Source organism: Alosa pseudoharengus, unplaced genomic scaffold (genome assembly GCF_046254945.1).
Source record: "Alosa pseudoharengus isolate Yale_2024_CS ecotype anadromous, Long Island Sound unplaced genomic scaffold, YU_APseudo_1.1 YU_APseudo_1.1_scf_2, whole genome shotgun sequence".
In the NCBI taxonomy this organism is placed as follows: domain Eukaryota; kingdom Metazoa; phylum Chordata; class Actinopteri; order Clupeiformes; family Clupeidae; genus Alosa; species Alosa pseudoharengus.
In genome coordinates this window covers 23460174-23532262 of record NW_027468663.1, presented here as the reverse complement: position 1 = coordinate 23532262, position 72089 = coordinate 23460174, and positions in this window count along the sequence as shown.

The window sequence follows — 72089 nt, the reverse complement described above, 5'->3', positions numbered from 1 at the left end:
TGTAGCAGCTGCTTGGCAGGAAGAATGAGAGGGGCAAGAAAGCCAAGAGGGTCAAAAACAGAGCTGACAACAGACAGTATGCCTCTGCGTGTATGTGGCTTTTGGCTTAGGTTGATGTTGAACTTGAAGCTATCTGAGTCTACACACCATTGCAGTCCCAATGCTCTTTCAACTGGCAGGCTGTCTTTGTCAAGATCAAGTGACTTAAGGTCTTTGGCTCTGTGCTCTTTGGGAATGGATGATAGCACTGCACGACTATTGCTCACCCACTGTGTTAGCTGGAATCCACCTTTGCTGCACAATGTAGTGAGATCTTTTACCAACTGGATGGCATCAGACTCTCTGGACACTGACCTGGCACAGTCGTCGACGTAAAAGTCGTGCCTGATGGTCTTTGCTACCTGAGGGGGAAAACAGCTTTCATTGTCAGTTTTTTGGAGAGCATAGGTTGCAATACTTGGGGAAGACACAGCGCCAAAGATGTGCACAAGCATACGGTGTTCTTTTGGGGTCTGACTGGTGTCACCTTGTGGCCACAAAAGGAATCGCAGGTAGTCAACATCAGACTTTGCCACTCTGACCTGGTGGAACATTGATTTGACGTCAGCCATGATTCCAATGGGCTCTTTGCGAAACCTCATGATGACTCCAAGGAGAGAGTTGGTGAGGTCTGGACCCTGCAGCAGTTCAGTGTTGAGTGACACACCTTGGAATGACGCAGCACAGTCGAACACTACTCTGAGTTTTTTCTTCTTAGGGTGGTAAACCCCGTGGTGTGGCAAGAACCAGGTTGTTCCTGGTGGCTGCACAAGTTCCTCCTGTGGAATTTCCTCAGCGTAGTTGTTCTCAAAGATGTCAGCGAGAAATGCTGTGTATTCCTGTTTGAACTGCTCATTCTTTGACATTTTCCTTTTTAGGCTGTACAGACGTTGTTCTGCCATTTGCCTATTGCTTGGCATGTGCACATTTGCTTTCCTGAAAGGCAGTCTCAGACTGTAGTGACCATTCTCCAGTACTGCCTCCTTCGCCATGTGTAGGAATGCCTTGTCCTCAACAGACATTTCAGCCTTTGCCTCCGCTGCATTTTCCTGGAAGTCCTGGTTGTACTGCGAGATTAGCAGCTTTTCCAGACTCGCAACGGAGATCCTATTGACGGTCACACTTCCTCCAGCACCAGCAGCACTTCTCAATGGCCCATTTACCATCCACCCTAAAACTGATCTAACTGCGTAAGGACCCCCATTTTGGCTATTTATTACCTCCCACGGTTCAAGTAGGTGTGGAGCATTCGTGCCGATCAACAGTTCCACCTTTGAACTAATGGAGGGAATTGTGACCTTACCTAAGTACGCCCAATGCGCCAGGTCACTTTGCTTGGGGATGCTGCTACTGGTTACTGGCATGCTCTTTTGGGTCAAGGTGTCAGGAAGTTGGAAGAATGTGTCGCTGTCCAATGCTGAAATCTCCAATCCTGATATGACATGCGCTGAGACTGAGGTTTCCTGATTCATGGTGCGCAGAAGTATGTGTGTTCTCTTTCCTCTCAGATTGAGACACGTCATGAGCTCCTCTGAGCAGAAGGTGGCAGAAGACCCAGGATCCAGCAGAGCGTACGTTTGTATGACATGGCTGCCCTTTGCTGCCTTGACATTCACTGGTACAATGGAGAGAACGCTCTCATGGTCTCCGGCCCCTATATGAGCACAAGACTTTGCTACACTAACAACAGATAGACTGTCTGTTTCCTTGGTTGCGATGTGGAGGATGCTGGGATGATTTCGTTTGCACATGTTGCAGGTAAGACGCCTACTGCAGTCTTTGCTAATGTGCCCTGGGCAGAGACATCCATAGCAGATCCCCTTAGTTTTCAAAAAGCTTAGCTTGTCTCTATGGGCCTTCTTCATGAACTTTTGGCACAAGTCTAGTGCATGTTTGGAGCTGCAAAAGAGACACGATGGGTCGGCATTTGCTCCTGTGGCAGGGGCTACACTAGTCACATAGCTACTGCCAGAGCACTTGGAGGGCCGTATTTTAACAGGAGCTTTCGCCTTTCCTTTAACAGCTGACTGATCTTGGAGATCTCCAAACATGGGGTCACCTACTATGAGAGCTTGCTTTTCCATAAAAGAGACAAAGTCGACAATTCTTACCCTGCTTTGGCGTTGTTGCTGTAGCTCAAATGCTTTGTTGCGCCATTTTTCCCTGAGTTTGTAGGGCAACTTCACAGCAATGCTTTTCATGGTGGATATCGTGTCTAGCTCCTCCATATACGACATCTCCTCCATTGCATTGCAGCAGCTCCTCAGGAACATGGAGTACTTCTGCGGGGACTTGGCATCCTGTGGTTTAATCTGAGGCCATGAGAGGGCCTTTTCCAAGTAGGCGCAAGAGATCTTATACTCGTTGCCAAAGTTTTCCTTCAATAGTTTTAGTGCCTTTTGATATCCTCTATCTGGTTCCATATATTCACAACTTTTAACTAGCCGCTGGGCTTGTCCCTTTGTGTACTGTATGAGAAATTGTAAACGGTCTCTTTGGTTGTCAGTTTTGCTTTCAATCATGTTTTCAAAGCTATGAATAAATTACTTATATTCAAGGACCTCACCATCAAAGACCAGAATGCTGCCCTGTGGTAAGGTGGATGACAACTGTTGTTTCATGAGCAGTCTGGTCAGTTCATTTTGATTTTCCAACACTTTGATCATATGACTGTCATGCAGCGAGCTGGGCGTACCTGTAGAGGGCGTTTGAGCCTGAGGCTGAAGCTGAGACTGTGGCTGTTGCCGAGGTGGCAATTGAGACTGCAGTTGAAGCTGAGGCCATGTTGGGGGCTGAGGCTGCGGCTGCAGTTGAAACTGAGGCTGTGACTGAGGCCACAGTGGGGGCTGAAGCTGAACCTGTGGTGGTTGAGGCTATAGCTGAGGCCATGTTGGGAGCTGGGGCTGAGCCTGCGGTGGCTGGGGCAGTTGCTGTAGTTGGAGTTGAGGCTGCAGTGGCTGTGGCTGCAGATGAGCTTGGGGCTGAGGCTGCAGCAGCTGAGACTGCAGACAAACTGGTAGCTGGGGCCTAGCCTGCGGTGGCTGTGGAGGCGGCGATTGAGGCTGAAGGGCCTGCTGTGGTCGAAGCTGAGGCTGCAGAGGCTGTGGCTGCAGATGAGCTTGAGGCAGTTGATGAGGCTGAAGCTGCAGTGGCGCTTGTAGCTGAGGCTGAGATTCAGTTGTGGATGGCTGAGTGGGGAACTGGGTAGGCAGAGCATCTTGAGCTAAACTAACAGCTGGCTGAATTTGAACTGAGGATATGTTTGAATCACCTCCATAGGGGAGACTAGGCAGTGTGGTGTACTGCAGCAGTGTGGTGTACAGCCAGTCACTGCTGGTGGGCCTATTGGGTGATGTAGTCATGCTGTGATCTGGGTTAAGCAGAGGGACATTAACATGAACAGTGTTTGCTTTGGGTTTCACTGAAGGGGTTTCAAGAAAAGAAATTGTACCTTCTAGCTCTTCCATGTGTGCAGTTTGTGATGCTCCTCTATCCACTGATGTATGAGCTGTGTCTAAATCAAAAGGAATGGGACCATGTGTGTTCCTTTCAGCAGCCTTTAAATAGTTAATTTTTGCGTTTGATGCGTCCAATTTTACGCTAAGCTCAAGTGCTTCCCTTTGCTTGCGCAGCAATAATTCCTGCTCCTCAAGTGCATGCTTTTGCTGCAGTTTGGACGCTTCGGCCAGTAAAGCTTCTCGATCTGCCTCTGCATTGATGCGCAATGATCGAGTGGATGTGCGAGACCTGCCAGATGAAGCGCTGGACCTATGCGACTGTGCATCTACAAAATCCGACTCTGCCTGGGCTTTGTCGGGAACTAATGGGGCAGGTGCATGTGCTTCATTGGCAGACGAAGTCACTTCAGTTGCGCCAGGGGAGCTAGAGTTTTCGACAGACTTAATCCATTCAAACACTTTATCAATGAAAGCAACAATATCTGCGAGCTTCGGTTTATACCAATTTTCCTCGTCTTCTATGCGTGTGGTTTCATCAAGCATATCCGCATATGATGCATGCAAGGCTTTGAATTCTTCAAAAAACTCATTAAACTTTGTCATATTTAGTTTAACTTCATCAATACATTCACTGTCTGTCATTAAGTCAATCACGAAGTTAATTCTCCTGGTAACGTGAGACAATTTTCCTTGCCTTGCTTTCCGCATACGAGTCACGGCTTCGTCCTCCATAGGCCTATTTGCAACAAGTGTCTCTGATTCATGTAATTGTTCGTTCATTGTTCAAAAAATAAAGTTCCAAAAAGTCTCAAAAATAAGGATTTCTTTCTTTCAGGTAATTCAATGTCCAATACACGTATTTTCCTTTCAAACTTAAACAATAAACTGATTTGCCGCTTCAATTGTTTGGCCTTCAATCAATTACAAAATTCGATAATTACAAAAAATCTTCTTCAAAAACACAAACAAAACTTCCTTTAGAACAATCCAGTGATTTTTGTCCAACGAAAAAGTTCTTACTTGTCTGGTATTTCGCCGTACATACCCTCAAAGAAGTGATTCCAATTCCTTTGTCTCACTTTCGCGTGCACGCCGAGGTCCTATATCCTTCTAACGCGCAGTGCCACGCTTTCTTCCTTGTCCAAGTTCCAAAGTTGTCAAAAGTAATCCCATGTCGCAGGCGTTCTTGACTAATTGTACTGGCGAAAAAATGGATTCTGGCTTTTCCTGTAGCTTTATCCGTTTTCCCCCAGAGTTGAGAAGGCAGGTAATTCGCAGTGTTTTGACTCGCTCCCAAAAATCCAACGAGATGGTTTTGTCCGAGAATATGCCGGTTTTATTACAAATAAAAATAAAATACAAACAAAAGATGCAATGAGATGCAGAAATGATAAGAGTCTAACTGCAAGACAATGTCAGCACAAGAGCAGCGTGTCCGGCAGGTGTTTGAGCGGGCGAGGTCAAGAACGGTCTCTCTGCGGCCTGCTCTTCTCCTGTCATGCGCGGGTGGCATCTCTTTTATCCAGGTTGGGTGGCACCAGTTACCACCTAAAGGGGGTGCACCCTCACAAAATGCACAAAAACAAAACATGAGTCCAAGAAAAAAGAAACTTAAATGTGGCTCCTACAGCATATACTGTAATCACACTTCATCACTAAATCCCAGGTGTATGTCTGCAGAGTGTTTTAGCTTTGTTTCCCCAATGTAAATCAGATGAGGAATATGACCAATAAAACAACATGGAATTCAAGTAGAAATACATTATTATTTTCAAGGATTTCAAGGTGTAACTTGATATAAACGCTGTAAATTGATATAAACACTATCAACACCATTTTGTTGTTGAGAGAAAGAGAGAGAGAGAGTATATATATTCCCATGTGATAATTGAGCACACATTTACTTACTGATAAAGTGTGAGGAAGCAGGTGTTCATCTCAGAAAGCAAAAACATTAAATCACTGGAATATCTCATTGGATTCCGCCTAGAAACAGAGTCCAAGCTGGTGAGATGCTGTCACTGTGGACACTGATCTGTGTGAGGAAGGTAGCAGGGCTTTACATCACCACCAGCCCAATCAGATGTGTGCCGCCAGCGACAGTCCTGGACAAACTTGATGCTGAACCCGCCTTGAGACGCTCACTGCTGCTTGTTAGCACTGTAGGCTGACATCTTTTTTTATTTTAGCTGATGTCAGACTGCTCTTCTACAATTACACCATTTCATACACAGACACACACACACACACACACACACACAAATATGCACCTATTCACAGAGTAAAACACCTGTTAAAGGACTGATGTAGGGATACATTCTCAGATTCAGCAGCTGGGAAGATTTGAGTCGTGCATCGGTGAACATGGAGAACCATGGCAGAGGCACTAGGTGAGACTGAGTCTGCATCTCAACCCTCTGGTACAGAGAAGAGAGGAGAGAGAGAGAGAGAACAGAGTGAAGAGGGTGATGGAAGGAGGGAAGGGAGAGGGGAACAAAGAATCAGGTAGATCAGGGCAGAAACAGGCACACAGTCAGGCTTCTGCCTTCATGTATTACTGCTCACTGTTACAACTCCCAGTCTCTCTCTCTCTCTCTCTAGCGTCTCACACACACACACACACACACACACATACACACACGCGCACACACACACACACACACACACACAGATATCCCATTCGCATCGCCTCAGAGGTTATTCAGGAGGGAGTGTTGATGTGGCAGGTCGGCGGGACATCAAAGAGGGCCAGTGAGAGCACCTGTGCCACTCTCCTGGATCCTGCCTCAGAGCTGCCAGCGCTGCCAGCACACACAGACAAGCAGGCAGGCAGGCCAGCAGACACATCCACACCTGCATCACCACCAGCCATATACACACGACACAACACAACACATCGCAATACATACAACTTCTCTCTCTCTTTCTCTCTCCCTCTCTCTCACACACACATACACTAAACTATCTCTCTCACATACACACAAACTAACAAACACAAGCTCTCTCTTTCTCATACTCACACACAATACACGCACGTAAAATATCTCTCTCGCTCTCACACTCACACACATGTGGAGAGGCTTTCCCCCTTATCTAGAAAAGACGTTTGCTTTGTATCAAAACAGGTCATTGGCAGTTGGTCCATACTGGGTGATTGGGTTTGGCGTAGCTCCTGTTGTTGGCGAGCTTCTCTCTCTATGTTGGACAGCAGCTGTGGGCTCTAAACAGACAGCAGGCCAATCCCCAGGTGATGGAGCCCCCTCGTCTGTTGGAGTGGAATGTTGTGTATTCAGGCCTGTTGTGTTGCCTGTGCTCTTTTGCCTCCACTTGTGGCCACAGCCAGATGCTGTGTATCTGCTGAAGTTTTATAAATGAATGATTCCCATCGAGGGAGGAAGTTGTGACGATTATAGATTTAAGTATCAATGTCATTGGATAATGCTAGCGATGCAACTTCTTTGTTTTATAGCCCACAGCAACTTGTTCTAACTTAGGGCAGCGTTTTGTAACTTTTGTGAGTGTACCAGTAGAGTTAATGCTAGCTGTAAATAGCGCTCATTAGCGTGCGTCTCAGTTAGGGTTAGCAGTTAACCTCATTATTATAGATGTAATGGGGCTTTAGCTTGCCTGAGTGTTTTCTGTGGCTGTATTAATGCTGGATTAATGCAGCTTTAATGTTCCACATTGAGTGCCACATTGGAGATCTGATTTAGATGTGTGAATGAATGAGGAGCTTAATTATGTTTTCTAATGGGCTTCTTTTTTTGTTTTAATGGCGTTTCAATTGCAGCATGGTACATAGGCTACAGCTACAGTGAGAGACTGATGTAATTTATCAAGTAGATCACTTTATGCTCTATAAGTCCTTAGGTCTTTCACTGGATGAATGTGTGCAATAGCACAATAGCAATAACACTTAGTCAGGTTAGTTAGTTAGTGCATGTTGTGTGTGATGTCTGTATGCTACTGAGACCTTGAATTTTCCCTTGGGGATCAATAAAGTATCTATCTATCTATCTATCTAACTAATATGAGGAATAGACAGCTGGCCATAGTGACAAGACATACTTGGTTCTCAAAAAAACACCTGCTCCTAATTACCATTGTTTGTTTCCTCTATAGATGTAACGTGCAGGATTCAAAGCTGACAAAATCTACAGTCACAATCATATTCATTGCATCTTTGTCTGGTTAATAAAATGCCTTTAGTGGCAACTGTGATGGCAGATGTAGTATCAGGTCCCATGGCTTTCCAAGCTGTATCTCTGCATGGTCTAATCAGCCTCAACACTCTTTGTTGGATCTCTCCATAGAAACACTGAATTTATTTTCCCATCTTGTTTCTTAAAATGTTAAAATGACACATTCCTCTAACTACACACATCACTCAATATGATGATTAGTATGGATAGGTAGGCCAAAGGATGGGTGGCTCATTTTTATTTTTTATTCATGTGGAACCATCTGCTAAATGAAGAAATGTGTGAGATATTATCTGTCTATTAGTGTGTGCTCAAAGCTCACAAATGTCGAGGACACCAGTAATGTTATGACAAAAGATAGGCTATAAGTGCTATCATAAAAAAGTAAAGATGGCAGTCACAACCTGTGAAATAGGCCTACTGACTTTTGTAGTTTAGGCTATCAAGCTGGAAGAGGCAGAGAGACTTCACTTGTGTTAATTTTCACCTTAACCTGTTTTAGCTTTAAGTCTAAAGTTTCAGGGAATAATAGGCTATAGCTATGGTTTAAAAATATATATTTAAAGGTCCCATGGGTAAGAACTTCTCTCATCTAGTGTTTAGGGATTATATTGAAACCTAATAGAACTACGGTAGCCGTCACACATCAAAAACACCCAATTCACACCAAAGATCTGCGTCGATACAAAAATGTTGCAGAAGGAGTTGCAGCGGTGTGAATTAAATGGTGCACGTCGTTGCCAGCTGTTGCAAGCCGCCGCAAAGCGCAAATCGATACCATATCTAGTTGCAGCTCATCTCGTTGCAAATCTACCTAGATGATGGCCCTAGTTCCGGACTCCTAAATACTGTAGGTGTGTCAAAACATAAACTTTTCTCTTTTGTCATTGCTTGTGTGTGATGCCAATGAAACATGGAATAAATCATTTAATTTTGCCTGTTAACCGAGCTAGTAAGCTAACGTTAGTAGGGCTGCACAATTAATCGAATTTTAATCACAATCACAATTTTGGCTTCCCACGATCAAATTTGCGTGATCGAGCGATATTAAAAATGCGTGCTCTACCCATAGAACCAACCTGGCAACCCATAGAGCGCTCCGCTACAAAACAAATCAAGCGCTCCTTAAACCTGTCTGACCATGTGCCTGCATGCAGCCTACCAATCTGCTAAGCCTGATGCACTGCTCAGTTTGGATGCACTGTGGACTAGTAGCATTATGTTAACTATTAGTAGGCCAGTTAGACTATATAAAAAACGACGATCAAAAATCAAATGTGTGGCACAGCAGAAGGCCAGAGCTTGTCCCTCAAAACGGATCATCCGTTCGAAAATATTTCGGATTTTAGGCAAGTGAAGTTAACCAAAAACATAAGCCAAGCAGGGCTCTCATATCATACCTACGTGAAACACATCACATGACGTAAACCACACATGCCTTTTTTAATCCCGTTAACTTTTAGTCCTTGTTTGCTTTCTCATGGCTTCCTCCGATATAGCCAATTAATAAGAGTTGAGCTAACAACGGGATCCGTGAATTTTATTCATGTATTTTATAAGCTACATGTGCAACCTACAATGCATAAGCGTTTCAAGACACAGCCTACTTAAATCAAGTGAACAATAATGAAAATGTAGCCTACACGTCAGTGTTTTACATATCAACGAATGACTAAACTATGTCCAAACTGCGGCCCGCCACGCACTTTAATCCGGTCCAGTTTATCATATGCCGCTCGCTATTTTTTTCCAGCGATAGACGACGTTGTGGTTAAAGGAGAATTCCGGTGTGATATTGACCTAAAGTGTCAGATTCAGATTCCAAAAATAATTCAGTGGAAATGCATGGATTCCAGTGGAATCCATGCATTTCCACGGAATTACTGTAATCCATGCATTTCCACTGAATTATTTTTGGAATCTGATCCCTTATCATACCTGTTCATTCTTACTCGTCGCTCGACTTATCGTGACTAAATTCAAGATGGCTGCAAACGCTAAACTTCGTGAAGATACTGTCTGTATAAATCGTCTTGTAAGTAAACTACCAGTGCTTTTTCAAAGTTCTCAATGTCTCGTTTTAAATGTCAGGGCCTTCGGTAGTCTACCAATGAAGTGTGGAGATACATTGAGCCTCGTAAACGGTGTAAAACAGTGATTTATTTGCATGGCTAGCCCGATGCCGAAGCACCACCATTGAAAAAGCTGTTGGTAGCATCGGCTAACTAGCGCCAGATTTTGGAGTGCAGGGGACAAGCCGAGATGGGCTATGAGACATACGTTCACACTCGGTATCATGTTTCAACACACTTTAGGTCAATATCACACCGGAATTCTCCTTTAACTTTAGGCTACCCTTCTGCAAACTGCTTTACACTCTTCTTAGAGAACGTTTACAATGTCAATGTCAAAACAGCTTGTTACATCGAGATACATATCTCCATTGCAGCCGATCTAACTAGGCTACGTTATGTTACTCCATTTAATTGGGAACGCATTTGAGTGTGCACAAGAGGGAGAGAGCACGATGGCAACAGTAGTTTCCACTACTGACCATTTATAAACTGTGAGAGGGCACAGCCATTATAGCACAGCACTAGCCATAGGCTATATTTGAGTGGAGCTGGCAAAGAATCTTTAAGTGACAGTGCACCATTTATAAATGAATTAAACAGCATCAAATTAACAGTATTTGTTAAGAAATACATTTTCTACAACAAAATTACTTTCATTTAAATAATACAAAACATTATTATTAGTAGTAGTAGTATTATTATTATTTGTGTTTATTACACGGCTCTTCACAAGGCAAGTAGAACGCTCCATTGACTTGAATGGGATTTTCCAAAGTTCTAGCGGTCATTATTTCTTGGGAAAGGACCTCTGAAAAAATAATGACCTCTGCCGCGCGTAGGGGTCCGGTTTGCCCTGTCGGGACTTATTTTCCCAATAATGACCGGCATTCTATACATTATCCCTTAGGTATTATTATGACCGCCGCGCAGCGAGGTTTAGTCATTTTTTTATTTTTTATATTTTATGTCCAAATTTCCGTCAATGATTCCCGGGACACTGAAAGACCGGGGTAGACGAAACTTGGTGGGCATGTAACCCCATATGGATTGCATGGAACCATCGTTTTTCGTTTTGATCTGTAGCCCTCTCGCTGGACTGCACCCCCCGAAAGGAGGGTAGGGCAGACACAGTTTTCTGTGAATATCTCGAGAACCGTAAGGTTTAGGAGGACCATTTTTTTGTATGTTGATCTCAAGGGGCCATGTCAACCCATTCCATAACCACTCATTTCATGTATAGCGCCACCTAGTTAAACACAAAAAAGTAAAAATTAGGTGTTGTAATCGCAGGTATCTGTGACCTAACATAGTCAAAACTGCACGAAATTAGAAGTGTAGGATCATTATGACACCCTCTGAATGCACGCCAAGTTTCGTGGAATTCCGTTCATGGGGGGCCACACGATAAATTAATTTATGTTACTATACACCAACTGGCCTGTAGGTGGCCGGAGACAGTTTTCTGTGAATATCTCGAGAACCGTAGGGCCTAGGAGGTCCACCTTTTTTTTGTATGTTGGTCTTAAGGGGGCATGTCAACCCACCCCATTACCACTTATTTCATGTATAGCGCCACCTAGTTAAAAAATAAAAAGCAAAAAATTAGGTGTTTTCATCACAATATCTCTGGCTGACATGGTCAAAACTGCACAAAATTGAAAGTGTAGGATCATTATGACACCCTCCAAATGCATGCCAAGTTTTGTGAACTTTCGTTCATGGGGGGCCTTACAATAAAATAATTTATGTGTACATTTAGTGACGTACACCCACAAGGATTCCCGGGACACTGAAAGACCGGGGTACACGAAACTTGGTGGGCATGTAATCCCACATGGATAGCATGGAACCGTCGTTTTTCGTTTTGATCTGTAGCCCCCCCGCTGTACTGGACCCCCCGAAAGGAGGGTAGGGCAGACACAGTTTTCTGTGAATATCTTGAGAACCGTAGGGCCTAGGATGACCAATTTTTTCTGTATGTTTTCCTCCAGGGGTCATGTTAACCCATTCCATGTGCACACGTGTGCATAAACAGATATACACACACACACATACATTCACAGTAATCATACGTATGACACATACTCACACAGTAGACATATGTACGCATGCATGCACATGCACAAACACACATACGCAGGCAAACACACAAGCACGCACACACACACACACACACACACATAAACATAAATGTGTACACGCACACATGCACACAATTCAAGAATTTCTCAGAATTATGAACAGGCAAGCTGCACATGCACAAACACACATACGCAGGCAAACACACAAGCACGCACACACACACACACATAAACATAAACGTGTACACGCACACATGCACACAATTCAAGAATTTCTCAGAATTATGAACAGGCAAGATGGGGGTGGGCTTGTATAAAATGAATTTTACATGTGAAATCTATGAACTAATCATGTTTTGGTACTTGTTGTCTAGCAGATACCAGTGATAATTGAGTGTGGCTAATGCAATTTAGTGAGACAGTTAGAATCATATAGGCCTTTCAGCGTGGTTTATTTTTGTGGAAAAAATGTGCTGGACTGGGCGGCGGTCATATTTTGTACCGCTCTGCGGTACATCTAGTTCTTACTACTATTAGGCTACATTGTTACTGCTACTGCGTTGCAAGTAACTGCTAATACACTGCACATATTTATATCTAATTTATATTACTCTAGTCTAAACCACCTTCTGTTAACAAACTGCATACTACTGTATGTAATGCAGTAATTTAGGGGAGTATGTGAGGGGAAGAATTTCGGTGAGCCAGATAGCAAGTCCAATATGTTTAGGGAAAAAATATTTTTGTCACTAAAATGAATTAATAATCGTGATAAATAATCGTGATCTCAATATTAATCAAAATAATCGTGATTATCATTTTGGCCATAATCGTGCACCCCTAATGGTGGCCTGTATAGATCTATGTGAGTTTAAGAAACACAACTACTTAGTAGTATCTGATTATTACTCCAGGTATCTGGACATTTTGAATGCCTACAACTACTACTCACCAGGTTGTAGCTAAGCTGAAAGCCACTTTTGCACGTTTCAGTATCCCCGAAGTGATAGTGAGTGATAATGGGCCCTAGCTAGCTTCAGCAGAGATGAGGGAGTTCAGGTAGCGAAATCCATACTGAGACAAGAGGACCCCCTCCTGGCCCTGATGACATACAGAGCCACACAAACCTCTTCGACAGGAGTCAGTCCAGCAAAACTCCTGATGGGTAGGAAAATTAGGACCACCTTGCCTATCCTGCAGGACAATCTGAGACCTGACTGGCCCGACGAGGAGGTGATCAGACAGGCTGATGCTGCAGCCAAGCAGTGGCAAGCCTATTTCTACAACCGCAGGAATGGAGTAAAGATTCTACCCTCACTCAGCCCGGGGGGGAGCCCAAAGATGGCTGGACAGAAACAGTGGACAATGCCTGCTGTTGTCCACAGCTCCAGTTCCACGGTCCTACATCGTGGAGACAGCCCAGGGTGAGCGCTATAGGAGGAACAGGCGCCACCTGCAATCCACACCTGTCGGTGGAAGTCCTGACCAGTTGACTCCCGAGGTCACTAACGTTGAAGACACAGAGGGTGCCGAGACAAAAAACACTCCCACACCCACAAAAGGGACTGTGACTGCCACTCGCTCTGGCAGAGTGAGCAAGCCCCCAGTCAAACTGAACTGGTGATAATGGACTGTGTGGGGGTTTTAAAAAAGGGGGGGAGAAATGTTTGATTTACTGTAGTTCAGAGTTGTATTTGAGGTAAATGCACTTTGTTCTGAAAAGACATAAAGAATGTTATGTTTTGTAAAAGTACAAACAGTAAGAATGGTTATTTTCATTAGAGACCATTAGACATTTGCATACAGTTGCGTTTCAACAAGGAACATCGTTAACATACAGAAGTGTGGGGGAGATGTAATGACAGGTAGTGACCTGAAGGTGTCATTGTCATAGCCTAGGGCATTGTTCTGCCTGTAGTAGAAGAAGCGATATATATACAGAGAAAGTGTGTGGTAAAGTTAAGTTGAATAAACCGAACACTGAGGAACTCACGTGTGTAAGCTGAGTCTATTTATGACTGTTAGAGATAGCTACAGACATTACACTCCAAATGTCCCCTTGGCCCACAAGTTACAGATGGCAGCTCGCTGGGCACTGTGTGTGCTGTGTATCAGCTGTGTGAACATTGTCACAGGTGGTTTTGTATTTTCAGTTTGTGCATTGTTGTCTATGGGTTGTTGTTTTTTTCAGTTGTGGTATGCGTCTTGATCACGGTTTTTGGTCATATTTTCAGATTATAAACTGTATATATTCATGGATTCACATCTGTTCTTGTGTTAAATGATACAAAGCAATTTGCTGGTGATGTTCCCTACATCCTTAATACCTTGCTTGCCTGTGTTTCAGATTTATCAAAGTGGCCTGTGTTAAACCTTCCTTTGAAACATGGCAAAAAAAGCCACAAATCTCAGTCTGTGCACAGTAAAATCTTCTTTAAAATTCAACAAAAGCTCACAGTTTCCTCGCACATAATTTGGGGGCCTTTTTTTTTATCTCGCCAGCACATTGTGTCGATACAAGGCTTTGAGCTCCAACTTGCCGTTCCAGGTCTCCTGGGATTGAGGAGGGTATTGTGAAACTTTGATAAGATTATCTGCCTCCATCTACAGCCGCCATGCCGAGTGAATGGAGATTTCAGAAAGCACCAGGCCAACAATTAGCCGCTACTCCCCACAGAGATGACGCCCGCACAGGGAGATGAAGGCTTTGCGGCTCACTGGACAACACCACAGGCTTCGTTGGCTTTATGAGGAATAATTGTACGTTCTTTTTTTTAACTCAAGCTGATGAACAACAATGAACACAATGAGCAGATTACAGGCATGGGGTTTATTGCTGTCACACACACAGACACACACATACACACTTGGATGCTTTTACAGTAATATCAGGCTGTTTAGTTCTCGTGAACACACTTGGGGCTGCTCTTGTCTTGCTATGTATTTATTAAGCAGTTGTAGTGTGAGCCATTGCACCCATGTGGCAGCGGCATTTGACTTGGCTCGCCTCGCCAGCAAAAGGCTCTGACAGTGTTTTTTTTCTTCTTCTTAACAGCCCCTGCACAGCATCTGCATTGATCAAGCTCAAACCTCCCACCCACTCCCTAGGTGCACGCGCACACACACACACACACACACACACTCTTTCCAGAAGAGTCAGATAAGTCAGACTAGCGATGATGTGTCTGATGACTAGACGAGCCACCAAAACAAATGACCTCCATATGTGCTTTAGCGTTTTAGTGTTTGTTTTGCTGCCTGAAAATCATATTGTGCCTGTGTCTTTATGGCAGCCCCCCGCAGGGGGAACTGGGGAATGAACATGGCAAATTGTAGCAAGAGAATGATTTGATTTCTCTTGGTGCTTGCAGCAAGAGAAGCTCTCATTCCCAATAGCCCTCCTCCCTTTTCTCCTCCCTCCTCTGCCCTCACTCCCTCTACCACTTTATTCATTCCTATCTATAAAGAGAAAAAGAGAGAGAGGAGGAAAAAGGAGGTTATTCTTTGTGATATTGAACAAATGTATAATGAACTGGCCAATTCTATGACTTAAATGAAAATGAGAGCATGGTTTGTTTTATCAAGCAGTCTCTAGGTAGAGAGGGTGCTGGTATGAAATGTGAATGGTGAAGGTTGAGCCGGTCTCTTCTGAGGAGAAATGAACGACTATGTCCTTACCAGCACATGGTTTGCAGTACAGCTGAATGCTTGTCTGGAAAGCCTGGGCTCAGCTGAATGCATGTCTCTGAAGCCTCGGCATTGTGATCAGAATGTCCCCATCGAGGCAATTTTAACACTTTTCACTTTACTTCCCCCTCAAGGCTGGTCCTCTCTCTCTTTCTCTCTCTCTCTCTCTCTGTCTGTTTGTCTGTTTCATTTCTCTCTCTCTCTCTCTTTCTGTCAATCCTTCCAATTAATCCCACCACAAGAGGGAAGGCAGTGACAATGAGACAGAACAACAGACATGGTGGTCAATGGTGGAAAGCATGGAAAGAACAACAATGAATGCACCAGAGGAACAAAAAAAATGAAAAGCATTTTCCCCACTCCTCAACACCCCCCCCCCCCCCCCCATCACCCCACCTTGTTACCACTCAAGTAGCCATTAGGGGAGAACGCTTCATCTCTTTAATGAAGTGATCATGTTAAATGAGTTAGAAACTCTCTGGCTTTTTAAAAGTAGCAGGAGAAATATGGCCATGTTTGCACAGAGCATGGCGATGTTCTCCACACAGACGAGGAGAATGAGCCTGTTTGCCTTGACGGATGCTCTGCCATATCTGGCTCTATGGAGGAGGTGAGGTGGGGTCTCTTTTATATTCAGTGTTCACTCAAAACTTTGCCCTCCCCTTAATGGCTTTTAGATTTCCCCCCCCTGCCACATCATTTTAGCAACGATCAATTCCTCACTAACTACCGCTGAATCATCGCTAAATTGGAAAATTATTAAGCTTTGAGCGAACAGTGCAATTAAGGAACGGATGAGTCAATACATTTGTGAATACCATGACGTCATTCTATTAATGACTATCATGGTGGTCGGCATTCAATATTCCATTCCAGATAAATGCCATCCAGTAAGAAACCTTAATTGACAACACAATGCACCAATGGGCACAATTGCATTATGAAAGATGGCTGAAGAGTGCCGGAGTGGCGTTTAAAATTGTTGTCTCTGAGCTGCTTCTTAGGGAGACATTGATGCTAGGCCAGTCTACCACCTAGGAACAGGGAAAAACAACACTGAAATTCTGGTCATTTTTAATGCATTTTGATGTTGTTGGGGATTTTTTACATGTATTTTTGAATGTGTGTGTCCATCTTTCAGCACACAGTGATGTCAGCTTCTTGTGGCCAGTGATATTTTCCCCCTTTCTTTCTAGAATGTATAGGAAGGTGGGTGGGGGGTGGTTGTGGGGGGGGGGGGGGATGGGGGAGCAGACAATGAGCAGATTTCAGCACAACACTTATAACTCACGGCCATAGATTATGACAGCCCAATCTCCGGTGCTGGGGTATGAAAAATAACAACAGCACATTCAAGAGTCGCATAGCGACAGAGGGAAATGAAGAGGGAGGAGAGGGAGAACTGGGGAGGAAGAGGATGCCGGGGGGGCGTTGGACGGAAATGAGCAGAAACACAAAAGCAAGGGTACAGGAGGAGGAGGAAGGAAGGAAGTGTCGTGATTAAGAAATGACGACAAATCTCCCAGGATAAGACCAAGGCAACTGGAAAACAGCAGTGATGGATCAAGTAACGGGGTAAATGGATGGAGGGAGAGAGGGCAAGTGTAAGTGTGAGAGAGAGTTTGCATCGTCACCACCATTAATCCTGTTTCAATCTAGTTCAGAGGTTCTCAATCGTTTTAGGGACTAAGTCACACCAAAAGTCAAACCAAAACACAAAGACCAACATACACTATAGACTATAATAGGGGTGTTCATTCTTATATGCCCATATTTTTTCTAAACATGCAGGGAATTCATCAGCTGAGCCTTAGCACACAGGTTGAGAACCACTGATCTAGTTTACATGTACCTTACTGTATTCCACCCTGCTTGTCACTTTCACAATACTGACAAATGCAAATAAAGTGAACTCAATTCAAATGCAAATAAAGTGAACTCAATTCAGTGCGATTCAATTGAGAGGGAGTGAGAGGAAACAGTGAGAGAAAGAGAGCAAGGGAGAGAGAGAGAGCGAGGGAGAGAGAGAGAGTAAGGGAGAGGGAAAGGAGGGAGGAAAAGAGAGCAGAAGAGAGAGCAGGTATCTGGAGTTAAGGATTGCTGAATGGACCTCATTACTCCTTATCTTGCTGGGCGAGCAGGATAGGCAGAAAGGTTAGCAGAAGCAATATTTGGGTGGGATTAGGTTCAGACCCGACAGTGCAGTAAAGTAAAAAATACTTCTATGATTAATACCACGCTATGCAGAACAGACACACATGCAGGATGCAGGAAACCCTCCTACACACACACACACACACACACACACACACACAGAGTCAGACACACCGCGCACCACTGCGGACTCTATACCAAGGGCATACAACTCATTCACACCCATGAGCCAAATCCTATATATATATCCTGACGTTATACACACACACATGCTGTACACACACACAGTAGACCCCTCCACTGACCACATTAGACTACACACAAACACACACACACACACACACATATTCATAAAACCGAATATTTACCATACAGACTGGCTATAACTTATCCCTAACAGGAATTCTGCAAAAAATATATAGACCTACTTTGCACATACATACACATGCACACACACACACACACACACACACTGCCTGTCCCTTTCTTGAGCATATGTCTATTTTATTATGTGCATAGACCCAGGTCTGCAGTGCAGGTAGATTGCCTGGTCGCATGTCGAGTGTGCTTCTCATCAGAGCACAGGGTGTGCTATATATGGGAGGCATCACTCATAAGGCACAATCCATCCCCTTTGACAGGGAGAAATGATTTAGAAAAGGAAGAAATAGGAACTCGTGGGAATTGTATTTCATTTACATGGCATCTGAGCCGGGGAGCAAGAAAGGAGGGCCATCTTGGAGGGAATTAGTTGAAGAATGGAGCGGCGGAAATAAAAAAAAGGTCAAAGCACTTCTCACATGCGCTGATGTCAAAACAAACACGCTGCCTCAGAGCTCACCATGTAGAAGCATACTCTCATTGTATATCACACACACACACATACAGTACACATACCAGCAAGCACGTCTGTGTGATGTGTGTGTGTGTGTGTGTGATGTGTGTGTGTGTGTGTGTGTGTGTGTGATGTGTGTGTGTGTGATGTGTGTGTGTGTGTGTGTGTGTGTGTGTGATGTGTGTGTGTGATGTGTGTGTGTGTGTGTGTGTGTGTGTGATGTGTGTGTGTGTGATGTGTGTGTGTGTGTGTGTGTGTATCCTGGATTAAGATTGAGGAGCGTGCAGCCCGAGTGTGACAGGGCCATTCAGAAGGCTCCAATGCGCCTTGAACAAACCAAATCACATCTTCATCAGTCCTCATCATCATCACCATCTGTCTGTCCGACAGTGCTGACCAATGGCGTGCCAAAATAAAGATATCACAACAAACAAGAGAGGCCGCCACTGACCGCAGCTGTTCCGAGAGCCCATCCGTCATCACCCTCTCTCTCCCCTCACGCCCACTTCCCACGTCTCCCCCTCTCCTCCACGACGCTCTTCTCTCCTACCCTCATCTCACTCCCCCCCCCCCCCCGCTTCCCCTTGACTTGTCTTCAACTTAGTTCTTGAAACTCTCTCATGCCTCTCCCCATTGTTTTTTGTCTTATTTTCTCTTTACTGTATTTTTATTTATCTGCTTACCTTCATCATCGTCTGTCTTCACCTCCACCTCTGCTCACCTGCTCTGGTGCCCTTACCTCCCTTCTCTCTCTCTCTCCCCTCTCTCTCTATTTCTCTCTCTCCCCCTCAGTCTCTCTCTCTCTCTCTCTCTCTTGTGGGTTCTACCCACATGTTGTGCCAGAGCTGTCCCATCTATTCTTCTCACCAGCCGCCTCCCACATCACCTCTGATTGTTCCCTTCTTTCTCTTGTGCTCTCTCCTCACTCTTCTGCACTCTCTCTCTACCTCCTCTTTCTCTTTCTCTCTCTCTCTATCTCACCCTCACTTACTCTGTATTATTCCCTCCCTCTCTCTCTTTGTCTCTCTCCAGTTTTATATCTTCCATTTCCAACAAGTAACCCCTCATTTTCCCATTGTCAATCTCCACAACAAAGTTAATTTCTTCCATTTTCCTTCTTTCTTTCTTTCATTCATTCTTCTTTTACAGTTATTTGTTTCTCTCTTGCTTTTCCATCTTTCTGTTTTTGGGCCCTATTTTGGCGATCAGAAACGGACAGTCAGAGGTGCAAAGCTTAAAAACATTTGGAGCGTATCCAGTCCACATTCGCCATGATTTTGTGATCAGACGTTGGGCGCATTGTTCAAAAGAGTTGTTCTTCTGTTTCTTAATCAGTTATGGGTGTGTTTTGGGCGTAACATCGTATAAAACAATAAGAGTGTCACCTCTCATTCCCTTTTAACAGCAAGCAGCGCAACTACAACGCATTAGTATTTTGACAGTCAGCGACCATTTGAAGGAATTTGAAGGAATCTCTTGCACGCCCATGTATGGAACACAGGGATTCCACTTAATCTGGCTTAAAGGCTCCAGCAGTGGCGCGACTGGCTGGGGCACCGTACGCCGGCGACCCTGGTTCGATTCCCGCCCCGTGGTCCTTTCCAGATCCCACCCCGACTCTCTCTCCCACTCACTTCCTGTCAATCTCCACTATCCTATCTGATTAAAGGCATAAAAAAAGCCCAGAAAAAAATACTAAAAAAAAAAAAGGTACACTATGCAGGTTTAGGTATTTTTGGCGACTGTACAGCTCCCTCTAGAGTCGCAATATATTTATATTTTACTCTGCTGTTGTAAATAGCAAACTTCTTGTGACTTATCCCCCGTGTACACAATGAAAATGTTTTTGTTGTGGAGGTGAAAGATTAACAACAGGCAAAAACATTCTCCAAAGAGCTATATCTACTGACAAGGTAATATTTCACAATTCTTGCAAGATTTGTCGAGCCGCCGTTATTGAAATTGCATGGCTGGTTTTCTTGTTAGCGACTCACTAAGTCTATGCTGTATTCGCCTTATTCACCCAGCGGACAGAACGAGGCTAGAGGGTACACTTGCCATTAGACCTCAGTCCAGCAGATGGTGGTAATGCACTCCGTTTGCAAACTGCCAAAAAAAAACTACATCAACCTAGCCCATAATCACTCATCACTCATTTACTGCAGGTACGTTACTCTTATACAAGTTATATCAATAGCCTAGGACCTACAGTAGGTAAAATAATGTTACCATTAGCATTGGTTGAGTGATGGAGGCCAATTTGATTATTGGGGTATTTGTAAAAAAACATAAATGCGGTTATGCCAAGCAAATTGATAACAGCACTGTAATTGTATCTTTTTCGACTGTCATCTCATTCTTTTTTTTTTTTTTTTTTTTTTTATTGGTGTTTACAACATAGAGGACAGACAAGTAAACAACGGTAATGAAAACAAACAAACAAACAAACAACATTAACCAAAATCATACACAAACAAACAAATAAGCATACATATTTTAACTATATAACCCAGTCATGTTCATATTTAAGCTGTAAATTAACTCCATGACATGAACAGAAAAATAGCATAGAGTATGACACATTGTGGCAACAGATAGATTCTTATCGATAACTATCAGAATAAAAATAAATAATAAAAACAAAATTATTGATCTTTATCCCATTTTTTCGTGATAGCTAATTTTCTCCAATCATCTAATTGTGGTTTTCTTTTATTTTTTATCATGTTCTTAGTCATTAAATAATGGTGTTTTAGAAACATGATGAATGGTTCCAATGTAATACATTTTTCTTTTTTTAAAATAAATTTTTTCCAAGGAGCACAATAATGTTTAACAGCATATTTTGTTCTTCCTGCAAACCCCAAATTATATTGATTGTTGTTATTGGTAAGTCAAGTCCTTGCTCAGACAGCCAAGCAGCCACCTTGTGCCAGAAAAGCATGACATCTGGACAATACCAAAACAAATGCATGGTGTCTTCCTCTTCTTCACCACAGTATCTACACATATTGTCTTCATTTATTCTCCAAATCTTTAACATTTTCTTTGTTGGTAGAATCTTGTAGAAAATTTTAACTTGAAAGGCCCATACATATGTTGAACAGGATGATTTGTACAGATTCTTAAAGACATCTAACCAAGGAAGTGGAGTATCAAAAATACTTTCCCAGTAGTCTTGAAAATAATATGGAGAAATTGCAGTATTTTTAAAAAATAAAAAGAAGCTGTACATGTCAAAATTTACTTTTTTATGCCCCAACCATTTATAATTGTTAATAGCCGGACGGCAGACACCTAGGTTTGCATTTGAATCAAGTAGTGCTATTTTCCAAGATGAAGGGATTGCTGATAACAACTGGAAATACTGTAGTTTTGGACAAAAGTCTCCATATATTGACACAAAGGATTCATAACTAAGAAATTGTCCTTTACTATTCAATATGTCATTTACAAAAAGTACATTATTATCTAAAAATGACTGCCAATATACAGGTTTTTTGTCTATGCAGATATTAGAATTAAGCCACAATATCTGTTGTTTAATCTCTAATGTATTATTTGGCATAGAGAACTGAAAGCAAAACCACATAGACAAAGAGTTTCTGAAAAAAGGGGAAAGATTAGGAAAAATTTGGTTCAGGGTTACTTTTGATTCCTGGCCTAGCTGAAAAAATGGATATAACTTACCTACTGATGTGCCACATTGAGCTATGAATAATTTAGATGAAAACCAGTGTTGATTATTATATAATCGTTGAATCCAAGCACCTTTTAAGGCCATATCCAGTGTCGCAAGGTTCTTTAGTCCTAAACCTCCATTGTCACGTGTATTGTACACATATTTGCGTTTTATTTTATCAGTTTTACCATTCCAGATGAAATTAAAAATTACTTTTTCGTATGTTTTTATGAACATTGTATCAGGTGAAGGTAAGGCTTGCAATAAGTATGTAAATTGTGACAGTATTAATGAATTAATTACTGTTACCTTTCCAAATATTGAGAGATATTTACCTCTCCAGGCCTGAAGTATCTTATTCATTTTCTGAAATTTTAACTCAAAATTTATCTTTACAAGGAGCTTTTTATCTTCTGGTATATATATCCCTAAAAGATTAACAGGGCCTTCTGAACATTTTATAGGCACCTTACAGGAAATATAATTTGAATTTTTCAGCGATCCAATTCTAAGAATAGAGCATTTGTCGTAATTTGGTTTTAATCCCGAAAGTAAAGCAAAGGAATCCAGTTCTGCGATAAGAGAGTTTAATGACAGAACATCGGGTTTAATAAAAAATGAAGCATCATCGGCATAAAAGGAAGACTTTGATTCTAACCCATTTATTTCTAATCCTTTAATAGTTGTATTATTTCTTATTCTAATGGCCAGCATTTCAATTGAAAGAATAAATAGATATGCTGAAAGGGGGCAGCCTTGCCTCACTCCTTTGGATAGGGTAATTGTATCAGAAATGTGCCCATTGTTAATTATTTTACTACAAGGATTTTGATACAACACATGAATCCATTTAATAAAGCTCTCACCAAAGTTATACACATTTAGACATTGATATATAAAATTCCAATTTATTGTATCAAATGCCTTCTCAAAGTCAGCTATGAAAATCAGGCCGGGCAAATTTTCTTTATCATAATAATCCATTATTTCAAGCAGGCGTCTGATGTTATCGCCTATAAAGCGTCCTTTTAAAAAACCAGTTTGATCAGGATGTATTAAGTCCTGAATGACTTTTTTTAGTCTAAGTGCTAAACATTTGGCCAAAATACGTGCATCACAACATAAGAGTGTAAGAGGTCTCCAGTTTTTTAATTTCACAGGGTCTTTTTCCTGGCCCTCTGCATCATGTTTCAAAAGTAATGAAATTAAACCTTCTTTCTGAGTATATGATTGACAACCAATCTCAAAAGAATAGTTATAGCATGCCAGCAAAGGAACTTTAATTTCAGTAAAGAATATTTTGTATACCTCCACTGGTATTCCATCTAGACCTGGTGCTTTTCCATTTTGAAAGGAACAAATGGCATCATATAACTCTCCCTCAGTAATAAGACCTTCACATAATTTTTGTTGAGCATTAGTAAGTTCTGGGTGGGGATACATTTCCATATGCTCAGCCAGTGAAAGATGAGATAAATGATGTGCCTCTTCGTTAAAAATCCCATTATAATACTCCATCAATGTTTTCAGAATGCCATTAGTTGAAATAACATTTGTTCCATCATCTTTCAAAATTTTTGATATATTCTTTCTGGGATAATTTCTATTTTTAAGTTGCAGAAAATACTTATTACATTTTTCACCCTGTTCCATCCATTTAGCTTTACTTCTATATATAATTCCTTTGATTTTATTCTGATAGAATCTCTCTAATTCTTTTTCTTTATCGTCTAATATTTGGAGATCTTGTTCAATGCAATCAGATCTATTTGCATCCAAGCGATTTTTAATGTTTTGCACCTCATTTAATAAAATTCTTTCTCTATTACAGGTTTGTTTGTACTTCCATGAGGAGAACTTTATAGCATGGCCTCGGAAAGCACATTTGAATGTATCCCATACAATATGTGGATTTGCTGAGTCAGTGTTAAAAAGAAAAAAATCTGAGATAAATTGCTTTGTTTTAACAATGAAATTTACATCTTCTAACAATGATTGATTAAATTTCCAATAGCCTTTACCCCTGTCAGTGTCAGCAAACTTAAATTTTAATATAATAAGATGATGATCAGATCTAAATCTTTCCGCAATTATTACTTGAATAGCTTTTGCTATAAGAGAGAAAGAAATCAAGAAAAGGTCTATTCTACTTGCAGAAGCATTCCGCCGCCAAGTATATCTAATTAAATCTGGATTTTTTAATCTCCAAACATCAAAAAGATCCATTGCAGACATCATAGATGTAAGAGCATGTCTTTTCTGTCCATAACAGTCCCTGCCCTCTCCAGCCCTGTCTTTAGAAGGTTGGAGGGCAATATTATAGTCCCCAGCTTGAATGACAGGAATATCATAATTTCTAATCATATTATAAACAGTATCAAAAAAAGTTGGATCATTATCATTTGGAGCATAAATATTGACCAAACAGAAACGTTTACTTTCAATTTCAACATCTAAAATAATTATACGACCATCCATATCACGTTCTATTTTATGCACACAAGTTTCAAGATGCTCTCTAAACAATATCAATACTCCTTTTTGGTTTCTTGCTCCATGATTAAAGTAAATAGACCCCTTCCATTCTCGTCTCCATTTTTCTTCCACATCCTGAGTAGAATGACATTCTTGTAAACAAATTATATCCAAATCCTTTTTTTCAGCTAACCAAGTAAATATTTCACTTCTTTTCGTGTCATTAGCCAGTCCATTACAATTATAGCTGGCAATACACAGGGATTCAAGGCTCATAATGCTTTAAATCATTAATTAGCTTTCCTGCCAATAGAGTTTTATTATTCTTAGTGACCTTATTCTGAAAACGAAATGTTATGTATGCACAAACAAACAGAAAACAAAACAGAAAAAAAATAAAAAAAAAATAATTAAAAGGAACATACCGTAAGATTGACATATTAAAAGACCACAGAGTAGGCCATGTCAGTCAGTGGCAACAATAACAAAACTTATCCCAGGGAGATCAATTCAAATTCATTTCGATTCACCTTAATTTAGGCTAAGTTATCATCATCATCATTCGGTTCCAATAAAAAGAGCCATGGTGTGATTGTTATGTCTTTGTATAATTCGCCGTCGATATAGAGTTTATCAGCAACAAGTCTTACCCTGCCCTTTTCTTTTTTGTCCTTTTTCTCTTCTTTAAATATGGGAAGTAGTGCTTTGCGTCTGTCCACAATCTCCACAGGGTACTGCTGGTTAATGCCAAAGTGTTTCCCCTTAAGCTTTGGCCCCAGCCCGAAGACCATCTCTCTGTACGTGTACTGCTCGAAGCAGGCGATGATGGCTCTTGGTTTGGCCTGCTCCTCCGCCTTCGCAGCATTCGAATAGGAACTTTTCTTGGGTCTTGCTGGTCCGAGTCTGTGCACTCTGGGGAAAGCAATCCGTTGAACAATCTCTTCCTTGATACCCAGCTCGTTGGTAAAAAAGGCTTTGAGCACATCTCTCACATTCTCATCCTTCTTCTCGGGGATACCGCTGAATATCAAGTTGTCTCGCATTGACCGCGCGGTCATCTCCAGCATTTTCTCCTTCAGCTTGAGGTTTTCCCTGGTAACATCTCTGACAGACCTCTGCACCTTCTTAACCTTTTCTTTCACAGACTGTAGATCATTGCGTGTCTGCTCCAGTGATATCCCATTTGCAATCACAGTCTCTTTTAATTCTTTGATATCGTCCGACATTGAGTCCAACTTGTCAAGTTTCTTTAATTTCTCATTTATATCGCTCAAGATTCCCTCCATATCAGGCGTAAGTGAAAAAGAATTATCCGGACTACTGTCTAATTCCGAGTTAAGTCGTTTGTTTGGGGGCTCAAATCTTATTTTGTTTGAAACTCCGGGCGTCTTTGTTGCGTCAGACGCCATCAATCAAACAATCGGATCAAACAATCGGATCCAAAGTGTGCCACTGGAGCGTGACGCCAACTTAAATTTGGCCCATTCAAAATCAAAAAAGTTTCTTAATTGAATTCTACCTTCAATCCGCGAAAAAAAATACTTATAACTCTCCCATATTTAATAAAGTTTGCCACCCGACATCACCTGCTGCTCACTCACTCGCGCATGCTCACATTACGTCTTCTCATCTCATTCTTTTCTGACCATAGCCTAACAGGAGCTGAGTGAGTTAGCCACAACGCGTTCCCTAACGCGATGGTTTTTTAATGGAAAATATACCTGAAAGATAACCTGTCTATGATGCATCCTAAACACCGGGCTGGGACATTTCTGCTTGCTAAATAGGTTTTTCTGCTGTTGATTAGCTCACAGTCCTTGGTGGCCCTGTCAGTGCTTTGTAAATTGTTGCATTAAGACCACAAAACGTCTCAAAAAGCAACTGAGCTAACATTCATTCCCAAACAACACTAGGCTACTTCTATCCTCTATTTTCAAAGGTGTTTCAAGTAAGGAAGAACATTGCTCAAAGTAAAGTAACTAGGGCTGAGATGATGCAATTGACTACATAAATTTGTTTGTGTCAACTTGTCACAGTGTAGATTTATTACCGCACCCTTGATGATCGATCTACATTTAAACCAAATGTTTTAGAGTGCACTTTGAGAGATGTATCCAGGGCAGGGCTGTACCTGTTGCACGTGCTACAAAAATCATTCTGTGCGATGGATGATTTACCAACGTTACGTCTGATACCGTTTTGCCTATGGCTATACATGTGTGAGACTGAGACGCTTGTTTGTTTGTTTGAAGTACCGTGTTTAGGTTGTGAGAGGGGAATCAATGTGCAACTTGGTAGTTGTAGTCTATACGATTAAAAAGCACGTGTGTGTGAAGTAGGCTATCCAAACAATGATAACACTTTCATTATGGCTGCTTTAGCCACAGACCTTCAGCTACTGGGTCCCATTTAGAAGTGGCCACTTCATTCGCGCTTTCCGTGATTCACGCAGCTGTGTGAAATGTATTAGGCCTACAACTTTTCGCCAAGAGGTGGCAGCTTAAGTCCGCTTGATACTCTAAGCCAGTGGTTCCCAAACTTTTAACAGGCATGTACCCCCTGAGACATTATGATCTTCCGGAGTAGCCTACCACCAATTGTTAACAAGTTTTTTTTTAAATTGTTTTATTAATATTTATTTTTATCAATTTTGTCGAGAATAGTGAATAGGATCATAAACATATGATACAAATCTCATCAATAGTCAACATATGATAGGCCTACAAATGTGCTAAATATAATGATTTTAAATAGATCTGCACCTAATCTCACACACAATCGTCTTGTTGAATGCAGTGATCTTATCTGCTAGGTGCTTGTCTTTGCCTTGTGTAGCCCCCCTTTAATTATTATGTTAGGTTGAGGTAAGTAAAACCTGAAAACGGGGTGCCCTGAGTCCTTACTAAATTAACATGAATAACTTATTCTAGTCTTTAGGTTTCTATATGCTTATTTAAAATTAGTGTACCAGAATAACCAAACACCTTCACAATGAAGTATATTAAACACAATGGTGTTTACTGAAAATGGGTAAATAAATGAAAGTTAAATACACAAGAATGGTCAAGCCAAAACTATTGCTGTCTCTTAGTTGTCTTCTTTTTTTTTTCTTTAAGCTTAGCCTATCTCAAAAGAAATTAAACTTAGTACCTAGTACAATACCGTCAACTTAAAATATCCCAGTATGGGTAAATTCACATAATGTCTCAATACAGTAAACACATTAACCACACTTTTGTATTCAATTAACCTCACAAATGTATAACCCACCCAGCACACAACATTTCAGTCATTATCAACTTAAACTTGTGGTAGCAATGAGTGTCTCACGTTGCAGGCCTGTTTGGTTGCTCGTGGTCGGGGAGGCCACAAACTCAACGGCCGCTTCGCTCGCGTGAGCAAGAGAAAAGAAAAGCCAAACGCCTTTACCTCGTTACGGTAGAATGTACACTCAATGCTGTTTGTCCAACAGCATTAGACCGATGTGCATCCTCGTTCCTCATTCAGTCTCCGGTGCTGTCGATGTCTGTAGAGCCATCTCAGTCCCACTTTGTCAGGTGAACCCACTCTACAATGTCGACCACCGGGGCACTGGTACGGTCTTCCGCGGTAACACAGTAATCACACGTTGAACTTAGCCCAATACTTTCAGTTAGCTATGCGGCCCCACTGTTTTAGCAGAGCCTACTAACTTACTCATACTCTGACCTCATACTAACGTTACTAATTCTAAATGGGATAATCACACTTCAAACAATTTAAACTCACTCCCATGTGCAGGGATGAATAAACAAACTTTTTACAAAAAATGAGATGTTCCTCAGAACAACCCTGATCCATCCTTCTCCATTCCAGTCTCTCCCTCCTCCCTCGTGTAGACCCTCGTCCAATCAAATCCGAACAGATATTACATGTCCAATCCAGAATCACTTACCTAGCTGTTTCTAGGTAAAATACATATCACCAGATTACCACAGCCCAATTTACATGAAAGTCAATGAAACCATATTATACAGTATGACATGAAATGTTTTTTTTTTTTCTTTTTTAACAATAACTATACATATCGTATTCATGTACACCAGCTATCACATACATTACTTTAAGAGTAAACAAAACAAAATATTTTAACCCTGTTACACTTGTAACTGAAGATTTAACTCATTGAGCTTTCCAAATATATCGCTAAGATAGGCCAGCTTCGTCAAGAAATGTTCATTAGTCAGCGTTTCTGGCGGAGACATGCCAGGTGGTTCGCGAACTGACGTGAAAAACAAGAGTTTTTTTTATAATTTTTTATCTGTAGCCTAGGCCCAGGTAGCACCCGAAGCGCAATGGACGCACTGTGTTATTCATAGGGAAGCGCTCGTGTCAAGGCAGCTTATAGTCCCGACCTGAATGAGATTTTGGACGAGGTTGTGAGAGTTGTGGTGAATTTCATCAAGACCCGGCCCTTAAAAGCGCGTCTATTCTCCGCAGTTTGCGAGGGGATGGGAGCTGACCAAAAGGCTGATCTTTTTTCGCGTACCCCCTGAAATCAGTCCATGTACCCCTGGGGGTACGCGTACCCCAGTTTGACAACCGTGGCTCTAAGCCATTCGTTTCCAAAGGAGATTTTATTTGGGTCGCCAGCAAAGCGACAATTTATGTTGTGTAATAGGCCTCTACCTTATACCTTATAGGCTATAGCTTAGGAAAGCAAACAGCTTTAGGATCTAGTTTGTTAACATTCACGGTTTTGTCATCAACTCCCTCATTTTTCATTTAGAATAGCTCTGAAACTGGGGGGGGCGAACGCGTTGCAGAGGGGGCGCCAGAGCGTGGATATCTCAATCACAAAATTAAACAATATTTCTATCGGGCGCCTAACATGGACCAGCCTGATCGCTGAATCGCTGGCGATTTCTTTTTCGATTTCTTAAAAGATTAAGCTTGGTCTGGTGAAAGCCAGACTAACCATGGACCTCACAGTTGCAAAATGCAAGGGAACATGAATCAGCCTATATTTGCACAAACAATAATGGACAACAACTCTCAACTTGGCCCACTAAAATGTGTATGAACAGTCTAGCGACGCATTTCATTGAAGGCCCTTTTGGACATTTCATTTGTACATTTCAGTTATTTGCACCACTGGTTAGATGTAAAACTGCATTTCGTTTTAGACTACTGGTATTTAATTTGTGCATTGACAATAAAGTTGAATATCATATGAACTAAAGATGACGAAAATCTTGCATATGTAGAAGAAGAAGAAACATTCACAAAAATCCATGGCATGACCTCTCTTCTTGATAGCTGTTGAAAACTGCATGGAACTGACAGGAATTGTTCTGTTTATTAATAAATAAATAAATAAATAAATAAAAGTAAAACTGATACCTTCTGCTTTTCACAAATACAATGTAGCCTACAGGTGTACATGACCTTTCATCAGTCCAGTTGCAATGGATGAACTGTGATGAACTGCCCTACTTGTGATTGTTGAAGATTTTAAAGGTTTTATAACAATGCTAAAACATTTTTGGCTAATCTATTCACCTTTGGAGCGCCAGTAGGCTACTTTCTGTGCACACACACACACAGCGGCATGCCATACACAAAGGTTTCAAGAGTGGGGGATGGAGTAGAAGATGGAGACAAATTGATTAGTGTGATTTATTTTCGCGGAGCGGATGTACAGGACTGAGCGGCGGTCATATTTTGTACCGCTATACGGTACATCTAGTTTACTTTCACTATTGAATGAAAAGGGGTTACCAACATAGCCTCAAAAAAACACTTACCCCAATAATGTTCGAATGACTGAATAAAAAACCTAACAATATTTATCCTGCAGAGGCTGTTTGGGACTGGTTGCTAAGGGCAGCTTACAGTATATATTGTGACAGTGCGTCTTCAGCTGTGCTTTATATGTACCATTCGCTATAGACCAGGTTTTTCTCGGCCAGTGGTGTAATGATTTTTAGAGGGTGTAAAATAGCGATTTTTGGATCATGTGCCAGATTACACCTTATGTCATTAATTGGCACACCCCTGGGCACAAGGTTTAATAAAAAGTGGAGTGCATTCGAAAAATTATCACTTTATTGAGTGTAAAATAAGAATAAGCCTTGCGTCGCGCTTTCCGCCAGGTGTAAGATAGGGCCCTTTATGTTAGTCTATGCAGTAAACCTTCCTTTCTTCCCCTTTCTTCCTCTCCATTTCGTTGTTTTGATACAGTCAGTGCAAACCCCTGCTGTCTCTGTGCGGCTCTGCCAGAAAGCCGTTGGCAACCAGCAGGGCCAGACACTGCACCGAGGCCCAAACAATCTCATTTTCTGCCCTGTCCTCTCATCTACATTATGTTGTCAATTACTACTGTCCCCCCTCTTCTCTTTCTCTCTCTTTCTCACTCTCACTCCCTTTCAAGCTCAAGCACTGGCTCAACAACCACTACCTCCCCCTCCCCCTTCACTCTCCAACTATTCAGTTACCATTTTGCACAGCGAGGGATCTAACAAATACAATTTACCATCAGGGACACTAGAGCCCAAGGCTTAAAGAATGGGCAAAGTACAACTGCCTTCTATCGATTTCCTTTTTATTTGGTAAGCGGCCATTTTGAAGGGGTATTTTTAACCTGATGAGCTGGTTGTATTGTATATAGTATAAGTATAAGTATATATACTTTTTTGATCCCGTGAGGGAAATTTGGTCTCTGCATTTAACCCAATCGGTGAATTAGTGAAACACAAACAGCACACAGTGAGGTGAAGCACACACTAATCCCGGCGCAGTGAGCTGCCTGCAACTACAGCGGCGCTCGGGGAGCAGTGAGGGGTTAGGTGCCTTGCTCAAGGGCACTTCAGCCGTGCCTACTGGTCGGGGATCAAACCGGCAACCCTCCGGTTACAAGTCCGAAGCGCTAACCAGTAGGCCACGGCTGCCCCGCTTTGTGCTGGACAAAGACAACGGTGACATGATGCCTGTGTGGACGGGTTAGGTGTAAGTTATTATTCATTTATGGTTCCACTTCATATAAGGTGTAGAGTATTGTGCTGATGTTGAAGCAGCTTTGAAACATGCTGTGGTCAGAATGGCTGGGGCCTTTAATTATTCTGTGGGCTTTACTGATGTGTTGTATAAGTCCTAGGTGGAGGAAAGCTCAAATCCGCCGACGTTCTATAGGCTCTTCGCACAACGCCCTGCAGTGTTTTTCAGTTGTTGGCAGGTTTGCTCCCAAACCATGCAGAGATGCCACCAGTCAGGTTGCTCTCTGTTGTGCCCCTGTAGAAAGCCTGAAGGAGTTTGGTCCTCATGCCAAACTTGTTCAGGCATCTAAGGGACTGGGCCCCTTTAAGTAGCTGGAGGGGGACGGGACACACGCGTTTCTCTTCCTCATTTATAACCTTCACAAAGTGACACACTCCATTCAGTCAATAAAAACTCAAAGAGCCCAAGAGGGGCTTGGCCTTAAGGGGCCTGAGCACCTGAGCTCCAAAGGTAGCTCTTATCCCAGAGTCCATCCATCAAGTGCACGGCCCTCTCGCGCTCACGCCCACTCTATGGCTCCCATTCATCTTCCTCTCACCCTGCCTGCCCCTCCTGTGTCAGTGCCCCCCTCCCCCCCTAGTCTGTCCCACACTTTAAAATGCCTCCACTCATCCCAGGGCTGAGGCCTCTCTCTCCATTTTCCTCTCTCTAGCTATCTCTTTCTCCTCCTCTCTGGCTGTCTCTTCCCCTCTCTCTCTCTCTCTCTCTCTCTCTCTCTCTCTTCCTGTTTTCCTCTATCTTCTTCTCTTCCTCTGTCTCTCTCTCTCTCTCTCTCTCTGCACAAGCACCTCCTTCTTTCCCTGTGCTGTCTTCAGATGGAAATGCAAAGCAGTAAATAATACAGGCATTTGCACGGACGCCCGAAACACCGGGCAGAGAGGATTGGTGCTCCGGCAAGCAGGCAGGCAGGCAGGCCAGACCGGAGCGCCCCTGACATTTAATATTGCATACCTCCCTCAACAAAAGCTTTCATTACATTTCTCTGAGCGTAATTTCATCAGAGCCCCAGGCCCCGCTTGGTGCCGCAGGGCAGGAAACCAGGGACAGAGGCTCAGCTGGACGGAATAAAAATATCACAGAAATGGATGTTTTTTTTTATAAAAACAAGTCGTGTTCCTTGCTCTGATCTCCCTGACTGAAAGCACGGGGATAATCCAATTCATTGAATTAAAAGCTAAGGCAAGTTAGCCCCCCCCCAACCCCTCCAAAACACCCCCACCATTCCTCCTCTTCTTCCCATCCCCTCTCTTTCCTCTGGAGTATGATAAGAGCTTTTGATTAATTCTCCAGACATTTTTGACAGGCAATTTGATAAACAGCCACTTATCTTTGGGGCAGCTGGAGAGAAACAAAAATGAATAAATCAGCCAACTGAGAGACAATCGACTAGATAGTGAAAGAGAGGAGAGGAAAGGAAAGAGAGAGAGAGAAGGGATGGAAAGAGGGAGGAACAAAGAAGAGGATAGAGAGGAAAGGAAGAAGAGAGAGAGGGAAAGCGGGAGCACAAGGAAAGAGGGAGAAGCAGTCTTACCATTAAAAAATGGGGTTTGTCTGTGTGCCACAGATGGATGGCCGTGAACATGTCCATTTAATTAGGTGTGCTGCGCACGAGTGGAGGAGAGACTAGTACCTCTCACCTTCTCTCCTCCCCTCCCTCCATCCCTCCATCCCTCCCTCCATCCCCACTGCCCCATCCTCACACACTCGCGCAGCAGGAGATGTAGCGGCACGGGCAGGGGAAGATGGAGAGCATAATGAGAAGATGGTGGCAGTCAAAACGAACCATTAAACTATGTGCTCTACTGACATTCAGCACTACTGAGGGGTGTGTGTGTGTGTGTGTGTGTGTGTGTGTGTGTGTTGTGTGTGTGTGTGTTGTGTGTGTGTGTCTGTGTTGTGTGTGTGTGGGTTAGAGCTGAACATTTTCATTAGGGCTGTAATGTGACCGGGGCTGTGTGTGTGTGTGTCTCTCACTTCCATTTGGCCTGGGCTGGGATGGGCTGGTCCTGGTCTCCTGCTGAGCAGTGGAGTAGGCTGCCCGGGGCTGGTCATGAGCAGACCGAGAGGGTGGGGTGGGGCGACAGGGGCTGGAAATCAAATCTGATTTCCCCAAAAGGGTGCAAGAGGGTGAGGAGGCATCAGCGATTACGAGGAGTCCACCTCGTTCAATCCCACTGACGGACAGTGGCAAGGGGTGGACGCTCTAAATCGTTTCCCAGACAACCCTTCACCTTGCGCCGAACAGTAAATCCACCAATTAAATCACACAAATTGGTGGTGGGGGGAGGGAGGGTGTGGGTGGGAGGGGAGGGAGGGGACCGGCGTGGAGAGGGGAGGGGGAGGAGAGTCTTGGTTTGGAGGGTCTGTAGCACGGGTGAAATATACCAAAGCTCCTGTTTTGACAGGACCGCCTCCGTTAACAGAAACCTAGACACCTCACCTCCTCATCCGTCAACGAGGAGCCCCAGCCCCAAGGCTAAAGGCACAATTTGTTTTCCAAGCCTGACAATTGCTCAGAGGAGAGGGAAGCCGGCCGTAGAGGCGAAGCACCCAGAGAGATGCAGACAGCTTGTGTAATGGACTGCAAATCACAGTTCCATCAAGCCCAGTTTGTGTGCTCATTACTTTTTAAATGTTTTGTCAGGATATTTCTTGTTTCTGTTGCTGCTGTTGTTGTTGTTTTGGTTATTGTACCCTATTCTGCTACAGGTAGGTGGGTGCAGGTTGTGCGTTCATTGTGGGGAAACTTCAGAATTCCCATTGCAATTAGGACTGACACGATGTTGCCATGGTGATTTGAGTGGGAGTTGTTACCTTGAGGGCCACCTGGAGGGTATCTTATAAGCTATCTGAGAGAGGAAAGAGAGGAAACGGAGGGAACGAATATCCCTATTTTCCTATCTGACAGAGATCATTATCAGACAGAAGTGACAGCACAATAAATGGCTTTAAAAATGTGCAATTAACAAGACAAATGACAGACAGCGATGCACAATCAAGGTAGAAGTTGTCCTCCACGCCTGGAACATGGCTTGAGCAAAACCTCCACAAGTACAGACATCCCATAACACTCAGCTTTGACTGTAAGAAATATTCTATGTCAAATCCTGTTCCCTCTCTGATAGACTACTTGGGTTAATTATCTATATTGAATTATCTTATTGAATTGCATGAATACGTCAAACATTTGAAATCAACAGCATACCCTGGTAAGCCTGAGCTATTTCTATACCCAGCTGCCCTTCTGCTGCCATACAATAAAACATGAATGTGACTGGGATCCTAACAGTATAAATATTATTATATGAAATATTCTTTATATGTAGGAATCAAAAAAAACATTGACCAGCCGTTTTCCATCTCTAAAACAAAAGCGATTTGTTCAATTTAAAAAAAGTTTAGTCAAGAAGCGAGTGAAACATTCAAATAATGTCTCCCAGAAAAACTCAACAGGTAGCCCTCAAGCTATCCTGGCATAACTGCCCACTAAAGACATTTTCACCATTGGGACTCCAAGCTCAGACTGTATGAAAATGAGAGGCTTTCCCCCCTCCACTGCTTGCTATTGCGGTGTAGGGGACAAAATCAAAGTAGCTGGCACACTAGTAGCCAATCAGCGATAATACACACCACAAGCTGTGCGGACTCTGTGATACCAAATAAAAGAGCAGACAGAGAGAGGAAGGAGGGGGAGAGAGGGAGGAGGAGAGAAGAAGGGGGGCATGAAAAAGTGCAGAGAGCAGCAGCAAACAAGCAGATCAGCAACAAACAGCGAGAGTGTGGTCTCTTAGCAGCAAGAGAACAACAAGTAGACTAGCAAATAAACAAAACCTTAAACATGCCAGGAGAATGGCATAACTCCCTTATTAGAGATTAAACACAGCGCTTAGCCTCCCAAGACAGCTTACCAAAGGAAAATGAGAAGAAAAAAAAAACCCACAGTGGAGTGTACGTCGTATCTACACTGCTCTGCTTAAAATCTCCACCACCTCATCATCTCAGCGGAGCGGAGGAAATCAGTGATTTGTTGTTGTTTTTTTAAGTGGGGAGGACGTTTTGCTCCGCATGCGCCCCAGAGAGCCAAACCTCCTGGACCAGCTTTGAGTCTGCAGGATGTTGATAGACAGGTTTTTGTTAGGAAGGGTTCTTCCATTTGCTCCCATGCTTCTCACAAAAGCCATTCAAAATGTGCTGAAGAGTATCAAGTCCCTACGACTTCTTGGGGAATTGTGCTTCAGCTATTTCACAATGGAGGTGGCACCTTTTTTTCTGAACCTCACTTGAAGAAGTAAATTTGAATTTGCAAAAAGGTTCATCTGGGTTCACCCAGGCTATCTAAGAAAAGCACGTATGGCTCCAGTGAGACTTCAAGGGGCCTGTTTGAATAGTTAATTAGTAAGACTCCTTCACCCCAAACAGATGGAGCTGGGGGTAAACAAGGCTGAAGACCTGTGAAGATTGTTCAATGACACATGTGCATGAGCTAATCAACTCGATTAGTCCAATGAGAGAGTCGCTCCACTTCATCATGGTTTTTCCTCCCATCACCCCCTTTGGCGCAATAGACCCGGCAGCAACCACGGCAAGAAGAGTGTCGTGCGGTACATCCTGAGAACACAGGAGCCATTTTGGAGCATCCTCAAGGCTCTTCAGCGAAAATGGTCGCCCTTCCAGCCCAGCTGAGCCCATCTCTTAGATTGAACAAATGTTTCCAGACTGATTTAAGTAGAGTTAAAGGCCACTTCATGCTGCAACATTAATCCGGAAAAATGATTTGAGGTCAGGTTGGAGTGCGCTTTAGAAGGATGTTTTCCCCCTCTATGCTGAGGGTGGTTAGGGGCAGAGTGCTGGAGGGAGAGGGGCATTAGATTGATTTTAGGCCAGTGCAGAGTGGCCTCTGAGAGCCCAGGAAAAGCAATCAGGTCTCTCAGCCCACAGAGCTTCATGGTCTAAGAGGAAGATCCAAGCTTTGTAGACACCTGTGGCATCTGCAGTTTGTCTCTCTTGCTATTGATGAGCATTTGGGTTTTGGCAGCGGCACTCTGACAGTGAATTACTCTCCAAGCAGAAAACTCAGAACCGGGGCTGTAATTTTTATTCAATGTCTCAGCCGTTGTAAGAGGCCCATAGTCATCAACATTACATTGAAATACTCATAAATCCAGAGATCACCTACAGAAAGTTTAACCTGTTTGCCTATCAGCCTATCAGAAATGTGTCTGGACCGATATGGTTATTTTTAAAACACTGTATGGTTATGAATGCACATTACATGCCATAAGTTATTGTAAGCACAACACATTAATAACAATAAATAAACTGGACATAAGTTTGACTGTGTACCATTGCAGAAGCCATTTAGCTCCGCGGAGACAATGCAACGTTAGTTTACTGATTTATTGTTTGACTTTGACATTGTAGACACATGATTTTACATCAAAACTGAGTTATAGTGACTGTTTGAAATTCTCATGCAACACGGGTAGAATTCTGTGTTCATATTCACACATGTCAAACAGGGACACGTGACGTGTGAACCGTACTTGAATTGTGCAAGAAAAAAAAAGAAAAAACTTTGTTGGAAAGAGCACTGAAAGTTCAGAGCCAGGGAGAAATGCTGGCGCCTCTGAAGGCTGTGAAGCGCTGTAGGATTGTCAGCCTCACACCTCAGCGCTGGCTGCTGCAGAGCTCCAGAGAGCGCTCACAAAGCCGCTCAGCTCAAAACACTGCCTGTAGCTGGGATAATATGGCCACGGAGGAAATGGAGGGTCCTCGTCTCCCTTATGCTTTGTGTGTGTGTGCATGTGTGTGTGTGTGTGTGTGTGTGTGTGTTTGTGTGCGTGTGTGTGTTCATTCACATGGATGTTTGCGTGACTGGGTGCGTTTCCTCACATGCGTACATGTGACACACACACACACAGTGAAGTTATTAAACAAGCACAAGCACAGCCATTCTTGACCTTCTATCCATTCTGAGGATTGCCATACTCCATTTTAGAGATTCAACCCGACCATTTTCCTGTGAATTTAACATTTTTGACCTTAACAAAATGGTCAGTTTCTCTGCCCTATTTCGTAGTATTTTTTTTCCATGATGATTCACATAAAACAAAAATGCAGATTTATCTACTTTGTATACAACATCCGTCTGTTAAGCAAACAATGCAGACATGCACAGCATTTATCAATAGAAGAATAGCACAAACACTCTACCAGAATGCCAAAACCCCAAATCCCCGAGTTCCACCTCTAATACCACAACAGGCAGCCCTCTGCAGCAGGAGGTCCCTTGACTCCATCTCTCATCAGTTCCGCCTCATGTCTGTCTCCGCAATGCTACATCATGGATCCCCCTTATTGGCACAAAAATAGGAATTCGACCTGGGACTAAGAATATTGAAATATACACAATATTGTGTAATTATTAGCACCCCAGTTTTGTCTCTTGACCTTCTGCTCCCATACTTTTTGAGTCAGATGGGACTGCAACTGTTTTCCACTTCCCGGCCTAGCACTGCAGTCACACATGCAACAGTTCGTAATTTATTTTTTAATGAATAATTGTATTATTTTAATAATTTAGATATGTTTTCCTCTGTTCACTGTACTATGTCAATGGGGATCTGCATAATGTTGGGATGTAACATGATTCCAGACCACAGCCTCCATGACGTCTATGAAGGTCTCGAGGTTTTGTCAAATTTCACCACATTCGACTGACAAATCTATAGAACCATGATTGGTTTGAAGAACACCCTGCTTAGGCCTCAGAGGGTTCAATTACGTCCTAATTAGAGAAGCAAGCCTGAGGATAGGGATTTTATACATCCCCATTTTTAATCCGGTACTCATCCTCCCAAGATACCTCTTTTTTTTCCTTTTTTTTAAAAAAAGAGAGAAAGAAAGAAAAGAAAGAGAGAATAACATGCAAGCCAGCCCAGAGCTCTTCATTACTCACCCCAGATGCTGATCACCATCTCAGTCTCATCTCAGCCAAACCCTTTAAAGCCCATCAGTCAAACATTAAACCCAGCTCGCTGTGGTCCTGGGGCCCAGTGCCATCTTTCCCTTGCTGGGGGGGTGAGAACTCACAGGGGTAGCTGGGTGCAGTGGTGTGGGCTGGGCTGGGGGAGGGGGGGTGGTGGGGGTTCTAAGTACATGTGACAGCCGACTGATTGGTGCTCTCGAGACGCGAGCGAACAGGCAGCGTCTTCACCCAAGCTGCTGCCAACTCTTATAAATGTACCGTAAGAATCCCATCCATTCACCAAGAACTGAGCAGCGCTGGGCTGTCAAGACCAGAGAACAAAAGAATGTAAGTGTCTGTGCATGTGTGTGTGTGTGTGTGTGTGTGTGTGTGTATGTGTGTGTATGTGTGTGTGTATGTGTGAATGGTGGAGATTAGGGTGGCGAAGAGGCTGTGGGGGGGTGATGATGATGCTTTCTCACATACTATGTTGGGCAGGTCAGCCATCAGAGTCAAGTCCAGTCACACTCTCAGAGGTCCATTATGGCTCCCTGTACGACCTGGAAGTACAAACCCATCCATTATGGGTAAGCGATCGCCAAGGTCATCGGGGCAGAGAGGGAAATCATAGAGCAGTGTAGTGGGTGGCTCAGAGCGCTCCTCTTTCTGGCCAAAAAGCATCACTGCAGAGTGGGAGTAAGACTTGCGTGATGGCTGTTTATGAATCATGACCCGGTGTCCTGCACAGCTGGCTCTGCTCAAATATGACAAAAGCAAGCATAACCTTGTGCGCCACAACAGTTTAGTGCGTGCTATCTTGCACTCAGCCATGGGGAATTAGAGGAGTTTCTAGGTGCAAGCTTGCACAAGCAATCATAACCCCCTCTTCAATCCCAGTATATGGCTTCTCAACACATTTGTGTCCTAATTTAGTTGGTATGGGTGCTTGGGCTGACCAGATTACCGACATTCATACACACACGCACACACACACACACACACAAACACACACACACACACACACACACACATAGACACACACACACACACACACAGACACATATACAGTACATCTACATAGACACACCCACAGATATGCACACACACACACACAAATGTGGACACACAATCACACATAGACATCCACATGCACACATCCACATAAACACAAACACACACACACACACACACACAGAAAAACTCTCTCCCTCACAAACACTCCTGAGGGCGATTTTCCAAGCTGCATGCTGAGCACTTCTTTATCAGCATAATCCCCCTCCTTTGCGCCATTAATACGGCACCTCTCCTCCGCAGCCAGCCCCGCTCGCCTGGCGCCCCTCCAGCAGCCATGATTACTCCAGCGCCGGGGCCCCCCCGGTCCCCCCTGGTCCCATCCCTCCCGGCCCAGTGGCAGGGAGCGGCCGCCAGCCAGCCACACTAGGTCCATCAGGGGAGGGAGAGAGGGAGGGGAGGGAGAGAGGGATGAGAGGAGGGAGCAAGGGGTCCATGGGTGAGCCAGCGGGGAATGGTGAAGGTGGCTTGGAGGGTGGGGGAGGACAGGAGTGAGAGAAAACGATGCTAAGAACAGTCTGCTTCTGCCTAAACGCATATGGATGGATAAGGAGAGAGAGAGAGAGAGAGAGATAGAGAGAGGGGGAGGGGGTAGCTAGAGGAGATCACTAAGAATGTGGGGAATGAGGAACCGAGGAACGGCCATATTGACAAGCAAGTTGTGATGAAGGAGAATGGCAACATTACACTCTGAGAGGGAGTTAAACCGTTTTTATCACAGAACAATCAAGGGTACATTAGACATTGCTAGCAGCTCTGCTCCACACTGACAGCTGTGACAATCTTTCCCTCCGAGTCTGATCACATGAAGTGTTTCAAATCAGGTGACAAAGCTAAAAATGGAGGTTATATCTGAAAGCGCTTTGTGTGACACATGGCAAGGCTTGAAGAGATGTGGAGATGCGCTCCTCTCTATCATGGGGCGGGGCCGGGGGCAGAGATCAAAGCCTGTGGGCCAAGACAGATCGTCCCCTTCAGCTCTAGCATTGGTATCTTATGGACATTCTGAAATGCTTAACGGGAAAAAGCTTAACGTGGTGTAAGGTCGGAAAACAAGGGCCAATGATCACCAAATTTGAAATCAAAATTACCATGTCCTGTCCAAACAAAATCCAAATCCAACTATTATAGAAGATATAGAAGTTTTCTTCTTCAAGGCTTAAAGGAACACACCACCCAATGTCAGTAGTAATATATGTTCTTACCTTAACTTTCACGAGTTGAGTCATACCTCTCCCGGACTGTGCTAGCATGTTGCTATGCTAGCGGGCTTTGCCGTAACTAAGCGTAGAAGTAATCAAAAACATCCACGTTTTCCCGACTTAAATACAGTTGCACGAGTAGTTGATAGAAATGCTACGGCCACGCAACATGAAACGTGGCGATTTTCCAAGCGAATAAACAGGAGAACTACAATGTGTGGCGCAATAGCACTTGGGAGTACTTCGACCTAGCGTAGTAGTATTGTTAACACCTAATTGTAGATCCTATCCACCACATTTAATGTAGGCTATATGGGTGATGCAGCGCTGCTGACGTGAGGCTAGAAAGCCCTTGCCTGTTCTAGAAAGACTGATCCAATGCAGCATATATATATAAAAAGCTAAAGTCGTACATTGGCTATGTTGTAGCCTATCCCCAGAATATCAGCAGCAAACTCAGTCTCTGTCTCAGAAAACATCCTGAACAAAACTGAACAAAAATGCTGATGTGGTACATGAAAATTTAGCTAAAAATGTGGAGAATGCAATGCAATCAAGCATTTTGGACGATATATTGTCACAAGCTGGCAGAATAGGCAACAGGCCGATGTGCGTTTTATTTGGAGACTGTTTTGCGAGACAGAGACTGAGTTTGCTGCTGATATTCTGGGGATAGGCTACAACATAGCCAATGTACGACTTTAGCCTTTTAATATATTTGCTGCATTGGATCAGTCTTTCTAGAACAGGCAAGGGCTTTCTAGCCTCACGTCAGCAGCGCTGCATCACCCATATAGCCTACATTAAAACAACCAGCGGATGGTGGGCGGGTGCGGTTTTGAAAATTGGTCAAAAAACTTTGGTGCTGATGGATGGCTGATGGATGATAAGTTTTGCTATGCAGTTATGATTGAAATAATAGCCCATCAGCGCATCTCTAGTGTGTGTGCCTCTCTCTCGCTCAGAGGGGAGGGAGAGGCTGAGGGTCGATCCAGCATGGATTCTAAACTCTGTGGTGGATAGGATCTACAATTAGGTGTTAACAATACTACTACACTAGGTCGAAGTACTCCCAAGTGCTATTGCGCCACACATTGTAGTTCTCCTGTTTATTCGCTTGGAAAATCGCCACGTTTCATGTTGCGTGGCCGTAGCATTTCTATCAACTACTAGTGCAACTGTATTTAAGTCGGGAAAACGTGGATGTTTTTGATTACTTCTATGCTTAGTTAAGGCAAAGCCCGCTAGCATAGCAACATGCTAACACAGTCCAGCCGCGCACCAGAGCGTTTGAGTGCACATACCGACACGGGAGAGGTATGACTCAACTCGTGAAAGTTAAGGTAAGAACATATATTACTACTGACATTGGGTGGCGTGTTCCTTTAATGTGGTTTAATGTACCTAAACAACGATCAATGATTACCAAATGTCTCTCTCATATTGCTCCTCATAACCACTGAAATCTGTTGAAAAAAATCGAACCCAAAGTCCAATTAATACATTATTTGACATTAAGCATTAAGCATTTGCGATCTGATGTTAATATATTATCTCTATCTGATGCAGGGAGAATCTGCATGCCATACTTCACCCCACCCCTCCCTTCCCCTGCCCCCTCCCCAAATCTACTGCCCATTTACACTCTAACCACACCACATCAGCCCACCAGCCATCTCTGCCATGCCCAATCACGTCTGGTGACGGGGAGGAGACTTGCTCTCATCAACTCCTACAAGAATCTGAGCAAACACTGCACAGCTGGACGCAGCTCCATTGTCTGTTTATGTGCTGTCTTAGTGCAGCTAGGCACACTCCGCTCCGCTCTCTGTCTGTTCTGCTGTCACCTTGGCTATTGACACAGGCTGCTCCCTTGTCTTGTTCTTCCCAGAAGGGGATCACAGGTTGGTACAAATCCATTATGGGAGAAAGCATTTTATGTAACAGGGAAAAGCTCTAATGGTTCCTGGCAGACCTGTGAAATGGCAGCTCCACCGCTGTGAGCTAAAGCAGCCATCTGCGACCGTTCACTTTCTCCATCTCTCGACAGGAGAATGGGCCCAGATGAGTGAAATTGATGCCCCTCTCATTACTGGAATTTACACAGAACTCATGTTTAGATGTCCCCCACATTTAATGTCTCTATATTTTATGCTATACGATTTAGGAGAGCTGTTTCCATCCATTTTGCTTTCTTTCATTTCATTTCATTTATTTATTAAATTCTTTTTTAGTTTCCACTCTGCTGGAATATTCCATTTCACCAAGGCTCCCCTCGTTCTACTCCCTGTGTGATATTGCAGCTCCTGCCATTTTGGGGCCTGAAAACTCTTTTATAGCTCCTCACATGAACTAAACACAAAGGGAAAGTGTTTTGAATAGGTCACTTTAGCTTGCATCAAACTTGACCTGTGTAGGTGTGCATGTGGGCCAAATAGCAGCTCTAGTACATTTTATTTTTCTTACTTATTTGTCCACTTTCCTTATTGGGACTTTGACACATTGGGACAGTTGTTGTGGTCAAACTTCTATCCTGTACTATTACATGCTTCATGCTAAGCTATCCTTACCTACATTAATTCAAATTGATTGGTTTTGCATCCTTCTACTGCAATAGTGTTCGATGAGCATTGAATTGCAGAGCTGAACATCACCTGAACATCTGCTTTGAGGTTTTGCTTTATTTGTCACCATGCATGAAATTATGCAAAACCCTGGTGTGGTGCACAGTCCACAGCAAGCTGATTTGGATACTCTCCCTATCTGCTGTCTGACTGGGCATGCAGCACGGCATACAGGAAGAGGCGCCAGCAAGTTGTGACTCACCTCCGCAACACACACACACACACACACACACACACACACACACACAGACAGAGACAAACACACACACACACACACACACATATACACACATGCTCACACACAAGCACATAGTACGCATAGCATCTATTTTCAAAACCCTGTTTATTTTTTGGTGGGAGATTACACTCTCTCTCTCTCTCTCTCTCTCTCTGCTGTAACCTTTGTTCCTCCCCCCTTGTTTGAAGAGTGTCCGAGCATGGGTTGGCATATAGTGCAGGCCACCCATCCTTTGAGGAGCAGAACACCCTCTCTCACCCTCACCCACCCAGAAACACATACACACACACACACACATAGATGCACACACGTTCTTTGATCGCTAAGCGAGATTCAGAGAGGCAGCGGGCTGCAGCAGCGAGGCGAGGTGTGGGATTGAATCCTAATCTGGAATGATGGATGACGGCTGGCAGAGAAGCCGAGGCTCGAGCAGGACTGGAGAGGAAGGGGGGGGGGCAGGAGAGTGCAGAGCGAGGGGGGAGGCGGGGGAAGACGCTGGTTAACGGGTGATATGAAGAGAGGTGCGGTGGATGGCGGAATGGGGATAGGATTGTGTGTCTGTGGGGGGGGGGGGGGTCGGGAGAGGGGCACAGGGGAATCAATTGGCCTGTCGGCTAGCGGAGCGTGGGCCTCCTGTTCTCCAGTGCGTGGCTCTGCTCCGTGCTCAGCGAAGCTGACAGGCACCGGCCTCGCCTGCCTCTCCCCACCTCCTGTTGGGATGGGGTGGGGGGCATAGTGTAAATGTGGAAGAGAGAGAGAGAGAGAGAAGAGAGAGAGAGATAGCGCACTCTGATGAAGGGGAGGGGGTGGCGTTGTGGCTGACCGGTAAATCAGATCCACACGCGCTGTCTCTTCCCCTTACCCTTGCAATATGTTCCCGATGTGTTGGACTCAAGGTTAAGATGAAACACTGTCCTCACCACAGATAGGAGGGATTAGTGGGGGTGAAGGGAAAAAAGAGAGAGAAAGACAGGAGAGAAGAGGGGAAGTATACCAGCATGGAAAAGAAAAGTCAGAAAGTGAAAAAGGACAGTGAGAGAAAGAGAGAGAGAGAGAGAGAGAGAGAGAGACCACATATGCATTGGCTATCTTCCATCAGGCGAGGTCGATGGTGATTGTGGAGGGCCCTGGCGGGTGGCAGTAGGGAGCGCCAGTCTAAATGAGACTGTGTGTGTCACTGCCCTATCAGCCAAATGATTATAAATAAACACCAATTTGCCGCAGTGCAAGATATCCGCCAGGCACAGAGGGTCTGACAGTCACGTTGCCAATAAACCCACTCCCTCCATACACACACACACACACATTCTGCAGCCCAATTCAGATACACTGGGTCACTTGCTGAGGCCTTCCATTAACGACATAGAAAGTTTCTCCTTGTGAAAACCACTTCGGTGTGCCTCTCTTAAAACTGTGGACCACTAGATTCTGAGATTGTTTCAAACGGTTTACCTTATAGTTGGCAGAAGGATTTTTTTTTACATTATCTCTGAATGACCACTTCAAATTCACTTTAAATACAAGGCTACAGGACCATTTTAGAACTGTCACTTTTAGAAACTGACCCAACCCAAAATAACATATTGTACAATAGATCAATCTTTTTGTAGAACGTTGTATACTGTACGCACGAAATCCCACAATTTGTGTACAGATGTTTTTGATTATTATCAAATGTCTGTTATGCACACACAAGTAGCTCACTGTCTTCATGAACATGGTAAATGTCCACAGTACCTGCTGTAGACTAATCCGTCTTGACATCACTACCTGTTATATTGGTTGCGTTGATTATATAATCCTCTTACTTGTTTTGCACTGCGTGTCCTTGTACTAGACTACTTCTTGTAGATGTCTTTGATTTATGAACCAGGTAGGCCTCTACAACTCTTAGATAGATAGATAGATAGATAGATAGATAGATAGATAGATAGATAGATAGATACTTTATTGATCCCCATGGGGAAATTCAAGGGTCTCAGTAGCATACAGACATCACACACAACCTGCACTTACAGCAGAAATGGTAAACATAAGTATAAACATATAACTAAACTCCACTGTACAATACAGACAGTACAAGATAAGAAAGATAAGAAAACTAACAAAACTAAATACTAAATACACTATATAAATTAAATTAAGAAAGTCCAATGTGCTTGAGGGTGATCAAGCATAAGACGCTTGAAGTGACAGGGCCGGGACTGGTAATGTGCTAGAGGGAGTGAGTGTCATGGTGAAGGTGCAAAAAGTAGTCCAACCATAGTCCTTTAGTTATGTGTGCATGACAAGGTGCTCAAGAGAGTGAGTGTCATGGTGAAGGTGCAAAAAGTAGTCCAACATTAGTCCAACAGTGCAAGAGTAAGGTCTAGAGACCAGCATAAATAATATGGACAAATAGGAGAGTAAAGTATAATGTAGACAAGGTAGAGTAAAAAACTATTTCAGTGCAAGAACAGGTTGAGGTAATAGGGTTATAGCCATTCATTCATTCAGTATTGTAGCAGAAGCCTGACCGCAGCCATTGATCTAATATAGCATGAAAAACAGTGTAGCAGTAAAACAGTAGTAAAACAGTAGTAAAGCAGTAGTGGGCAGTCAGTACTCAAACATGGAGAGGGTGGAGAGGCAGACAGACTAAGCAGAGAAGTCTATCTCTCCTCTTCCCTTTAGTGAGGCATTGAACAGTTCAATGGCCCTAGGAACAAATGACTTCCTCAGCCTTTCAGTTGTGCATGGCAGTGAGCGAAGTCTCCAGCTGATCAAGCTCTTTTGCTTTTTGATAGTGCTGTAGAGTGGATGACATTCATTGTTCAAGATGTTGATCAGTTTGTTTAGGGTCCTTTTGTCAGATATTGAAGTGATGCATGATATTGATATTGTCAGATATTGAAGTTAAAGCATAACAAAAACATTTTATTTCAAGAGGAAATGAAATGGCTGTGATGTTGAGAATTGTATGCCATGAAGGCCAGGGCACATGTGCTGTTACCAATTAGCCACAGGAAATAATATCACTGAAGCCCCACCTGTCAGTCAGTGTTTTCCATGCCATGCGACCCAACCCATCCTAACCAGGAGGTAAGGATTTGGAGGGTTAGCTACAGCCAGTTAGCATTGAAATTAATCGCCACCATCTTTAAAATGCTATGTGCAAAGAGCTAAATTACCTAGATTGTCGTAGACATTAATCACTGTAGAACAACTGAAACAACACAAAATAAACAGGGCTGTTACTGGAAATATTTTATTCCTGTAGGCTATAGGCTATAGGCTATACTGTACATTGCTGGTACATTTTGGAACAGTGTAGCTACATTCACTAATTATCTTTAATGTCTCCCAGTAGCCTATCGTATAAATTACTGTATAGCTTAGTTGGCTTGTGCATGAATATGACTTGGTGTTTTGTAGCCTACATTTCCGTCAATCTACAGTCTTTTAGCCCATCTTTACCATGATAACCTTTCCAAGATAGAACCCTTTCTACTCTCTACTTTGAGAGACCAACCACCACTCATGCCATCGATGTTGAATTTTGGGCGTCTGACGGAAACTGATCAATCTGATCAACAATTAACATCGATTTGACACTCTTTTGCTGTCCAGGTTTGCAAATCATTCATTTAGAACATTTAAGTTGCGCTGTTTGTTATTATAATCACAGCACGGCCTTACTATGTTATCATTACCATATAATTACATTATCGCAATTAATAAGTCATCATAATCATCATCGTCAGCATGGCATGGCATGTCACACATAGCCTACCTGCTCCACCACTGAGTTCTTATCATGTAGCCTCAACCAGGATCGACCACCTGCTCACTGTCCCTCTGCTCTGTAGCCTATGCTTGCTTACATCCTCATTCAAACGCAACGAACTTCAACATGTTGCTGACATTATGCTACCCTACTTACAATATTGTATTTTTGAAGCTTCTACAATAGCGTTACTTTTGTACTATTGTCACTACCGGCACCTGCCGCAATTCGTGTAGGCAACTTTAACTTTTGATGCGCTCACAGAATCCTGGCTCTGGGCCAAAATGCGAGGGGTGGGGCCTGACGTGAGCTGTTATTGGATCAGTCGAGTGTCAATATGGAAATGTAACCAATGGGCCGCTGATTATCCTTCCTTTGGACCGATCGTTGGCCAAAATGATTAAATTATATATATAGCCTATTCTATTGGCCCAAAAGGTGCGTCGGCCCACCGGGAAAATGCCCGGTATGCCAGATGGCCAGTCCGCCCATGGACACCATTTAATAACTGGCTCTATTGCTCTAACTTGCTCTGTCTTTTTTTTACAGAGGAGTACATTTCTTAGCAGGCTGGGAATCAAACGCTTTTGCTGATATTTGTTTGTCCCACCACCTCCACCCTCTGTGCACACACACACACACACAGACACACAAACACACCACCCTCACTACTTCTCCAGAGACCATGTTTGAAGCTGCATGAAAGCAAGTCAAAATTGTACATATATCCAATGCTTATATAAGGGATAAGTGCTGAGGGTAAGTGTATGTGTGTGTGTGTGGGGGGCAAACTCAGCGTAATATAATGACACTTTATATATCCTTGTCAGGGGAACAGATTGTAAGCCCACAACCTGAGGCTGTTCAGAATTAGTTTTGTATGAATGTGAAAGACAGTGTGTGTGTGTGTGTGTGTGTTTGTGTGTGTGTGTGTGTGTGAGAGAGAGAGAGAGAGAGAGAGAGAGAGAGATAGTCTACATTTACTTTCTCTGTGATGTGGGATATTGTACTTAATTCTCATTCTTCCTCACATGCCACTTCTTGTGTCAGATGCAGGGATGGGTTGGTGGCAAACCGGCGGCTAGATCTGTTCCTTAATTGGGCACTAGAGACCTTAAACTTCGCAAGTTAATTCTGTTCCTTCTTCAAAACTCACTCCCCTCATTCCAGAAAAGAGTGTGGGTGGTTGGGCGTCTGTTGTGTGTGTGTGTGTGTGTGTGTGAGTGTGTGTGTGTGTGTGTATGTGTGTGTGTGTGTGAGTTTGTGTGTTTGTGTCTTGACATAGATGTGCCCCCAATGCTAAAATCTTAAAAATTGAGACCTGTTCAGACTTTTTATTTGCATGAGCAATTAAGTCATTGCTCTCTTTCTCTGTATGTGTGTGTGTGTGTGTGTGTGTGTGTGTGTGTGTGTGTGTGCAATTCCTAACCAGGCAAATATTCTCTTGGTATCATGCATTATCAGCACACAGATATGCAAATGTGGCCTGTTCCCCAGCAGACAGCAGCTGTGCTGGGCACAGATCACAGGTTCACCCTCACAAAGCAGCCCCGCACATATAAACAGACATGCACACATTCCAGCAAAGCTTCCAAACAATCAGTAGTGTTTACAGATCAGTTCATAACCTATATCCCCGGCACCACACTTTAATAATAGCATCCCAAAGTGACACAGCCGCTGAATAATGTATGAGTTTGGCGCATGAGCTACATATGTGTCCACGACAGGCCACAGGCTCTGGTGTTGGGAGCCAGATGATTGAATGCGTTTGTGGGTGTTTATCTGATTAGCTGCAGAAAGAGAGAGCACCATTTCAGCACACACATACTGTACCCAGCATGTGGGTAGTCACCCAGCACAACATGAGAGTAAATGAGTTCAGTGAAAGGAAAAAAAGTGAAGTGGATGACAGGAAGGACACTGAGGAGTTTTTCTCAGTGGTGTTATGTGTGTGTGTGTGTGTGTGTGTGTGTAAGAGGGGGTGGGAGGGGTGTAATTTGATAGTTTGTCATTCACTACTTTAATTCCCTCTCCTGTTCTCCCTTACCCAGTCCATGTTGTGTTCTGAGGAGCATGTGTTTTGCGGCGCGCATGTGATTTGGATGGAGAGCTCCGAGGATGGACAGGTGAAAGGCTGTTTGAAGAAGAATGTCCAGGCTGTACATGTGTGTGTGCATGGGGAGAGAGGAAAAGAAAGAGGGGGGGGGGGTGTGTGTGTGCGTCAGTGCCGCCCTCAGTGTGCCTATGCCTGTAGGTCTCTTCCTCACCCTCACTCCTTCTTTCTTCTAACGTGTTTCCCTGCCATGTTGAACAACGCTCCGAGATTTCCCAGCTCCACGCCTATCCGCCCCAGCGAGCCGCCGTTCCGGGTTTGAACAGCTGCGAGGCGCAGGAAATTCCACAGGCGCCGTCTCTTTGGGGTTTTCCAAGCTTTTTAATTATTTTCAACCTCCCTTTCTCGCCATCTCTCCAAGACACCCCCTTCCTTGTTCTCCTCTCTCTACCTCTCTCTACTCACTCTCCCTCTCCTCCCCCTCTGTAAGAACATCTGTTGTTTATCAGATCCTCTGCTCCCTCCTGGGGTTGGTCCCAGAGCGTATGCTAGGGAGGTCCTGTCCAGAGAGGCTTTCTGTCACTCACTACTCACCTGCTCGTTGCTCCGGGAGACGGCTGGCCGTCCCCAGAGCAAGCACATCGCCGGTCAGCGCCATGACAGCGCAGAGGTAATGCATGATGGTGGTGAAGATAAATGAGTAATGTGAGGGATAGAGAGAAATAGAAAGAGATAGAGTGTGAGAGAGAGAGAGGGGGGGGTAGAATGAGACCCACTTCATCACTAAAAGAGTTCATCCTTAGAGAAACAGCATAAAGGATGAACTCTCAAGAAAGAAAAGAGGGGTGGATAAAGGAGAAAGGAGAGGAAAGAAACCGATAGGCCCACTGTAGCCATGAGCATGACATTGTCCAGACACATGGCAGAGTGTTGCCAGCTCATGCAGAGAGGAGCTGATGTCTCTCCAGCTCCATAGTCCAACCAAGTAGAGGCAGCACCTCGGACACTGTCCACCATCAGTGCCAGAGGACTGGAATCAGCTGATGAGCTGGGGCTGTTAATGAGCGCATCTGCTGAGTCCCTTTGATAACTCCCCCCTGCTTTCTTCACAAGGTCCACCAAAGCCAGCGCTGGGGTACAATAATGACCCTGTCAATTTGTTGACAGTTAGCTTATGTCAAAATATTCAACTGAACACGCAACTGCATACCTAGGAGAGCAGATGCTGACTACAAAAAAAGTTTTTAAAAAGCCCCACTTAGTTGAATTTTAATGAAAATTTGAATTTTAACCACTATAATGTAATGACATTAAATATAAGTCATTAATTCTTGAGAGAAGGGACAAAACATGTCCCCCGTCTTTAAGTTGTAGTTCTGCGTAAACAAATAAGAAATTAATAATTGAAAAATACTTTAAAGGCTTAGTGGACCCATGTATACTTTTGTTTTATTGGAATTTCTTAAAATATGGTCGCTGTGTGAAACTGCTAAAACTAGTATTTAGAAGTGCAACAAATGCGTAAATAAAACTATCAAATGAATTGAGTGGTTTGATAAAATGTCACATAATACATGAAGTGAATTTACATCATTATTAAACATAAAAACTGCTAATCAAAGTTGTGTCCTCAGTCAAATTTTGTTGTAAACCTGAATAACTCAGGCATATTATGGTCAGCAATAAGTATAAATATAAGTATATATACTCTTTTGATCCCGTGAGGAAAATTTGGTCTCTGCATTTATCCCAATCCGTGAATTAGTGAAACACACACTAATCCCGACGCAGTGAGCTGCCTGCAACAGCGGCGCTCGGGGAGCAGTGAGGGGTTAGGTGCCTTGCTCAAGGGCACTTCAGCCGTTCCTACTGGTCGGGGTTCAAACCGGCAACCCCCTGTTTACAAGTCCGAAGCGCTAACCAGTAGGCCAGGGCTGCCCCCAAACAGGCGTGCAAGAGGCACGGGGGACGTGGGGGATATGTCCCCCGCAGTGCTGAAGAGAGGACCGTCGTCCCCCTCACTTTTGATAAGGAAAAAAAGCCTTATAGGTACGCTAAATAAATAATAACCTATAGGGTTTGCGCTAACTATGTAAAACTCCCCATTAACAGCATCACATCACTAACCACAGCCATCTACAGTACTGTAAGACTGCACAATCTCATATTCACTCTGTTGGATATCTGAAGCCAGTTTGTCTACTAACAACCATCATAAAATAATTGCTTAGCGTAAATCCTCAAATTATGGCTGGGGTCTTTTGCAAATCACAGCATCTTTATTTGAGGCAGGCTGGTATTCGAGGCAGGCTTTTTTTAAATTTCTAACCTGCATTTAGACATGCGTTTCGTTTGGAGCGGTATAGGCATACCGGTAGGCTATCAAAAGCATAACATTTTCGTTTTGGTTTGGGATTTAATTTACTTTTGGACTGTTTGATTATATTGCTAAATGTTGGGACTGATGGGCACTGAAATCTGGGAGATATTTGATGGTTCACTGTTATGTTTCATACAGTTGTGCTGTAATAGAAACCTTTTTGCGTAGCCAAGTAGCCTAAATTGAGTTATTTTTTAATTATGCATGATTTAGTACTTTTTATTAAATTCGTAGGCTGGAATGCCTTGAGTCGCGCAACAATTGTGTTTAAATGTAGTAGGCTTCAGCCTCTGGCAATAAGCTCGAAAGGGGCGGCATGCAGTGTTGTAGTACTCGAGTCCGAGACTCGAACTCGAGTCCGAGTCATTAGCTAAATTTAGAGACTCGTGACTTGACTTGGACTTGAGCACTGAATGACTCGAACTCGGACTCGTGCATTCGCACTCGCGATGACTCGTCGAGGACTCGACTTTCTTTTGTAATATATCATAAGGCTATAATTGTAGTATGTCATTAGGCTATAATTTGCTATATGATTTTATTATCTAAATTATTTGTAATAGGCTATACTAATTTTAGTTCAAGGGAATGTTAGGCTACTGTTTCGTGTCATACATCGCAAGTCACATCATGTTCACATGCAAAGCAAACTTACGATATCTTTTACACCAAAATGCCTGGAGACATGGCCGCCGCTATTTCAATGTGCCAGGCTAATGCCAGGCAATATTAGTTCTCATACATGACATGACATTACCTAAGATTACACTCAGCCTAGGCTAAACATCACACACTTCTGCTGGATAGCTGATCATCGTGACTTGGTGTTTTTCCTGACTGACGCAAGAAGCGAGGTTCCATTCATTCATTTTCATTTGGGGCGTGCCCTGCCGTGCTTCTGTCTGTTAACTTGCAGCAGGCTATTGTCGGATGAAAGAAAAATAAACTAAAAGTTTTCCCGATCAAGATATAGCATACTTCTTAATTTTGGTGTCATAAAATATAGAAGCATAACATTAAATTGCCTAGTAGAGTGTCCATGTAGAGTTTCAATGTAGGCCTACGTGTCTTTTTTTTAATGACTTGGACTTGACTCGGACTTGAACACTGAGGACTCGAACCTGGACTCGGACTCGAGGCATAGTGACTTGACTACAACACTGGCGGCATGAGAATGAGCTTGAGAACGTGTGTTGGAGACCCATGGTAGGAAAACGACTTTTTATTTGCCAACCGTACTATTTCATTGACTTAAATCGAAACAATGTCTTCTAGTGCTGGTGGACTGATGGCAATTGTTGGTATGGTAGGCAATTGTTACCCCGTCTTGTATATGGGAACCTGCCTTTATTTGTCCGGCTATAAATAGAATCAATCCCGGGCATAATTTGAGGATTTATGGTAGCCTAGTCTCCTGATCAACATGACATTAGCTGTTAATAAAATAAAAGTAAAAATAGGTTAAAAACCAACTCAAATCCAATAAATAAAATAAAATAAAATAAATAAAATATACTGCCCACATAAGACATCTACATACCATCAACACACTACCTGGGGTTAAAAGCCAGAGAAAAGAGGTGAGTTTTAAGATGGGACTTAAAAAGAGACAGTGAAGGGGCAGATTGTTCCATAGTTTTGGAGCTGCAACGGCAAAAGCTTGTTCCCCTCTAGATTTTAGCCTGGCTCTGGGCTCTGTCAGGAGCAGCTGGTCAGCTGACCTGAGAGAGCGGCTGGGAGTGTATGGGTGGAGCAGCTCAGAAAGGTAAGGTGGGGCAAGGCCATGCACGGCTTTAAAAGCAAATAAAAGAGTTTTAAAATGAATTCTAAAATGGACAGGCAACCAGGAGTGAAGCTAAAATAGGTGAGATGTGCTCATACTTTCGTGTGCTAGTTAAAAGACGGGCAGCAGCATTTTGTACCAGTTGCAGACGAGCAACGGAGGACCCGCTAACCCCCATATAAAGTGCATTGCAGTAATCCAGCCGGGTGGTCACAAAGGCATGGATTACTGTTTCAAAGTGCTGTTTTTGAAGGACTGGTTTAATTTTCAACTAATCAACTCGTTTTCACTAGCCTAACTATAAAATACAAGTCTATACCCAACGTTTTTGTTCTAAGACATTTATTTCAAACATAATTTCAAGACACAAATTGAATACTTCAGTTACCTTGGTGAATAAATCCCACAGAGTAGGCTACCACACCCCAGAGTGATGGGCCTAGCGTTCTTACGCGTTCAGTGTGGGGTATAAACAAGCTCAGAATTTAGCGGTGTCACGTCTGCCTGTCACAGACGTGGTGAGCTCTTTGAAGCTTGGGATAATGTGGTACAGTTACTACAGTAACAGTATTTTTTTTCCAATTTTATAAATGATTGGTTTAAATGCTGTTGGAACAAATAGTAGTTGACTTTCTGTTGCAATTTTCTGTGTGTTCTGGACTGGTAACTTGTTAAGCCAACATGTTCTAACGTTGCATAAATATTAACTGCAAACACATAGTGGAGAGTTGATTTGGTTTATACCAGACAATTTAAGTAGGCCTTAAGTAGGCCTAACTAGGCTATTCATGTAGTCTATGTTTGGATCATAGGCATGATGATTCATTCATGGTTTCATAAAATATCAATCAATCCCATGTTGCTTTTAGAGTATTCTACCATTGGCCCTAATAGTGTGAAATACATTAAAAAAATAAAATAAAAGTAGAATTGCACATAGCAAGAAGTTGGTCTGAGGGCAGATCTGGCGTTGTGCTCATCTCACAGTTTTGACCATTTTTATCAAAAAATATTTTGAAAACAATCAATGGTATTATCTTAATATTCTGGGAAGTTTGAAATATGATGGTCGAAAGTAGGCCAGAGGTGGCGATCCGATATCTGGAAATCTGATCTCACTATGGGTTTGTGTTCACAATTTGGTCCCCCTCACTTTCAAAATATCTCCTGCGCCCCTGCCCCCAAATAACCCTGTGTACCTCCCTTTACACTTCTTACTTCTGATGCATGCAACTGTAGGACACATGGTCTCAATTTTGTTTTCAAAATTAGAATTTTTACCATTTTTTGTAAAGGGATACTCCACCATTTGGGGAATTACGCTCATTTTCCACCTCCCCTCGAGTTAAACAATTTATTTTTTACCTTTCTCCAGTTCATCCAGCCGTTCTCTGAGTCTGGAGATACCACTTTTAGCTCCAGCCCATAGAGCATTGATTCGGATTAGACCATTAGCATCTTGCCCGCTAGCATCACGCTTAAAAGTGACTACGATTTTCGGTGATTTTCCTATTTAAAACTTGTCTCTTCTCAAGTTAGAAAGTGTAAAAAGACTTAAAGAAAAGGAAACGTGGCGATTTTCTAGGCTGATTTGACATGGCCCTACACACTCATTCAGGAGACTATTTTCAGGTGCTGCATGATATCATTGTGCTGCTGCACCCATGGTTCGTTAGCAAAGTTCCTTGATTATTACGCCTGAATGATAGATCTGCATTATGTTGTAGGCTTGTTTCATAACCACCCACCAAGGTGAGTTTCATTGTGAATGCTTGTCCATCACAAATTAAATATGTATGGTTAATGTTGAGTGAACTCGGATAAAAAGAAAGTGTATGGTTATCACAGAGGACTAATTTCTCACGGCGTAGCCTTATGCCACATTCATGGAAACCATAAACTAGGGGGACCCAGCTTTAAAAATCCCGACCCCCCAAAAAGGTGTGTTCATGAGATCAGCTCAGAACGGTATTTAAAGTGGGTCATGAAAAACAATGTTTTTGTGAATTTAAGTGTTTGGAAGAGCAGAATAATTGCTAGACCTACATATTATTCTTAGAAAAAAAATATTCAGAGGCACAATATTGAGATTACCAAGGCTGCTGTAATCTCGTCTGACGCATTCCAATTAAAGGTACTGCTCAACACTGCTATTGGTCAGCTTTAACCAAACCTTTCATTAATTGAATCCAACCTGGCTCAACCCTGTTATTGCGTTTGATCACACCTTCCTGCTGGCAATTCTCTCGTGCAATACTACGCATGCTCTACCATATTCAGGGGTGTAGTGGTAAAATAGGAGGTGGGTAAACTATGAATTCTGTGATCACGGTAAAGTGGATTGCGCCATGCGGTATCAGATTTTTAAAAAAAGACATTCAGAACATGTTTGATTATGGTGGAGGTCATTGTCCAATGTTTATAACAATACCAGTTGTATTTAATGGTTCCTAGAGTGTTGATGTGTATACATATTGTAAATGTGGATAATACAGTGGGGCAGCCGTGGCCTACTGGTTAGCGCTTCGGACTTGTAACCGGAGGGTTGCCGGTTCGAACCCTGACCAGTAGGCACGGCTGAAGTGCCCTTGAGCAAGGCACCTAACCCCTCACTGCTCCCCGAGCGCCGCTGTTGTTGCAGGCAGCTCACTGCGCCGGGATTAGTGTGTGCTTCACCTCACTGTGTGTTCACTGTGTGAAGTGTGTTTCACTAATTCACGGATTGGGATAAATGCAGAGACCAAATTTCCCTCACGGGATCAAAAGAGTATATATACTTATATACTGTATATACTATACTATATACAGTGTTATTTTTTAATGTGAAAAGTTGCAATTGGTGAACAAAATCTTTTGGTGAATAAACTCTCGTTAAACTTTCTTTTACTTGTGTTTAACCTCCAGTACATCCGTGCCGGTGACACATCCAATCTCGGGGCCAACCCTCTTTGCAGCTTGGTCGTTGTTGTTTATTTTCTTAAGACTTTCTGGATAAGAAATGAGAGAGGCAATAATAGAAAAATGGAGGGATGAGTGCAATTGATTTATTTTTTTAGCCCAACAACATACAAAGTAGAGTTTGTCCCTTCTCAGAGGGACCATTAAGCATGTTTTTGTTTACCATCCGGGCCCCTTGTACAACAGCTTGTCCATCGCACTACAGCACTTTGGAAACCAGCTGGTGAGGACCAAAGCAATCGATCTGTAGAAGAAAATGTGAATGGAAAGAGGAAAGGCTTTTCACATCAAGAGCCTCAAGAAGACATTCAGCTGAAGCATGCACTCTCAATTGTAGCTCCCTCTTTCAATCTTGTACTTGGACAGAGGCTGAAAGTGTTTTTCCCCATCCCCTTACTTTTTTCTCACAGAGGGACGTTGACGTAGTTTGACGTTAGATATAAATCAAGTTTACTTTCTTTGTTTTAACACCAATTTGGAGATGGGCACAGCCTCTTATAAAAGAGTCCAGCTGGGTCTCCTATGTGGACTTGGAAGATGGATGAGATGTATTCTTCTAGAATTACATGTTTTTTTTTTGTATCATAAAAATAAAATGCCCCCAAAACAAACTTCAAGAGAGAGTGTCAGTAGGGTCTGAAATCTTCCAACAGAATACGATGCCCGTGAGTATTTATTATTATTTGTTGCGAGTGGGGGAGATAGCTTAGCGCAAGCTTGCAGTTTTTTAAGCTCTCAGATTTGGCCCGAGTGTAATTACCTTTTTGACTCTGTCTGATGGCTACAGCGAGCAATCTGGGTGACTTCAATTTAGTTGCCAGTTCAAACGCTTTAGCTGCTTGCTTCCCCTGTCCACTCTGTTTTCCCCATCACCACTGTGTCTAAAACAATCTTTCAGGGTTTTATTTCTCTCCAAGTTATTTTCTCGCCTGATGTTTTGGATATATCCACGTTGTTGTTTTTTTAAATGTCTGGCAACAGCAATGTAAAAAAGGAGTGGGCAGACAGGTCTCGCCCTGATTATGGTGAGCAGAAAGTCTTAATTTCACTACAGTATGTGCTATTTGCTATTACCTGGAGATGAGCTAACCTTAATGTCAATTGCACTAAGGCTAACGGGAGGACCACAGACACATCTGACTGTGGTAGACCTAGAGGGGAGAAATATACTTGTCATATGTAACATGAAACTGCACACATCTTTTGTACAAATCGATGTAAAGTGATATCTAGCTTTAGATTGTAGCAGGATTAAGGGGTGGAGTGCCCCATAATCACTGCCTAATTGGTTAGCCAATAGGTTTACCTGGCTACCATATAAAATGGTAGGTAGCGTTTGGCCAGGTGGACGCCTGGAAACCTGCCTCTGCCACTCACACGCACGCCTTCCTGCCTGGCCGCTGGTACGAGATCTCTTAGTGTAACCACCTGACCAAACGCTACCTACCATTTTATATGGTAGCCAGATAAACCTATTGGCTAACCAATTAGGCAGTGATTATGGGGTGCTCCACCCCTTAATCCTGCTACAATCTCTTAGGCTATTTTTCTCAAGTACACATGGACCTTCGGGTCCAGGAAACCAACCAATCAAGCCTGCAGGAACAGTGCTGGTGACTCTAAACCCAACCAGCCCTGTAATTAAGTGTAGTGTTGTTTTCCACAAGGATGTTGGGCAGGAAGGCTTTGGGTTTTCCGGCCCTACTCAGTATAATTCTGGCCTTGTTTGAGAACAGCATGTGCCAGTCACAGCACACGACACTGTCATTACTGGAACAGCATCTGCTTCAGGCAGCACGCCCACACCGTGGGACAGGTCACTTGGGTAGATACTGCTCATCGAGGTGGCCACAGCTCCCAGGACCTTGAGAGTAACTTAAACTTATCTCAGCACTGCTTACATGACTGCTAGTCGTGTTTTATGTCTGTTTGGCTGGCTGATGTAAATCGCTAAATAATTAGTGCTTGCAAACCAATAAGTTATATTTCATTTTCGCCCGGGGTAACATGATAGATAGCTAGATAGCTAAAGCTGTTTTGTCAGTCAGGGTTTTTAAGACAGAACTGACTTTTACCTGCAATGCGTTAGATTCTGGATTTATGTGCCGTTAATAACAAACCATATAACTAGACTTGTATTAGTATTTGTGGTGAATTCACACTACAGCTGTGACACATACAGTACATGGCACAAACAAGTAATGAGATACGATAAGAAAAGCAAGGAATTGAAATAATGATGTTTGGTGCTACTGATGTTTTTAGATGTGTAAGGCTGACAAGACTCATGGAGAAACTTTTTTTTAATCTAAAATTGAGTCGACAAAACAAACAACCTTTGCTCCATTAGCTATTCATGGGTAAAGTGATGCATGCTAGCAGGTATATGAGAAATGGAGATCTGGTTTATGGAAGGTGCTAAAAGCAGACCTTGTTGGTGTACACTGCCAATTTGTCCATTGCTCCTTGCACTGTGAAATAGAATACTTTTCACCTGATATCAGAAAAGAACCTCATATTTCAGAGAAGTGTGTTGGAAGATGTATTCCACTGTACTTAGTTTCCAGCCACTTGACTTCAAACTTCATATTTATTTAATGTTATGTAATGTGCATTTATACCATGCTGTGTCTGCCTTTTAAGTCACAGGGGCAAAGTTAACTCCTGAAAGCAGGGCAGGGAATAAAGGATATTCATATCAAATTACATGAATTTACAGTATGTTTGCTGCCTTTGGTCTGTGTTAACATTTAAGTCTATTTCTTGAATCTCCTTTAATCGGCCTAATGTTCCATTTCTCATCCAACGAGGGCCTCATAATAAATTGTGCGAAATGTACACAATCAAAACATGGACATGGCAATGCACTAAAGGTATATAGGGACTGAGAAAGCCAGGATGGAACCTACTGTAACATTACAGGCAAAGTTGTCAGGCTTCACAAGAGCTGTGAAGATATTAATTTAATTTTGAGCCCTTCAATTGTAGACGGAGCTAACAAGGTAAAGATAATTACTCGTCTGCTCTGTTCGTCCCTCTTATGCTATTAGCATCCCATTCTGAGATGACAATTAGCATTTCTGCATTAAGAGACGCGCAGGAATGCTAGGTGGGAGGCGATAGAACAAGCAAAGAAGTAAAAGTTAATTTAGTAGCATTTGCATTGTAATGTGAATTGTTTTTTGTTTGTGCTTGTGTGTGTGTATGCGTGTGCGTGTTTTTTAAATTACCCCCTGGATTCAGTTTATTTTCTTTTGTTGTTGTTTGTCTTATTTCAAGGAAAAAAACAGATTATATGTTAAAAAGAAAATAGGGCCTATTTAACAAACAAACATGATTGCAATACAAACATATTTAGGAGGACATGTTGGCAAATACAAGCACTACACACACACACACACACACACACACACACACACACACACACACACACACACACACACACTAGAAGAGGGGAAACACTGTGTAGCTCTACCTTTTATCTAAACAACATATTCAGCTCTGTCTTTCTCCCTCTCTCAATTTCTCTACCCCACACACACATACATACTGTACACACAATAATCTGTGCTTCGTAAAACACATGCAGAGACATACATACACACTAACAAACACACACACACGCATACACAGACAGACACACACACACACACACGCTCAATCACACACACACACATACTGTACACACACACACACACACACACACACACACAATAATCTGTGCTTCGTATCTGGGACAGAATGGCCCTTTACTGGACAGGGTCGAGACCGCCACTCCACAGGACATAAATGGTGAGAATGCCCCTTATCAGGACAGCTCATCACCACAGCTCAGTGGGGCCTGGTGGACACGATACTTCCCTCCACAGCGCTGCAGACTCCCACTGGCTGCAGATTCCAACCGCTGCCCGGGGTTCAGCTTATCCTATCAGCTTATCGTACCAGTGACGCTGCTATGAAACTTACAAGTTCAGATCGACGTGGCTTCCCGTTTTCTGTTTAAAAATCCTCAGATTGGGTAAGTATTAGATATTTAGCTTGTATTTCAGCGGCCACTTCTTTGTGCCCTGATGTTATCTGCAGATAGCAGAGGGTCCAGTTAGGGGAGGGGCTAATTGCTAGTTGATAGGTTGGACTGGCAAGTTGATAGGTTGGACTGGACTCAGGTTTGGTCTGGTTTGGTTTGGTTTTCCTCAGGTTTTTACTTGACAGAAGCTAGGGAGAGTTGACATGTATTGAATAAATTATGGATGATTCGGTGTCTCCAGACTGTCTAGTAGAGTGCAGTACTCTCCAGAAAGATTAAGCTTCTATAGAAGGTACTGTACTGCAAAAACACTATCTGAGAGAGCAACTGCTTGGAAATCACTGTCAATAATAAAAAAAAAAAACCGGCACCGTCCTCTCATTACATGACGTTTTAGCAGCTCACACGCATGCAGGCGAATTTAGACTCGACACTGACTTCAACATTTTTGCAAGCATGCACACTTAGCTTTTCCGTTCATTTACACTTGCACTGCTTGCTCTGGTGCCACAAGCTTGTCACGCCTAATACCCATGCAGTGTTTCTGTTCTGTTCCAGTCACAGGGACAGGATGTGCTCATTAAAGCTGTAGATCCACACGTCTGGCTCCTAATGGAGGGCCACCTCTATGATAGATCTGCAGCGCAAGCAGCGAGTGCTAATTGAGTTGCGGCTCCTTACACAGAGTCTTCACATGTCTGTATACACTCAAGTATGATGTAGCCCTGTGGTTCCCAAACTTTTTCTGTCATTCCCCACTTTGGAGCTGAGAAATTTCCCAACCCCACCTGACCCCATCAACCCAGCAAAATAGTAACGTTACTACGCCCACGTTACATTTCCCGTCTCAGTCTGCTGGATCAGATGTTATTTTAATTCATATGTCGGCCTATTTATGACTTTTTTATGTATGACTATTTTGTTTTGAATCTAGGCATTATTAAAGATGGGCACAAAAAACAAATTTATTCCCGTTCATCGCACCCCCCCTGCCATGTCTCTTTTCCCCACTGGTGGGGCCCACCCCACACTTTGAGAACCACTGATGTAGCCTGATCATCTGTGCTTTGCTTCTAAAAGCATTGGCATGGATTTTAAAATGCTCTAAAATGCACTGCATGCACAAATGTATGTGTGACGATTTATATCTATTATACACTATTAACCTTGAGCAGAAATTAATCACATTGCCCACCCACCCACACCCTACTGGAAGTGATCTGAAAATATGTTCAATATTATTATTGTCTATAATCAGTTAGAGTGACACGTTTCCCTTTGGTTACCACTGCAGGTATCTTGATGTGTTCTTTGACTTAAAGGCTGAATCGATCTGATTATGAAAGTCAGTATTTGTTATTTCTGCTGAAGACAATGTACATTACCAGAGATGAGCTCCAAACATCTGCAATTTATGTAAACACACGTAACACACACACACACATGCACACACACACACACACCTATATAAGTGCTTCTATTTCCTCTGACTAACAGTCTCTTAGACTTGTGTGATGTGTACTCCTGGTGTCACTTAGGGTGTAGGAGTCAACATGACTAATGGTAACTGCAGCCAATCCATTCATCACAGATATGGTTCCTTCTCCCAGCCAGGGATGAGATGTTAGGTGTTAGATAAAGCACAGGCACCTGGTTGGGCATGTCTAGCCTCCGATCTCACAGTCTCTGTGCCGCAGCCAGTATTTCATCATACCACTCCCCAGGAGAGAGCTAAAGGGAGACTTTGTGGAGGTATGTACCCATAATGCTTTGCTGCCAACACAAGATACCTTAGTCCTCAAGATTAAACACCTGACAAGCCCCTTAACAAAACGGTAGGCAAAAGTGGTACGTCCTCTTTCCTTTTTGTTACCTGGCCATGAAAACTTTTGCCTTTTTTAACACCACACCAGAGTAAGGCTGAATGCTTTCTGAAAATAATACAAAAAATCTACACAATGAACGCACAAATTGCCTGGGTCTAGCTCAATGGCCAAATGGCAATTTCATTAAAAAATTAAAAAAAAAAACTCATTGCTAACAGGAACTGCAGTTTCTCAAAGGCCTTCACACATTTGAGTCAACAGTGAAACTGGCGCCCAGATCACAGCTGCCACCTGGCCACACAGTTTGTCTTACAGTAAGTGACTATAGTACCTGGACATGTTGTACCATTCAGTCTCTTCTTTGGCTTTTGCTCTTATTCTTTCTCTACTGGTATGTGTTTGTTCGGTAACACTTTACAATAATGGTACACTATTTAGCATTAGTTAAGTATTAGTATCATGCATCAATTATCATGTGCTCACATTAGGTAATGATGAACTCCAATTGAAAAAAATGCTTACAGTACTAGTAAAGTTGTGTTATGAATTCATCATTCATCAATTCATTATACTTAATATAATGATAAATTAAGTGTTTGTTAATGCTTAACTAATACTTAACTAACACGTAATAGTTCTTTGCCTCTACTCTTTCTCTCTCCTCTGTCTCTCCCCTTCCCAGCATTGTAGGCTCTCACAAAAGAGTCTTCACATGTGGTGCATTCAGCTCAAGGTTTTTTACCTTTCATTTAGTTCGACTCAAAAACATAACATTTACATATACCCGTTAACCGACATTTCAGCATCTAGCATTTAAATGGCTCATTCGTCTAACATTCAACATCCTCATGTGAGATGCTATTACAATGTGCTTGTAGCTTTGCTTGGTAAATTGGAGGCCATTTAATGTTTAACATTAAACTTCAGAGTGGAGACTCTGCTCCATGCTAAAGGAAGGCTGTGCCTCTCTGCTCTACCCTGCCATTTTCTACCTTCCCTTGTGAAAGCGGATCAGCATGCAAGCTGATTCTCTCTCCACATTTCATGGCTGCGCCACTGTGGCATTGGAGAGTGTAAATCCAGCCTGATGAGTCGCTGTGATTTAGCCCCTGAGACGAGGGCAGGAGAGGGGGGAGGGTAGTGGAGGCGTCCAGGTTTAGGGCAGGACCAGTGTCCACCTGCCGTGGAGGAGGAAGTGCCCGTGGAGGTCGAGGCGAGATAGGTTGTGTCATCTGAATGACGGCTCTGTCACAGAGAATTCACAGAGAAATGAAGTGTCAGAATGAAGTGTCCCTGCATGTGTGTGTCTGAAGGTGTATTAGGTGTGTGTGTGTGTGTGTGTGTGTGTGTGTGTGTGACAGAGAGAGAGAGCTGGAGGGAGAGTGTGTGTGTGTGTGTGTGTGTGTGTGTGTGTGTGTGTTGAGACAGATAGAGAGAGAGATGGAGGGAGAGTGTGTGTGTGTGTGTGTGTGTGTGTGTGTGTGTGTTATGATTGAGAGGCTGACGGTGCGTTGCTGAGCTCCTGAGTGACACTGCGATGGTGGGGAGCAGAGCGGGGCAGGATGGAACAGAGCAGAGAGCAGCACATGAAGATAAATCACAACCCCCAGAGAGAGAGAGGGAGAGACAGAGAGAGAGAGAGAGAGAGAGAGAGAGAGAGACAGAGAGGGAGAAGGAGAGAGGGAGAGGCGAATGAAGGAGCGAGCAGAGAATTAGAGCGGGGAGGACGAAAGAGGACAAAAGGGTCAGGGAAATGGTAAAAGAGAAGGGCTGAGAAGATAAGAAAAAGATGAAGCATGATAGTGAATAAAGATAGAACAAAGACAGGAACAAGAGTGGGGGGGGCAGAGAAGTGGCAGCAACACTGGAGGCAACCGAATGAGAACGAGGAGGAGGAGGAGGAGGAGGAAAAAAGGACTCAAGTCAGCCCTGTCAGAGAAGAAAGATGGAGAGGGTTTGAGGTAAAGAGAGAGAGAGAGAGAAAGAGGGAGAAGGCAGCGGGAGGAGGACAGGAGCTTTGACAGAGAGGCTTCACGGTTCTCAGTCACTCCCCGTCTCGTCTCAAACTACAGGCCTGCTAAATCATCTCTCAGCCTGGGTGAGCACTTTCTCCTGGGCATCAATCATGTGTCGGCAAGCACTTAGCCCACCCTGTTAGCAGAACTTTGGGTTGTGTGGCACTCCAGGGCCTCAGCGACTCATCCATACTGCTGATTGACATATTTTGTGAGGGTAGAGACTTGGGGTTGGCAACAGGCTTGTCTGTTAATATTTGTGTAATGGAGTCTGAAATGACATTTCAGGGAGTCCTCAGATCATTACAAAACATATTGTATTTTTGATGCCCATATCTTGAGTAGAGAGTATTACTGCAGCTAGACGCTTAGCTATTCCACAAATGTACCCTACCTGTGTGTGTGTGTGTGTATGTGTGTGTGTCTACGTGAGGGATTGGGGGTTTCATTTTGAACAGACCTGCAGCAATTGTGTCTAACTTGTCTGTTCTTACACACACATTTGCACACACACACACACACACACACACACACACACACACACACACACACACTCACACACGCTTGTCATAATATATAATATGAAATATATAACAGTGAGAGAAAATACCCCGCCAGGTCAAAAGTTTCTCGTATTAAGAGAGCACTTGAACACAGCAGATAAGCTGATGGACCTCTTACACTTTCACAGGCATAGCATCTCTCTCCATCTAATTCACCCATTCAAAGTCTTAGATGCACATATTCCAATGACACATATCCTCCTCACATTCTCAATAAGATATCTATTCTCTTCAAAATGACTTTCTTTAGTGCTTTATATACTGTATGCTCTCTCTCTCTCTCTCTCTTACTCTCTCTTTCTCTCCAAATGTACATGCATACACAATTGAACCACTGTTGTGTCCTAGTACCAGTGCTCCTCTCCCACTCTCTCTCTCTCTCTCTCTCACACACACACACACACACACACACACAGAGAGAGAGAGAGAGAGGGAGAGATAGAGAGACAGAGAGAAGCATAAGTAAAAGGTCCATGAAGAACAGACACTCGGGCCCCCTTTAGAAAGCCAGCAAATTTGAAACCAAGGCGATAAGAGGGAGTCTTCTTTCAAAAACAGCCCCCTTTTCCCTGTTTCTTGGAAGCATGGCTCTTTACTAGCCCTCTCTCTCTCTCTGTCTCTCTCTCTGTCTCTCTCACTCTCCCATTCCCCCGGTACCAGAGGCATATCTTCCGTGTCGCAACAGCTCCCCCTGCTGTCTGCAGTGGTGGAAGCTCCAGCTGTCGGATGCAATCTTCCTCACTGGACTTTAAATGGCTTATGAATTTCTCTTTTTAATTATTTATTGACCAATTTCTTCTCTGTTTACTCCTAGGTTATTAGAGAGGACTCGGGCTAAGCTGGTCAAAGGCAGGCCTTGTCAAAATACAGATTCTCTTCCTAGGTTGCTTGGCCATTCACTGTCCCTCTCTAACACACACACACACACACACACACACACACACACACACACACAAACACACACACTCATTCTCATCCTCACATGCACATCCACTCCTCCGTCCACTTCCACTTCGACGCAGGCCAAATTACGGATATCTATGAGCCTAAATAAATGTTATGCATGGTGAGCAAACATCTTGAAGTATTAGAGCAGGTACACACAAAGAAAGAGGGAGACAGAGAGAGAGGGAGAGAGAGAGAGAGAGATGGAGGGAGAGAGAGAGATGGAGATGGAGGGAGAGAGAGAGCGATGTGTGAATTTCTGTGGATGAGCTTCAGCATGTGGCTTTGCATATTTTCATTCTTTTTGTCTCATGCACATCTCATTAAAAATAATAATAATAAAAGGATGGATTCACCCACAGCCCATACTGTCTCAGTGAGAAAGAGAGGACTGCAGCGAGAAATGCTTTTTTGCGTTTTGTGAAGCGGCGTGTAGCATTCGGCAGTTATCTGGGCAATATAATGTCACACTAGCTGCACACGGAGCACGTGTGTTTCAAAGAGACTCTCACAGGCAGAGCAGCAACCTGCAGCCACACAACAGTTAGTCCAAAGCCATGCGCTAATTACGCTCTAAAATGAGAGGGTGGAGAGCACCGAGGAGACAGCAACCTGGAGAGAGCAACGGGAACACAGAGACATAGAGATGCAGGGAGAGAGAAAGAGAGGGGGAGAGAGAGGGAGAGAGAGCAATGGGAACACAGAGACATAGAGATGCAGGGAGAGAGAAAGAGCGGGGGAGAGAGAGGGAATAACAGAATGCCCAAAATTCAAATCAATTCACAATAAATACTTCCCAAAAATGAAAGAAAAAATCCCTGATTTCTATGACCTACCAAACCTGAATAAAATACTATACCTATTGGGAGAAGACACAGACAGCTGTATTACTGCTGCCCAATATGTCCTGCCTGTCACCAGCTGAGAGACACTGAGTGATTTCTGTATGCATGTACATGTGACACACACACACACACACACACACACACACACACACACACACACACACCTCTCTCACAGCCACATACACTATTCAACACAGTCCCCTCATGTTGTATACCATACTTGAAGTTTCTACGCAGTCCACTTTACAGTATTTTGTACTCAGACACAGACAAAAAAAAAAATGTCTTTACACATTGTCCATGTACCCCTATCCCTTGTATATACCTGTAAAATTGCTTAGATCCTGATACTGTATATGTATGTAACAATTGCTTTGGCAATACAAATGTCATATTTGTCATGCCAATAAAGCACCATTTGAATGGTCAAATCTAAGACAGAGAGGGAGACAGTAAGAGAGGGAGAGAGAGCAACTGGGACACAGAGACATAGAGATGCAGGGAGAGAGAAAGAGCGGGGGAGAGAGAGGGAGAGAGAGCAACGGGAACACAGAGACATAGAGATGCAGGGAGAGAGAAAGAGAGGGGAGAGAGAGACAGTAAGAGAGGGAGAGAGAGCAACTGGGACACAGAGACATGACAGAGAGAGAGGTAGAGAGAGACAGAGAGCAACTGGGACACAGAGACATAGAGAGTGAGACAGATAGAGAGACAGAGAGAGTGAGACAGATATAGAGAGCAATTGGGACATAGAGACAGAGAGAGTGACAGATAGAGAGACAGAGAGAGTGAGACAGATAGAGAGACAAAGAGATTGAGACAGAGAGAGTGACAGAGACAGAGAGAGTGAGACAGATAGAGAGACAGAGAGAGTGAGACAGATATAGAGAGCAATTGGGACATAGAGACAGAGAGAGTGACAGATAGAGAGACAGAGAGAGTGAGACAGATAGAGAGACAAAGAGATTGAGACAGAGAGAGTGACAGAGACAGAGAGAGTGACAGAGAGAGTGAGACAGATAGAGAGACAGAGAGAGTGAGACAGAGAGAGTGACAGAGACAGAGAGAGTGAGAGAGACAGAGAGAATGATAGAGACAGAGAGACAGAGAGAATGACAGAGCCAGAGCATTACCGTGTGCTCAAAGGGCTCCACAGAGGAGGAGCTCACCACAGGCTGTGTGTGAGGAGGTGCATGAAATAGAAAAGGGAATGGCTGAACAGAGCGGCGGTGCAGGGGAAGGAAAAGAGGGGGAGGGCTGGAGGGAGGAGAGAGAAGAAAGGGGGGAACAGGAATGAAATGATATCGGGCGGATGTCATAGGTGCTTTGGAGCAAAAATGTTAAAGTGTGTGTCTGTGTGTATCTGCATGCTGTGTTGTGTGTGTGTGTTTGTGCGTGTGTGTGTGTGTGTGTGTGTACCCAGCCCCTCCACACAATGGCTGTTGCAGCAGCTAATCCTATTTGGAGCCTGTGTTGAAAATGACTGTCAATAGTTTGTGTGGATAAGAGAGGGAGAAGCTTAACTGGGGCCGAGAAATGTAGCTGGGCTTCCACAGAGCAGAACGCCGACCACAAGGATTTCAGAAGCCCACACCCACCACACACACTCCCCCCCTCTCTCTCTCTGTCTCTCTCTCTCACACTCCTTTTCACTGCACACCCCCCCTCACATGTTTTCCCTATTAAAGAAGGAGCTTAGGGGTGCTGAGAGGAAATGGCATTTCATTCATTTCACCTTCACACTCAAACATACCAGAGACTCAGGCCACTTTTGATGAAGTTCTTACTTTTTTTTGGCAAGTGTGACGCTTTTGGGGGCGATAGATAATGACTTCAAATGGAGGTGTTTCAGATATCTCTCCAAAATTCTCGGCTAACTCACAGTGCCTGGCGAATCAATCTGTCTAATGGAGATTTCAGGAACTACATCCACAGATCTATTTGCCTTCAGGGGGGCTTAGGTATCAACTGACCAATCAGGGTCCACTCTGACACTGATTGATGTTTGATGGCTCGTGCCGGTGGAAGGTGGATGCTGAGGGGTTTTGATATGGGCTGGAACTTATCTCAACTTGTCTGCTGCCTCAGTCAGAATACCTGGCAGCTAGGTCTTGTTGTACATGCATAAATTACATTTAGGAATTTTCCTCAGATCAGAGCACAAGGAAATATGTACACAAGCACACACACACACACACACACACACACACACACACGCACACACACACACATTTACACACACTCAAGCTGTTCACACATGGCAGAAAGGTTAGTTTCGCGCCCGTGTGTGTGTGCGTGTGCGCGCAACACCAGAGTTTGACACTTATAAAAGTTGGGAGAGCAGCAGTGGGTGACAAGTAGCAGAAGCATCAGACATGCCAATTACGAAGCATCAGCTCTGATAAGAGCATCTGCGGCAATCTATATTCTAAACGTTTGATCTATAGCGCTTTGTTCCACGCGCTCTGGAGGGAACTCCGCCATGTCAGACGCCTGGAGAGATACGCGAAGCAGACTGGGGTGTCTGCTCTGCAGAGCGGCTCGACTGGGGTGGATGGGAGAGTGGAACGGAGCAGAGTTGGAGTCAGAGTGGGCTGTGTTGGGGGAAGGGTTGCTGTTGCTGTTGCGGGGGCCAGGGCTTTTTAGATGGAGCAACATCCCCACCTTCTGGACGTTCCCCACAGCCAAGGCCTGATCTCTGCCCACATCAGGAGCGCAGGAGTCTGATCTTGGCTCCCCCCCCTTCTCCTCCGCCATATCAGATTAATCAGCGCCGATGCCGACGGGATAACAACGAAACGAGCAAGTGCTACAAATCAGCTGTGATAAAAGGCATAAAAGTAACTATGAGATAAAAAAAAACATCTGTGCCTCCTTAATGCCACCCCCTCCCACCCCCCACCCCCACCCCCGACTCTTATTTCTCCCGCCGTCTGGTAAACACTCTCCTCAGGAGACGAGGCTCGCCGGGCTGTGGTGCTTTCCTCTCCTTCTTGACGTCCACTCACCTCCTCTCCAGTCCTCTCTGCATCAGTCTTCCGCTGATGGCACGCGGAGGAGTGGAGTCATTTAGGTGGGTGCTGGGAGAGGGGAGAGTGAGGCCTAGCAGCAGCATTTGGAGAGGGATTTCCATCTATCTGATTGAGGTGCTAATGTCAGTCCTCTGATCAGCACCGCTGACACAAACGCAGCCCTTATCCAGCTCAAACACCAACAGCACAGGCTCAGATGGAGCACTGCCCAATCCAAACACATGGCTCTGGTGCATGTGCACACACAGCACACACACACACACACACACACACACACAGACACACAGAGACTGAGAGAGAGACAGAAAGAGAGAGAGAGAAGGATGTAAATGATGATAATGCTGCCATGAAAGAACATTTCAAAGCACTGCCTTGAGAGGGTGCTTGTTTATCTGTGTGTGTGTGTGTGTGTGTGTGTGTGAATCTGTGTGTTTCTGTGTGTGTGTGTGTGTGTCTCTGTGTGTCTGTGTATGTGTGTGTGTGTGTGTGCGCGTGGGCGCAGCTACCCATTTTTGAGGGGTATGCAACAACAATATTGGCGCTCCCCCCCCCAAAAAAAAAAAAAACACAAACAACTAAAGCAAAACAAAAGGCCAATAATTTACACTTTTACTGTGCATTAGTGTCTATTGAATATGTTTTTAAAGAAATGCTGCCAATTTGATGTTTAACTTGATGTTCAGTGTTGGGAAGAATACTTTTAAAATGTAATCAGTTACAGAATACAGAATACATGCCCTAAAATGTAATTTGTAACGTATTTCGTTACATTACTCTATCTATGTACCGTATTCTAAATACTTGGATTACATAAGCGCTGTTTTACATTTTATCAAGTGTGAATCAAGCTGCTATTTCAGTTTGTAAGACCCACAGGTGATGTCAGCATGTCCTTGTGGATTTGCATACATAGGTAAAACAACACGTTGTCTGAAAACTCGAATTTCTGAACACAGAAGTAGTATACGCACAAATGATATAAAAAATCCTGTAGCTGTACATTTTAATTCTGTGAAGCATAATCTATCCACACTACTATATATTGGAATTGAACATGTAAAAGCCCCTAGAAGGGGAGGGGACATTAATAACGTCCTTTTGAGAAGAGAAGCATTTTATATCTTTTCTCTCAACACCTTATCACCCAAGGGCCTTAATTTAGATTTTGACCTAAAACTTTTTTTGTAATTCTTTTTGTTTTCTTTGTATTTACTTTATATGTGTATATATTTGTTGTCTCTGTCTTTGTTTGTAATGCCTAGTCTATTGGTGTTCAGAGGCGGGACTTTATGATTATCAACTTCACCTGTAGGTGTACTTTGTATGCCAATGTTGGTGTTGCCCTGCCCTTAAATGGGCGTACCCATGCCAATTGCTTAATAGCCTAATATACCTGATTGACATCACTTGTCCTAATTATCTGTACAGGCCATTTTGTGCTTATATACTGGCAGTGCTTTTTTATTCATTAAGATGCCTGAAGAAGATCGTAAGATCGAAACGTTGTGTCCTTTTTTCTATTAAAAGCTGAGTCGTTCAAAGGCAGTGTGCAAGTCTTTTTCACTTTTTCACTAGCAAAAAACCCACAACTTAACTTTATAGGATAAACTGAAACATTATACATTTTGTTAATGCACAAGATCATCTCACAGAAATATTAGAATTTCAGTTCAAAAAGTCCAGAAATTCAAATGAGAAGGATTCTAAAAGTAACCCCTTAAAATTGCCAAAGTAACTGTATTCTGAATACCACTCATTGAAAATGTAACTGTAACTAAATACAGTTACTCATATTTTGTATTCTGAATACGTAATCCTGAATACATGTATTCAGTTACTTCCCAACACTGTTGATGTTATACTTCATAAGTATTGATAAATGGTGCATTGCCACTTTAAGAGAGTCTAAACGGTCTCATAACGTCCTTTTGCAAGCTATTGCTCACAATGGATAAGGCTGATAGGCACTCTAGCCTTGTTTGTTTGCACCACATTGACAACACAATATTAAGTTATTACAAGGAGCCTTCATTGTTAGGATATGGAAACATGTAATGAGTTGCTGCTA